General features: G+C 36.0%; 1 protein-coding gene across 1 annotated transcript; it reads right to left on the minus strand.

Moving 5' to 3' along the window:
• Positions 1-17,893: 17,893 nt before the first annotated feature.
• Positions 17,894-18,846, minus strand: LOC141497855 (small ribosomal subunit protein RACK1-like). The gene is given in 2 exon segments (XM_074200705.1): positions 17,894-18,795; positions 18,798-18,846. Coding segments are annotated over 2 exon segments (936 nt in total). The 5' UTR covers positions 18,832-18,846.
• Positions 18,847-72,089: the final 53,243 nt, after the last annotated feature.

Consider the following 72,089-nt stretch of genomic DNA (forward strand, 5'->3'; position numbering starts at 1 on the left):
GGGACCAGATTCTTGTCTATTCAAAGCATCAATCCAAGATATTAGTACTGATGGGCAAATTCAATGATCTGGCCATAAAAATGTGTTTCATAGTCTGCACAATAAACATACTTCATCCACTTGTTTTTTTCCTTTGGATATAATTTACTCTTTTGAGTAATTATGGGTCTAATTTAAGATGTTCTGTAATGATATGTGGCTTTATACAATCATCAAAACATAATCGATAAACTGGAGACTCTCAGAGAACTTAAGATTGACAGGAAATCCCCCCTTCCATTTGAACTTTGAGCTATATACCCTTATTTTTGCCCTCTATGATAGTGGCAGGTATTTTAGGAGAATGTGTCTCCATATTTTGTGTTTCTCTTGATGTTAATAGCTTGAAGGTCATCAAGAAAAGTTATCTCTGTTATTGCATATATCAAGGTATCTTCTAAGATTCCTTCTGAAAAAATGGAGCTTTTGAAAATTAAAAAGATTCCTAAGTTTAATACTTAGGTAATAAATTATGTCTTATTTTCTCACTTTATATTTTGTGTATCCTCTATTTCTTATTCTCATATTGCCTCAATTCCATGGTGCTATTGATTTATAAAAGTCAAATAATCAAAGCTCAAATCTGCCAAAAGAACTTCCTACTGTTGAAGTAGAAACTTTCCCACTTTGTGTTGTACAACATATATACCACCAATTAAATCCATGTTTTGAAGAAAATAAAATAAAACATTTGAATCATGGTGAAAGGAGAGGAGTGTGTATATATAACCAACCTGAAGAATAGACAAAGAGATGAAGGAAGTTGGTGGGTGGGGGGAAAATTGAAATAAAAATTAAAGGAAGGTAATGAAGAAACTAGAAGTATAAAGTTTGAATTGAAAAGCTGTTATCTTTTTATTTTCATAGTTGTAGATAACAACTGTTCAATAATATGAAGCAATAACAGTTTATTGTAGTTTTAACTGGCAAGGTTAATTCTCTAGACGAAAGATGTCATAGATTTTTGTATAGATTGCTCAATGCACATTTAAAAATAAAGTTTAATGAAAACAGTGATATGCTTCTGTTATAGAAATCTCCCAGCTTTCCTTATGTAGCCAAACAATGAAATATCCTGAAGAGCAGAGGTTCAGATCAAAATAAATACATTTAATCATTCTGATATTATTTTTATAGTGAATTTTAAAATCATGTGATTTCCTTGATTTTTTCTCCCCGCTATACTAGTCTCATTCCATTTCTCAACTGTACTTTTTTGGAGGTGGCTTCAAATCATATATGGGATAGCAAGTTAAGATCATAAAAAGTAAGGAAAAACAGTCATGACTTTATTTTTCTGTAGATTTTCATTACTCCAATACTCTTTTTCAATTCTATACAGAGAGTGGGGTGTGTGAAATGTTCAGTGAGGGTTAGCACCTCTAGTGTGAGTCTGCTCATCCATGTTGGTGGCCAACTGTCCCCCAAGTTTTCACAAGAAGCTGTAACATGCAAAGTGGCTACATATCACTAAAACCATCTGGGCAGATGGGCTAAAGCAGGTTGAAGATAACTGACTACCCTTAAAACCATTGGTTAGTTGAGGAATGCCTATTCCATTCGTGTGAAGACTTCCTCCAGCAGACCTCAAAAGGTTAAATGACTTTATTGAGATCTCAATTAGTAGCCTGGTTGAGAAAAAAACATAACATTACAAAATGTAAAAGCTTAAAAGGATCTTAGAAGTCTTTTAATCCAACCCTTTCGTTTTATATTTGAGGAAACTGAAGCCCAGAAAGGTTGAAAGGGATGGGTCATCCTGGTACTCTGTTTTATGCTTTCCACTAAAATACTTGAATCAAATCTAACAAGTATTTGGGAGCATATTATGCGGTTGCAAAAACCATTTTGCTACCACTCAGCTGGACGTTCTGATGCATGCAAAAGGAAATCTAAAAATGGACCCCTGTCTTTCAAGGGGGCAGTCAAATAATAATACAGGGTAGTATTGTTATGCAAAACAATTTGTGTAACAATCTGACACAAAAATAGCAAAAGTGCAGCAGGAGGTCAGAAGAGGTAGTTTAAGAAGATTTTATGAAGAAGGTGGGAACTTGGTTTGGTCCTTTAGAGAAGGGTGGGTAATTCTAATATAGAGGAGTTACACATAAACTCTATTTCTTGAGCCTACTTTGTTGCACTTTCCATTTAAACAAATCAGGCAAGATGAAACATTAATAATAAATCATCAAACATCTTCTACACAGAATGCAAAGCAAGAATAATCACAACTCAAATCTGAGTCATACTTTTCTGCCAATGCACAGAATTGGTAACCTTATAGAAACTAGATGAGAGGCACAGTCTTGAACAATTCATGACTTTGGATTGGAGACATGTATTTAATGTGGTTTTCTTAGGCAACACTTTGCATTCAAACTCACTTTATTGAGGAGCAGCTAGGAAGTGCAGTAGATAGAGCTCCGGCCCTGGAGTTTAAATCTGCCCTCAGGCACTTAATAATTAGCTAGCTGTGTGAGACCTTGGGCAAGTCACTTCACCCCATTGCCTTACCAAAAAAACCCAATAAAACAAACCTAGTTGTTGAGAGGGATCTCTTCCCTGCTTGCTGCTCCCTTATAACCACTCTTCATCTGGACTCTAAAGCAATACTATTTTCTAATTGCACAAAAAGCTATGCAGGTTTCTTTCTCAACTGATTTCTGAGGGATTTCCTTCTCAATCAAATCATAGGTAGTTGTAAAGAATAAGGCAAACAAACCTCTATTTTCCGCAATTATCAGAGGATTTTTCTTCCTCCAATCAGCTCCCATCAGCAGTGTTTTCCTTGTATAAACGAACGTCATCTTCCTCTATTTAGCTCAGTAGGGAGGCAATATAGACTTTAAGCTATGGTGTGGCTACTTTTTTTTATGACCTATCAGTTCAGTTGAATTCAGTTTTGAACCCAGTTGAATTGGATCTGGCTATGATTCTATTCAAGCAGCAGGGGTCAGTCTCAGTTCTGTATCCTACACTCAGTTGGACTTGGCTGTGCTCCAAGCAATCTTTCAATCCATATTTTCCTTCCTTGCCTTCTTCTGTCTTCTGTGTTTCTGTGATGTCTGAATGACTTCTTCCTCAGAGCAACGTCTCCTTGTGTGAAATGGCATACTTCTTATCTCCATGGATAAATAGATGTAACAAAACCATTCCTTGACACTACAATCCAGCTTGTGGTGTCAGGAAATGAACCAGAGGAGACCCAACATTTTGCAGGTAGCCACTGGGAAAGTTTCCATATTTTATGAGTCATGGCAAAAAAGCAAACATAGGTATTTAAGTATTAGATGAGATGAGATATACAATTCCCTTTGGCTTTAGTCCTCTTTGCTCTTATTTTCCTGACAGCTTGATGAATTTGTGGATATTTGTGGATAGTCAACAATATTTATTGAACTCTTCCTGTAAGCAAAATTTCCATAGAAAGAAAAAGATGGGACAACTAGCTGATGCAGCGGACAGAGTACCTGCACTGGAGTCAGGAGAACATGAGTTCAAATCTGACCTCAGACACTTGATGCTTACTAGCTGTGTGACTCTGGGTAAGTCACTTAACCTCAATAGTCCATCAGAAAAAGAAAGAAAATTACAGTAGTTTACTTTTCTTTTTGTCTTTTTTATGTTATGTGTGCCTAGTGACTCAAATGTTTAAGTACTTTGCACATATCCATGAATGATCATGAAAACATAGAGAGTATTGATTTTGAAGTCACAATAAATTTTAGTGAGTAGGGGAACTCACAATTACAGAAATTCTAAATAATGAAGATCAATTTCATGTCTATAGTGTAAATATACACACACACATACACACACGACATGTATGTGCATGTGTATTTCTGGAGGCAATACAAAGTCACTAGAATTGATTGATGAGAGTCATTTGATTAGCTCTACATTTAAGGAAGATTAGATAGACAGCAATATAGGATGGACTATAATGGCAAGATTTGAGGAGGGGGGACTAATTAGGAAGCTGTTGTAATAATGGGCTAAAGTGGTCATGTTGGCTTTAATTGAGATGGCAGTTGTAGGAATGGATCAAAGGGATCAGATAGAAGAGAAGTTGTGGAGACAAAAATGTCAAGATTTGGCAACCAAAGAGATTGAGGGAAAGGGAGGAGCTTGGGTTGAAACACAGCATGTGACATGCCCAAATATGGAAAAAAGACTGTTGTGCTCTAACATGTGTGTGTGCGTGTGTGTGCGTGTGTGTACATAGACACACATATAAATTTTACACTTGATCTTACCCAAAAGGCTGAGAAGTGATCACACACATATAAATTTTAACAGTGGAGTAGTTACTTAACCTTTCACTGTCCCAGGGACTATAATTTGTAGAACAGTTGCTAATCTACACTGGGAGAGCACATTCTTAAAATGAAAAACATAGATATGGACTCATCAAACCCAAATAAGGTCGATCAAAACTATTTTGAAAACAATCACATACAACCCTACTTCTCCCAGTCTCTTAAAGAAGTTAGCTCAGAAAATTGATGCAATAGGAAGGAAAATGGCTGACTTTGTGTCAAATATATCTGATAAGGATCTGCTATGTAAGATATTTTAGGATTGAATTCCATTTCTTAAGAAATAAGTGGTTAAAAGATGTATTTAGCTCTTCAAAGAGGAATTCAGAACTATTAACAAACAAATAAAAGAATATTCTTAAATAAGAAATGCAAATTAAGAAAGAAAGAAAGAAGTCAGGAAATCTTTTTTTTTTGTCTATTTCGGCATGTCATGTGTTGTTTCAACCCAAACTCCTCCAAAATGACTATTCTTTATGTTTTCATGACCATTCATGGTTATGTGCAAAGTACTTAAAAATTTGAGTCACTAGATACATACAAGGTTCCAGGTGAATTGGAACATGGTCAAACAAGGTGATGCTCTACTAGTTTCAGCTCTCATACTGTAAACAAGTGTCCTTTTTGCAGTAAATTAGTGGCACATTTTTTGGTACCAAAATGGCATTTCAGCACAGTGTTGAAGTGCTGTCTTTCTAGTGTTCCTAAGCACAAGAAGTTGAGAAAATAAGCTTTGTTCAAGCCTGAGTTATAATTCTTTTGTCCATGAGTTCATTTTTTTCACTTAATACTATTTTCCCCAATTATATGTGGCAAAAGTTTTCAACATTCATTTCATAAGAATTCAATTTCCAAATTTTTCTCCCTTTTTTGTTTTCCTTCCCCTCTCTCTCCAAGACAGTAAGTAGTCTGATATTGTTTATACATGTAAAATCATGTTAAACATTTTTATATTGCTCATGTTTTGAAAGAATTAGAACAAAAGGAGGAAAAAGCCATGAGGATATACAAATTGAAAATAGTTTGCTTCTGCAAACTCTCTGCATTCAGACTCCATAGTTCTTTCTCTGGATATGAATGGCATTTTCTATCATGAGTCTCTTAAAATGTCTTTGATCCTTGTATTGCTGAGAAGAGCTAAGTCTATCATAGTTGATCATCACACAGTGTTGTGGTTAATGTATTCAATGGTCACGAATTCAATGTTAATGAATTAGCAGTATTGTACATCCAGAAAAAAAGAAACGAAGTTAACTGATCTTTATGTGAGGCTATTACGAAAAGTGCTAAAGTAAATGTGATGAGAGGCTTGCAGGTACCCAACCCTTTATTCTTCCAGTAGTTGAATTGCACCATTGCTCACTGTTTTCTGATTCAATGTTTATAGTGACTGTGTTAGAAAATAAATACAGTGAATGTAGAGAATCAACTATCTGTGTGTGTATACACACACATACACACACACACACACATGCATAGATTTTTCCATGTTATTTTAAAATTCCTTGCACAAGTGATCTTCCCAGTCTTGTTGGATATTACCATCACACTCTGATTCAGCCTAGCCTCTCTTTTCCTCGAATGGGATTTCCATTTTCTAAATCTATGCCTTTACATCAACTGTCCTACCTGCCTTGTATACTCTTCCCCCTTACCTCTATCCTATGTAGTTCTCTTCTTATTTTATTGGGGAGCTCAATCAGGGCCTTCCTCTGAAACTTCCTCCTCTTTTTTTTATTAAATTGATATTTATGCAGTATATATATATATATATATATATATACACACATATATATACATATATATGTGCTATTTGCCACTCCCATTAGATTACAGATTAGCTAGAAGGATCAGTGGATAGAACACTGAACCTGGAGTAGGAAAACTCAAGTTCAAATCCAGCCTCAGATACTAGCAGTGTGATTTGCACTGGGGAAGAAAAAGACAAATCACTTCATTAGAATGCATACTCCTTGAGGGTAGAAATTGTTTTATTCATTGAACTTGTATCCTTAGTTCCTAACACATAGACTGGACATAGAAGCAAATCATGGCTAAAGACTCCTTAAAGAAAAAGGGAAAGACAAATAAAATAAGCTCTGCATCAGTTTCATCATATTATTTCAAAGTAGTTTGGAAATATACTACAAAACTGGTCCTCTTAATCCCATCTCTACCATCACTCACCTTCCTTACCAGCTACCTTCATTTTTGACTGAATTTTCAGATGATTTCAGGATTATAAGACAAAAATTACCTGCCTGTTGGTCATGTGCATAGCTAGGGGTTACCACCAAAATAAGTGAATTTTAGAAACTATACTTTTGAGGAGCTCAGCTTTACTAGCTTGGTCAAAATGGGAATTTTTATTACTCAATGAGTCAATAATTAATGTGAATTTTCATTTCTCATAGACATTATTTATTTGTAATGGCCTCATTGCTGCATACTTTCATTGCTATGTCTGAATATGTATGACTCAGTTTCTGCAATCTGTTTCGACAATATGAATTTGATGAACTTTCCACTGACTCACACCACAAATAAGAATGAAAAAACTAACAATAATTGACATGAGAAGAAATTAATTCAACAAAATCTTCTAAATAAATACCCCTGTGGTTATATCAAAATCAAATTCAACCAATAGTTGTTATGCATCTTGAATAAGCAGAACATTATGATAGGACTTGGGAGAGATTTAAGATTAATTTGGATGTTATATGTCTTCCTGGAACTTATAAGTTAATATTTTTTCTGTCTTTTATAATTGAATCTGATCCCTGTATAAAAGTACTTTTGCCTTCAAAAAAACATGTGAATGACTACAGAGATATCAGAGAGGTCAGAAAAAAGAAAAAGGCTCTGGTGTTCTAGGAGATAATTTCCCACCTGTTACCATGCCAGTCTCTGACTTTAAAGCATTAGATCAGCATTCTACCTCTAAAATATTTTTTTAAATAAATTTTAGAGCTGGAAGACATCTTAAGAGATCAGCTAGTTAGGGGAAAGGGGCTGCTGTGGAGAGAGTGTAAGGCCTGGCATTCAGGAAGACTCATCTATCTGATTTCAGATCTGGCCTCAGATACTAAACTGTGAGACCCTGGACAAGTCACTTAATCCTGTTTGCCTCAGTTTCCTTTTATGTAAAATGATCTGGAGAAGGAAATGGTCAGCTATAGTATCTTTGCCAAGAAAACTTCAAATGGGGTCATTAAATGTTCGACAGAACTGAAAATGACTAAACAACAACAACTAAAGTTAGTGTAAAAGGCATAGTTTTTTGAGTGAAAGAACTTGGATTCAAATTCCATCCTGTGTAACCTTAGAGAAGTTCTTTAATCTCTCTGTACCCAAATTTCCTCATTTGTGAATAGAAGGGGTTGTTCTTGATAGCCTTTATGGTCCCTTCTAGCCCCAGAGATATTATTTTTTGATCCTACACATGAAAACACTCCAGTCCAGAGAGATGGCTAAGATACAACTAAGATCACAAAAGTAAATGGAAGAGCTTGGAGTCAGGTTCAGGTCTTAGGATTCTAGACTCAATGTTCTTCTGCTCTGTCTTATTTACAAATGGGAAAACTGAGGCAGAGAACCAGACTGAACTGAGTGAACTGAATCCTCAATAAGATAACAGAGCATGCCGAGTAAAGATGAGAGGAATTAAATACAGCTCCAACAGAGGCATCTCTCTTTAACACTACGATCCTATTTGGGTGTCTGTTTGAGTTTCCACCAAGTGGCATCATCAACTAGTGTGCGTCTGTTGTCTCTGGGCAATTAAATTTATTCAGCATTAAAACGCCAGCTCTGAGGCCAGAGAAAGGAATCTAAGAAGCATTCACAGATAGTCTGATTCAGAACAAATGCTTTTCCCTTTGGTCTATTCATGCCTATTTCAATTGGCATTAATGTAAAGTACCATGCGGGCCCTCTTTTACATGAAATCCTTGTCTTCCACTTGGCAGCCTTCCTGGCACTGGGTTCTCAATGGCCATTCGGGGATGATAAATCAGCACTCCTCGGTTGACGGATCTAACAATGCCGAGATTGCTGGAGGCAGGTGTTGTTGGGAGGCTTAATTCTGTTGGCATTAAGTGACAATTCATAGTTGCTGTAGGAGCCCTAAATTGCACTGTTTTAAAACAGGAAGTCTGAGTTAAAAGCTGTGTAAAACCATTATACTGTAGCCAGCACTCCAGGCTTTTCTAATTAGGTCATTTGGAAAAAGATGACCTTTTAGTTTCTGGGCCTCTTTGCTGGGGACACATGTTTCTAATTATCATTTTTATTCTGCTTCACCAAAGCTGTTGACAAGTCGAGACTTTGTCTGTGGGTGTGTGTGCTTGCTGCACACCCTCCCCAGAGTCAATAACATTTTTTTGTCTTCAAACATTCAGCAAATGGGAGGAGATGGAAACAATATGTGCAGCAATTTTAATGTCAGTGCAGCCCCAAACAGCTAGATGCAAATGACCAGCCAATGTGAAAGGAGGTTGCTAATGTCCACGGGCTTTCAGGCCTGCCCAGGTGAATCAAACTTGTCGGAAGTCGCTGTATCAATATTTACTGTGCCCTGAACTACCAAGTGTGAACATTACCGAGGGTAAGATACAAAAGAGAAATGGATTTTAAGCTAGATTGTCACTAGAAAAATGAAGGCTGCTCAGGACTGGAATTTTGTCTGTGGCTCAAAGAAAAAAAAAAATCCCAGTCACTAATCTTTCAAATATGCCTTTAACATTTTGCTTACCGTTTTTGGAACACTGACAAATGCTATTAAACACTAACTCCTGATGGTCTTTCTTCCCTCAAAAGTAGGTATTTTAGGGATGACTTTATATTCAATTGAGTGTAGATATTCAAAATATTAGATGAGAATAAGCATAGCAACCCCAAATTTCTCATTCTCAAATTTCTTGTGGGACTTGTAAATTTAGATTATCTGAGACCCTAGAAACTCTAAAAATCATCCAGTTGAATGTCTAAATTTTGTAGAGGAAAATGAGACCCCACGACCTGAGGTACAGTCAGAGTGAGACTTAGATTTCTTACCACTTAGGTGATTTCTTCCTTCTTCCCTTTGTCCCTTCCTCTCTTCCTCTCTTCCTCCCTCCCTTCCTTCCTTGTTTCATTCCATCCTTCATTCATTTCTTCTTTCCTTCCTTCCTTCCTCCCTTCTTTCTTTTTATCCTTTCTTCTTTTTTCTTTATTTCTTTTGTTCTTTTTCTCTATTCTCTCTTTATTGCTTTCTTCCTTTCCTCCTTTCTTCATTTTTCTCTCACTCTTTCTCTCTCTGGAGGAAAGTTATTTAATTTTGCTTCAGTTTCTCCTTCTATCTGTCATAGGATCATAAAATCATGTCCCTGGAATGGACTTTGAAAGACCATCTAGTTCATCCCCTTTCCCCCAGGCAGTTCTGAACTTAAACTATCCTGAAATGATAATAGTCTACTCTTTTCTTTAAAGATCTCTCACAAGAGTTGACATAGAAAAATGATTATACCTAAATATTTTATATATAAATTACATTGGCAATTTGCGGAAAATGTATGGAAGATGATTCAAAGTTTTTTATAAAATTACTAATAATCATTAATTCAACTAAATTCTTCCCAACTAGCTCCACATGGTGTGATAATGTGTCCTCAAACTTTAGCACTAATCAGTTATAACTCAGGATGGTACTGGGGAGTATTTGTAGATCAAGGACTTTTGTGTCAGATATGGCATTGGAGATGATTGTTAGCAGCACAGCAATGACTGACCTTGGAAGAAGACATATAAATAATGAATTTTTATTTTTAGGTTTTTGCAAAGCAAATGGGGTTATGTGGCTTGTCCAAGGCCACACAGCTAGGTAATTATTAAGTGTCTGAGATCGGATTTGAACCCAGGTACTCCTGATTCCAGGGCCGGTGCTTTATCCACTGTGCCACCTAGCTGCCCCTGAGTTTTTCTTTAGCATCTTCTAACCAGTCTTTTCAGTGCTCCTTTTTCCTTTGTAAAGGTGCCTATCCAATGGCCCAATGTTAATCTCAGTGGGCTATCAATTTGCCATTGCTAAGACATTAAACTGATAAATGAAATATTAGCTGATAATTCCTTAAAGAGTGATTGCTCCTGGAGGCACTTATAGACAGGTCTGTGATTTTATTGGTATAAGTACTCCAATGGAGAAGCTATTTTACAGCCTTTCCTTTCCTTTTTGTGAACCTTTGGTCATGTCTTCCTGCATTAATGGGGAACCTTAGTAGGTTCAAAACAAAAAAAAAAAGATTGGGGGCAAAGTTCTTTAAATATTCCTATTCCTTAATATAGTTGGATAGTTATTCATTAATATAATTAGATAGTTATTATATTAACTATTCAATCTCATACCATAGTCAGTGATTTCTATGTTGGGAACTGAATTGCTATAAACAACACAATGATGGATTTTAGTATTGATCTTTTTTGTCCTCTCCAAAAGTAAGGAGGAAGAAATATTATAAATGGGAGAATGCAGTTAGGGGGCACGATGGATAAAATTTAGGACCTGAAGTCAGGAAATCCAGTCACATTCACTTATTGTCTTTATGACCCTGTACAAGTCACTTAACCTCTGTTTGCTTCAGTTTACCAATTTGTTAAATGAGGATAATAACAGCATCTATCTCCCAGGTTTCTTAGGAGGATCAAATGAGATAATAACTGTAAAATGCTTAGCTGTCAGTTACTTACTCCACTGATGTTAACTTGCATTGTTGTTATGATAATATAGATTGGAGGTAAAAGTTAAATGAGCAATAATAGTCAAGGTAAATAGGATGAACTCATCTATTAAATGAAGGTGGAGGTGGAATGGATTAGAAAACTCAATAATATGCCATGTAAAAGAAATACATTAAAAACAGAAAGATTATTTTGGTTGGGACCTTTTATTTCACTGGTGTTGGAAACTTCCACTGAAACTCCCTCTACCAATGTCTCATAATTCTATTATGACCCACTGACTCTTTAGAGATCCATGTACCATTAAATGAGGGATTGGTATATCATTAAGCCTCAGGTATATAAAACAATTGGAGAAATAATTATGATGTCATATAAAGCAATAGTAAGATCAGATAGTTAACAGAGTCAAATTAAGAAAATACTTTATGATTAAGGTCACCATTATAATTGCAAAAATATATGTGTACCGAATGGTATGATATTGAATTGCTTAAGAGAATAATTATAGGTGGCTCCAATATACTTCTAGATGATGTACATAAATTCAACAGAAAAATAAAAAAGAATAAATTAATATCTGAATAAAATGTTCAAACTTTGATGATTATTGAATGGAAAAATTAGGGATTATAACCATTTTAATTATTACCTATTACTGTGATAAAAATAAACATCTATTATTAGACCATAAAGAACTAAAAATAAATATAGACAGAATAGTGAATAGTTCTTTATAGGCTATAATGCAAGGAAATTATGAGCAATATGGGAGTATTAACAAAGGATACAAATTTAAAGAGACTAAATAATGCCATCTTTAATACTGAATGAATCAAAGAACAACTCATACAAACTATAAATAAGTATTAGTGAAAATGTGAACAATGAGACAGCACACCAAGATTTAAGAGCTGTAGTAGAGAATAGCAAAGGGAAAATTACATATCTTTGAAAACAGATTAGAAAGAGAACAATGAATTGCACATGCAAATAAAACAAAATCTTGAAAATCAGCAAACTATCAAAGCAAACAAAAAGTAAAATGTTGAAAATAGCAGAGAAAACAAAAAGACAAAAACAAAGAATTAGTTCTTGGAAAAGAGGATTTTTTGGAATAAAAAACTTTATTTAGTAGCAACTATAAGCATGACACTATGCTAAATAATACTTTATATTAATCTCACTTGATTTTTACCTTAACTTTGTTATCAGCTCCATTTACAGATTTAAGGAAACTAAGGCAGACATAGGTTAATTAATTACTGTTGAAACAAATTGTTCTCATCTATTCATTCTATTAGAGGAAGTCTTCACACACTTGAGATAGATATCCTCCTAACTTACCCATGGGTGCAAGCAACCAAAGTCGCTTACCCTCAACCTGATTTAGTCTGTCTACTGAAATGGTTTACAAGGATGTGCTGTGCATGCTATAGCTTCTTGGAGCCAAAAGTAAGAGTTGAGTGCCATGAAAAATGAATGAATAGCCTTCATAAGGGCTCAGCAAATCCTCACATCTCTAGTGTCTTCCTTGAACACCCCATCTACCCACTATGTGCCAATCATTGTGATAAACAGTGGGCTACAAATATAGGCATAAATATAGACAGTCCCTGCTCTCAAGGAGCTTGCATTATAATGAGGGATGATAACCCGCAATAAGAACCTGAAAATGAAGATGTGATAAAGGAGGTATTCAACAGGAGTGAGAGACTGAGAGGATGGGTATGGAAAGTCTGTTGTGCAGCCTACAAGAGGAATAAGACCTGATTTGCCTGGGTGTTCTCCTTAAAAGTTCTATGAGGAATCATCGAATAAGAGGGAGAGGTTACAAGGGCAAAGGGTACTTCCAGGAATTGAAGTCTAGGGCTGGAATATACCATACTTCTAGGATGAAGAGATTTCTGGGCCATGATAGAAAATTTCAGGAAAGAGTAATGAGGAGAGGAATTAGGTGATCCTGGTCTGTTTACTTCTATTTCTACAGTTTTCATCCTCACCCATACTCACTTCCTAGTGTTCCCTTTGCTTCACTCTTGTTTCCTTCTTTGATTTTCTTTCATATCCCATCATTCAGACCTGGGAGCATGAGCACGTGGACTATGATTCTCCTATCTCATTCAAGAAAAGTGAAAAACAGAAAGGATGACTTTCCTGAGATAATAAAGTTAAGTGTCTGAGATGGTATTTTAATCATTCCTACTCCAAGTCCAAGATCCTAGCTGCCTATGCCATGATTCTGGAAAGGATTTTTCCCATAAGGTATATTGGCAAGTTAAAGCCTGCAGATCTGATATTATACAGTAAAGGGATAACCACAAAAGAATTCTATTTAAGTTTTGATAGGCGTTGTTCTTTTCCAGATGTGGAACAATAGGAACATCCAAAACTTCTAGGTCCAGCTTCTAGTTTGGACTCAGCCCAACCTCTAATCACTGCTCTTTACAATCCAGCAGAATCACTAGCCCCATAGGTTATCTCTCCACCTCTCTTCTAGTAGTACTCAGATGAAGGAGTAGACCAAAGCCCAGTCCACCTCTCTCTCTATATAACACCCTTAGATCCCAAATTTCTAAATTCATCTGCTCCCCCTCTATTCTAGGGTTTTCTTTATTTCTCTTTTTCCTTTTTATATTTATTGATTACTGGCCATTTAGGTGAAATTTGTACCCAGCCCTCTCCACTTGTTTTTCCTTCCTATTCCCCTTCGGTTGTAATCCCATCATGTCCCATTTCAATTTGGCTATAATCTGGATTGCTATGGTCACCCAGTTCTAATATGGCAATGACCATGAATGACCTTTTTGAACATGCCAAGTTTGTCTAATATACAGGTCACTGGGTCCCTTATCATGTATTAGTCTTTAATTAGTCTTTAAAAGTAAGAAAACTGAGTCATTTACCACTATCATTTTGCCAACTGCTACTTGTGCCTAGTGTGGATGTTATGATCTGAGCCAGTATGATGGGGAGGATTTGCCTTCTTCTACTACTTCTCTTTTACTCAAGCATTGAGAAATGGGTTTAGGGTATTTATTTGTGTTCTATGTTGTTCTAAAATTCGAGTTCCAGAGGGGATCTTTATAGGATCTGGAAATTTAAGCCAGGGTGACCCGGTGCCAGGATTCCAAGTGGGGTAATGCAATGAGCCAGTCCAACATGAAAGCCCTAAGAAGCAAGGGTATTCAGGACTCAAACTTGGTAGTTTTGGATTTGGAATGGAGACTGTGTTCTGCAGGAACTAAGCTAAAATAAGAACCTAGCCTACTTTCTCTCCCCAGGGTCTGAGATGGTTTAGGTAAAAGAAGATGTATCTCCTATGAGTTGGGAAAGCAATTCAGTATGTCTGTGATTATGCATTTTGAAGTAAATATTCCTTTGTAAAAAATGTTAACTGGACTGGAACTGGCCTTTAACCTGTGGGTGACCTGAGTCGAAACAAGGCAGGTTAGAGAAAAGAGAGTTAGGTCAGAAACAGAGTTTAATTAATTTCAGAGGGAAGAAAATGATACCTGCAGGCAGAAGCTTCCTCTCTTAAGAAGGATAATGCTGGGACCACTTACATACTTATACACACACACACACACACACACACACACACACACTCATATATGTATGTGGGGGGGTTGACCCAAAACAATCACTTTTAGATTTTGAGATAGTTCTCATGGTTGGCATTTCTTGCGACAATACAGACATTCTTGGGTCCTGTGGGGATAATCTCAATTCTTGGGGATCATGATTACTCTGAGAAGTACTGAACCAGAGTTCTGTAATGGACAGATGAGTACAAAGAACAGGGATTGTGAGTATGTCAGATATGTGATGAAGGTTGACTCTCTGGTGGCTGGGAAATAGGGGGAAAATCCCTCAGGGAACACCTGATGCTGGTCAAAGCAATACATTTTTCCAGAGGGCGAGGTCATCCAAAAAACAAAGGATTATTGTTATACCAAGCTCAGGCTTTATCTCCGAGAAACAGGGTGTCTCCCGAAAGATTTTGTCAAAGATCTTGTATTACATGACTGTGTGCTTTGGAATTCTCTTCTCTAGGGAACAATTTTTCTTCTATCTTGGTGCTCTTTCTCGAATATTCTATTTATTAGTCCTCAGTGAGACCTAACTGACCCAGTCACATTTCTCTAACACAATATGCCCAGAAGGGCAGTTGGAATATTTCTTTTTCTTACTATTATTTCTAGAATCTCCAGTTACCTTTTTCAAAGCCCACCCAATTAAAATCTTCACACCTATTGAAATAATTTTAATATAGCAACCTGTAAGTAGTTCAATACCTGAGTTACCACCTTCCTTTCCTCCCCAGCTCTTCATCTTATTCTTGGGAACTTTACTGTCCACTTAGATGCTCCCTTAAATCCCAATTCATCACCTTCCCTAACTGTCATCACTCCATTTTAGCCACGGATAGAAATGGTCATACATTAGATATCTTCAGTATGCTTAAATAATCTATTTTCCTAATTAGAAACACATATTCTCCTGACCATAACCTCTTCTTATTCCCCTTTTTTCTATACTTTCTTTATTCTAAATTTGCTTTTCACCCTGAAAAAGATCTTGAAAAAAAGACCTTCAATCTCTCCACCCTTAGGTGCTGGGCCTTTACTTTTCTCCCAATAATAATCCAATATTTAGCTATTTAAACTCTAAATGTTCAAAGGCAATCACCCTTTCCATTAGATCTGGTATTTAAAAAAAATTCCTTTAGACATGTGTATCCACATATTTCTGAAGATTATACCTAACTCAAATACAATGGTAGATAGGTTTATAATATTCAAATTGTTTTTCTCCTTGAAGTTTTGAGATCCAAACTCATTCAGTATTATTCCCACAATATACTGGCCTTTGTGTTGTGACAATCTTAGGAAGTAGATTTGGAGTCAGAACACTTGGATTTGAATCCTAGATCTGCTCCTTATACCCATGAGAACTTCAGCTACTCTCTTATTTTCTCTGGAATCCAATTTTCTTTATTTGTAAAATGACAGGGTTAAATTAGATGACTTGTAAATTCTCTTTCATGTTAAAAATCAAACAAAAAACTGGTAGATTTGGGCTTTAGAGTTCTAACTGTTTAATTCTTTCTGCATCATAGAAACTCAGAGTGGGATAAGACCTTATCATTGAGTGGGTTTATACATAGCTAAATGCAGCAGTGGACAGAGAACTGGGTCTGGAGTTAGGGAGACTTGAATTCACATTCAGCTGGGTGACCCTGGGCAAGTCACTCAACCTCTGTCTGGTTTAGGTTCCTTATCTGTATAATGGGGGTAATAATAGATTGTTATGAGAATTAAATGAGATAATATTTGTCAAACACTTAACAGCCTATCTGGCATATAGGAGGTACTCTACAAATACTTATTATTATTATTGTCATTCTCTTGAAGACTTTTTAAGGAACTCTATTCACTTTTGGATAGCTGTAATTTTTTCCCATGTTTGTCATGTTGTGAAAGAAAACACATTTAAAAAATCCAACAACAATAAGAAAAATTAAAAAAAATGCTTGGATCTACATGCAGACTCCATTAATTCTTTCTCTGGGGATGGATAGCATTTTTCATCCTAAGTCCTTTGGAATTGTCTTGTATCATTATATTGCTGAGAATACATAGCTCTAATTGTTAAGAAACTTTTCCTTGCATTGAGTTTCAATCTGCCTTTCTGCAAATTCTAGTTTTTCTCATGACAGGCTTTCAAACAATTAAAGAGAGCTATCATATCCTTCTAAGTTCACTCAATTAAAGTTTTCCACCCAAACAGAATTATGGGGCAGTATAATGACAGCCTCCAGATTATATTTTTTCTCTTTTCTCAAGGAGTTCAGTACCTGACTGACCATCTCCTCCCTAAACCCTCCCCTTATACTAGGGGTCTCTAATATCCACTTAGGTATCTCAAATATCTGAATTCCTAATTTCCTCAGTCTCCTTAACTTCCAAAACCTGTTCTTTTTTTTAGGTTTTTTGCAAGGCAAATGGGGTTAAGTGGCTTGCCCAAGGCCACACAGCTAGGTAATTATTAAGTGTCTAAGACCGGATTTGAACCCAAGTACTCCTGACTTCAGGGCTGGTGCTTTATCCACTGCGCCACCTAGCCACCCCGAAAACCTGTTCTTTCACTTAACCTCAACTAGGCATAGGAATTGTGAAACCCAATGGTTTGCACAAATGTTCTACTCCCCTAATTACAAATTTTGACATTCAACTATCTGAACATAACATCCTATAATTCTACTTCTTTTCTATGTTTCACCCCTCCTACATTTAGTGTTTGCCCTCATGGAGATCTCTGATCCCTCCATCCCTTGGTATTTTCTTGTCATTCATTATCCATGCTTTCCCTTCACTTTCCTCCCTCTCCAACCTTAACCTAACCTAATATTTAGCTATTTCAACTCTACACTGTCTTTTGTTCTTGAATCCAAAACTCTTGTGTCCCTTTGCCATTCTTTTCTTGCCAAACTCAATACTGGAAATTACTCCCACCAACTAAACTCTTACTCATAAGCTGATTAACAGTGTGAGGGAGTTACATAACCATACTGAATGGATACTTTACAAATTCAAAATTTTCAATCTTAACTGGGCCCTCACTTCAACAAGGCAATATTCTTATTCTTCTCTTCTTGCTTATTTATTTCACTCACCACAGAAATTTTTGCAAATTTTCTTTTCTCTTCTCAAATTTCCTCCTCCCACTCCCTGTCCAGTTGTGGACCTTGTTTTTTTTTTTCAAAAGGCAAAAATTAAGATCTTTATTTCAAAATCTGAGTTATGGATGACCCTTTATTGAGTGCCAGTGGTCACCTGCCACACCCATATCAAGTTGTCTGTGTATCCAGCAAAGAGAGTCTGGCCATCAGCAGACGAGGCTAAGGAAGTACATTGTGGAGGCTCAGCCTTGCTGCTGGTGCTGATCACTTCTTGCTTAAGCTCATCCACAATGATTTTACCCTCTAGATCCCAAATCTTGATGCTGGACCCAGTGGCAGCACAAAGCCAGTAGCGATTGGGGCTGAAGCAGAGGGCATTGATTATGTCACCACCATCCAGAGTATAGAGATGCTTACCCTCATTGAGGTCCCAAAGCATGGCTTGACCATCCTTGCCTCCAGATGCACAAAGAGAGCCATCAGGAGAAACTGTAACTGTGTGGCCAATGTGGTTTGTCTTCAGTTTGCAGTTGGCCAAGTTCCAAACCTTGACCAGCTTATCCCGAGCACAGGAAACAATAATGAGGTTGCTGCTATTGGGTGAAAAACGAACACAGGACACCCACTCTGAATGGCTCTCATCCTGCACAGTGTATTTACAGACACCCAACGTGTTCCATAGCTTGATAGTCTTATCTCTGGAACCAGAGACAATCTGGTGGTTGTCTGAAGAGAAGGCTACATTCAGCACATCCTTGGTGTGACCAACAAAACGCCTGGTGGTAGTGCCAGTTGTGAGATCCCACAGTCTTAATGTACCATTCCAGGAACCTGAGAGTGCAAACTGGCCATCAGAGGAAATGACCACATCACTAACAAAATGTGAATGACCCCTGAGGGCTCGCTGGGGGATCCCATAGTTTGTTTCATCTCTGGTAAGCTTCCACATGATAATGGTCTTATCTCGGGAGGCTGACAGGATCATATCTGGGAACTGGGGAGTCGTGCCAATCTGGGTCACCCAGCCATTGTGGCTTTAAGGGTACCCCGAAGGGTCATCTGTTCAGTCATGATGACGAGAACTGAGGGGATCGATCCAGATGAGAGGATGGATCCAGATTTCACGGAGAGATCAGCCGACTCTCCTTCACGCCAGCAGTCCAGCAAGAAAAGCGACCTTGTTTTTTAATTTGTTGATAAAATCGAGACTATTCTACATGAGGTTCATTTCTCCCATTCTCTTCATCTTAAGGGTAAGTTAGATGGTACAATGGATAGAGTGGATAGAATCTCCTGAAGTCAGAAGGTCCTGAGTTCAAATTTGACCTCAGATCCTTATTAGATGTGTGACCTTGGGCAATTACTTAACCCTGACCTAGGGTTATCTCCAGTCATCTTGATTCATATAGTTGGTTACAGAGGAGAAAGTGAGGCTGTTGACTAGTGACTTAACATAGCATGTCCTGACTCAAATCCAATTCATGTGTGTATCATGGTATTATCTCTTGGCCTTCTTTGAGATTGGAGGACAAAAAAAATAAAACAAACATCATTCTTTTCATTTTAAAACCTCTTGCACCACTCTTTCTCCTTTTACCTCAATATCTGACAAAGAGGCAGTTTTTCTCATTCTGAGACCAATCTCTCTCTCTGTGTATTTGATCAAATCCCCTCCTGTCTTCTCTAGCAGGTTGTAACCATAATCAGTCCCCTTTTCTTAGATCTTCAACTTCTCCCTATCAGTTGGTTCTTTCCCTACTGTTTTCAAACATGCTTGTCTCTCCTTGGCTTAAAAAGCCTTCAATAGACCACTATCTCTCTGTACTATTATCCCTTACCTCTCCTTTCTCAGTCAAACTCCCTGAAAAAGTTGTATTTATTTGCTTTCTTCACTTTTCTCCCATTTATTCAATCCTTTGCAATCTGGCTTTTGACTTCTTAACTGAAACTGCTTTCTCAAAATTATCAATGATCTCTTGCCAAATCTGATCTCTTTTTTTTCCAGATAAAACCTTCCTGATCTCTTTATTGAATTTTATACTGTTGATTACATTGTTCTTCTGAATATTATTTTCTGTCTGGGTTTATGTGAAAATGCTTTCTCCTGATTTGCCTCCCACCTGTCCAAGTGCTTTTTAATTGTCCTTTGCTGGCTTGTCATCCAAACCATAACCACTATTTCAGGTAGTTCCCTAATTTTTTTTCCTGGGTCTTTTTCTTTCCTCTTCCTCTATTCCCTTTTGATAACCTCATCTGCTCCCATGGGTTTAACAGACATTTTTATGCAGATTATTCCTAGATTGACATATCAATCCCCCGATTTATTCCTAAACAATAATAGTTTATTGGACACTTCAAACTGGATTTTCCAAAGACATCTGAATCTAAACATATGCAAAGCTTGAATTATTTACCTTTTCTCATAAGCTCTCCTCTTCTAAAATTCATTTTTCCCTATCAAAGTTATTCTTTCTTCTGGTCTTTCAAAGTTAATAACTTTGATATTATCCTTAACTTCTTATTCTCCCTCACTCTGACCATCCATTCATTTCCTGGATCTTGTCTTTTTTTTTTTATTCACAATATCTTTCACATCCAACCCCTTTTGAAAGAGGTATCCCATAAATTCAGGTCCTCATCACCTTTGTCCTAGATTATTGCAGTAGTGTCCTAATTGGTTTAGGTGTCCTTCTTTACTCTAATCCATTGTACTTATTGCTGGCAAACAATTATCCTTAAACACAGATCTGACCAAGTGTTTACTTAACTCCAGTGGCTTCTTATTGTCTCTACGGTAAAATAAAAAACTGCTTTGCTAAGTTTTTAAATCTCTAAACAATCTGGCTCTAACCTATTTAATCTCATTGGACATTCCTCTCGTCTCCACACTCTGTAATCCAGTCAAATTGACATTGTCTATGTTCTTCACATATGGTTCTCCATCTCCTGTTTCTGTGCATTTGTATTAGCTATCACATGTGTCTGGAATGTACTCTTTCCAACTTCAACTTCTGCCTTATAGCATATCTCTTTTCCCATAAGGTGAGGTTCCATCATCATAGAAATTCATGTTTCTATCTGATAGATTATCTCACTAAATCAGGATCACTCTAAGAACTCTCCCTTACATTAAGTAACTTGGTAATGTCAGTCAAAACCTCCTGAAATAATCTGTTCTGGTGCCACCTGCTATCTAGCAGTACAGTTTTCATAAAAAGCTAGTTGTGATTTAGCATGCATGAGCTATTGTTAAGGAATTGAAAAATCACCTTTCATACCAAATATCATTGCTAATCATAAAGCTCTATCCCCCATTAGTTTTCTGGGAATAAAATTTCCAACCACATCCTTTATCTGAGTGTAAAATGCTATATGAGCTGAAAGTGACATTTATGTGTTTGTAGATTCCTTTTAGACTTTTTATTTTTAATATAATTAAATGCTGTTCTAATAATGCTAACAAAAGTTGGAGAAAGATTTCTCATTGACAGTTTAAGAGTGACTCTTAAGTTTCATAGTACCATTAAAGAAGACAATGGAGTGGCTGCTGCCAAATTTGATCTGTATTTTTACTCTATTTCCTTGATAGTATATTACTTCACTTCTCTCATCTGGACTTAAACCTTTCCTGTACTATTGGTTAAATTGATTTTGGTGATGAAATTGGCTTTATTTTGTTACCCTAATTTAGGAGATTTTGTAATGGCAGAGCTGGATACAACAAGCCCACTATGGGACAACTAATGTTGGCATCTATGATGCTGTGTATGTGTATACTTATATATATATATATTTTCCAGGGTACTTTCCTTCAATAATTCAGCTGCCCATCCATAGTGTATTTCCAGTCTATCTTAGTCTCTAATTAAAGTAGTTTCTTAATCTTGGCTCTAATGGATCCTAACTTCGTGGGGAATTAAGTGTAGATTCTCATGGTTCCTTCTTTCTCTCCCTCATTTTCCCTCTCTAATTTCACTTTCTGGTAATGTTAGATTATTTCTTTTCTATTTTTTTCCTATTACTATAAAAGTAATCAGGAGATGGTAGTACCTGCAGTGTCCTCTCTCTTAGTAAGTCTTTTTACAAATCCATTAGACTATGTCTGCAGTGTCCCAGGAACACTTTTCCTGGACCCAATGAAAGAGTGTGTCCCACAGAGTCCATTGTTTTTGTTCTTTTGAAAAGATATACTCAGTGACTCCAGGTGGGGGGTGGTCTTCACAAAGTAAAAAGTTATGAAATTATAAAGTATAAAAAGTATGAAAAACAAGCAAAGAATAACTGAAATGGCTCTTCTCTACTTCCTGGGAGGAGTCTCTCTATCAGATACCTGAAGCATGTGCCTGCAACTTAGGTTGCTACTTGGTGGAAAAGTTCCTTATTGACTCTTGCCAGTTCTTTTCTATCTGATATTTAACTATGCCATAGCTACATAACTGGTTCACACTGGTGAAAGAAGAGACCTTATCAAATTCCTTTTTGAAATCAAATATAGTTTTGAAATTCAAATCAGGGAGAGAAAGGAGTATTGCCTTGTAAGGGATACTGATATAAAAAGTTAACAAAGAGTCTATAGCAATATATTGGAAAGAAAAAAAAAAACAACTCATTGTCATCTGGTTAGGTATGGATCAGAAATATAAGGAAGGTTCAGCCTATAAAAACTTTGTAACTATCTGAAACTTTGTTATTTTAATAAATTTCTAGAGTGAGAAATACATCAAGAAATCCAGGAAAGAGTAATTATAGACTTAATAAATCATATTTAAAAAAATTATAAGCTTGTATTATTACATAAAAATCATTTTAAAATTCTAGAAAATATACCACTCATTAAGGAATTTTTCCTTAATATTATAAAAAGTATTTCTCTAAAAACAAGAGAGAGAATTGTTTATAATAAACACTAAAAATTTTAGTAAAGTCGAGACAAGAATGTCCACTGTCTACATTATTCCTTAATATAGTACAACAAATACTAAATCTGGGAGTAAAACAAGAAAAAGAAATTGAAGAAATAGTCAAAGAAAAAAGGGAGGCAAATTGTCTCTTTTTACTAATATCATGGAGTATTTATCAAACTTTTGATAATTAATGACAAAGTTAATCAAGACAATTCATAATTTTAGCATTAAAGTAGCAGGGTAAAAAAAAACAAATATGCCTGTACAAAAAAATCCAAATATGCCTCACAAATATGCCTCATACACAATATATGAGGAAGAGAAAATCTCTTTGATGTAGCAAAATTCATAAGTATCTTAGAACTAAACTAATAAAACATCTAGGACATAAACAATTTTTAACAGGAAGAAAAGAAAACCAAGAATTATTTGGTAATCATGAGTGGTCCTTGCCAACAGTGTTTATTCTCCCCATATTACTCTATAGATTATGTCCTATATAAATCAAATGATTAAAGAAAATTATAATAAAATTAATTCATTGGAATAATGATCAAAATATCAAGGAATAGAATGAAAAAAAATAGAGGAGTAGAGTTTAATACAATCAAATCCCAAACCACATTATAAAGTTGTGAATATCAATATTATTAGGTTTTGGGTAAAAATATAGAAAATCAGATCAATAGACTTGATTCAACAAATAAAATTTAGAAATAATGAGGAAAATAATCTACTATTTGACAAACTGTAGCACCCAAACTCCTGGGGGACCCAGTCTTTGTTCAGCAAGAACTGTAAGGAAAAGTGGAAAGCAGTGAAGCAAAAAAAAATAGGTTTAGTTCAAAATCTTACATCTCATAGCACAGTGAGTCCCAAATGATTAAAAGATATATCTATTATATAGATCTGTATCTCTTATATAATTATCTTACTTCAATATATGTTATGCCATAAAGATTAGAGAAAAATGAAAGATTATGCTGTTTGTAATTATGGATAAGGGAAAATTTATTACCAAAGGAAGATAAAAGAGACAAGTTAAATTATATAATTTAAAAAAATGATGCAAGAATCAGAGAGAAAAGATAAGGATTGGAGATTTTTTTTGCAACAAATATTTTCAATAGCATTTTGAACAGAATCTATAGGAAATTGTATCAAAATATCTTAAAAATCATTCCTCAATAGAATGCAGTTAATGAATAGTTTTGAAAAGAGAAGATAAAATAACAATAATATCTGGAAAATGTTCAAAATTATTAACAATAAGAGAAATAAGAGTTAAACCATGACTTGTCAGGCTATATTCATCCAAGTTCAGAAACTCTGAGAAAACAGGCATATCAATTCACTGATGCTTGAACTATAAATTGATTCAATCATTCTAGAAAATGATGTGAAATTAAGCAATAAATGACATTAAAATGTTCATGCCCTTTGAACCAGAGATTCTACTCCTGGGACTATATAGTTTAAGGAGGTCCTTGACAGAAAAAGAATAACAAATGTAGAAAAATGTTGACAGTCATGCTTTTTATCAAATCTGGTCTCAGATATATAATAATTACCTAACTGTGTGACCTTGGGCAAGTCACTTAACCCTACTGCCTTGCAAAAACTAAAAAAAATGGCTAATATGAAGTATTTAAAGAAATATGGGAAGACACAGCAAGTGATGCATACTAAAGAAAACAGGGTCAAAATAACTATTGTTATGTAGGTATATTAGTATAAATAAAGTCAGCTGAAAAGATGCCAAAAATGTTTGTGATCTATGTTAGCAATGCATTAGGAATATATTTTTGTTAAGTAATTTGGATTTTTTGAGGGAAATATCTAATGTGTTAAAAATATAAATTAATTTTTTATGTCACTGTTCTTTGTTTCTGTTATCTATGAAGGAAGCTTTAATCAAACTGGGGAAATTAGATACATGAAACTGATGGGACAGTGAATTCTACAGGAATTCACAAAAGGTGAAGATCAGTTTGGGTAAGATCAGTTAGGAAAGGTATCAGAGGAAGTCAGACCCATGACCTCAATCCTGAAAGATAAATTATGCTTGAGTTGGTGGAAATGGGAAGGTATTTTAAATAAGCCTGATAATAGGTATTAAAAGGGAGGGTTAAAATGATTCCCATTGTATGACATGCTGGCACATACAATCAGTTTGCTTGAATGAGGTGATGTCCTTTAAGTAGGGACTTTGAGCAAAGCATCAGATGCAAACGAGGCTCAGGCTAACCCAAATCTTTTCTTTTTCCTGGAGTCAGGAACTGGGTATATTACCTGGGTTAACTGATTTGTGCAGACCTGCAGAAGTTGTGATAACTCTTAACCTTTTCACAAGAGAGGGAAAGACAATATAAGCAAATTTGGATTTGGTAAGGAGCATGGTTTATTTAATGAATAATTGCACTGGACTAGATTGGATAAAATGATTTTTGCTTGAGTCATGGGAGATGATATTATATAATTAGGGTGGGGCTAAATTATGGCTTTTCACTTGGAGGGGAACATTATTCAAATGCTTTATAAATCTTTAGAATTTGTAGGTATAAAAGCAATACCAAAATCTTTGAGATTTGACGCAGGTTGTACTTTGTTGTCCTAAAAACAAGTTTTAGTTGAGGAGTGTCCAAGGAAAAATCTGTTTACAAAAAGACAAGAAGAAAACAAATATGCACTTAGGCAAGTCTTGCTCTATGGAAATATCATAGATTCACACAAAGGAGGGAAGGCTTCCTCCTTTAAGAGCAGTGTGCATAATAAATAAATGAGAGAGAATCTGACTTAATGTAAATAGACACTGTGCTGCATGTACTCAACATATTTCAAAGCATTTTACAATGCAGGCAAGACATTAGATAGTATTACTGCTGTGAATTGGCCACATTTATGTCCTCAAGAGAACTTGTATATTGAACATTATAAACTATTGATCTTTTGTTATAATAGTCAGATATTATAATAGCTAACATATACTATTATAATAGTTTGAGAAAGAAAAAAAAGCTGTCAAGGTCCCCTAGAGTTTCAGATTTTGTTCTCTGAAATTTTTATGATGAACCCTGGGGGATTGGGAAGTTCTTATTATAAACCTTTTATCATTCTGGTTATTTCTCACCTCTCTTGAATCCTCCATTCCTTCCCCTTATCCTGCTTTAAAAATTGTTTGAATGAAACACAAGTTGGTAGGAAAAAAATTATAAAGTAATCAACAATAACAACAAAGTGTTCTCACTTTGTTCTCAACTCAGTCAAAATGTATCTTAGATGTTTTTGAGATCCATTTGGTAATGATCAGGTAGGTCATTGACTCCATTAAAAGAGGCAGTTTTTCATTGTCCAGAGCTCACAGTGCCTCTTTGGTCCTAAGAGACTGGGAGTTGTATCTGTCTATATCCCATTAAATTTTAGTAGCCCTGAAAATGGAGAAGCAATTGCTTGGATTACATAGCATAGTGTAGCCCAGGAGCCAGCCGGCTTTCAGAGGGGATGTGTGTGTTTGCCAAGTCTTCACTTATATCCTCCCCTTTTTAAGCAGATGTTAACTGGTGTAGGGGGGTAAGGAGAGGATTTGAGGAGAGAAAGGAGAAATCAGAGGGGGAAGCAAGAGAATGTGTGCATGGAAGTCACTATCTATTGCAAGCAAGAGGAGAAATGACAGCAATGTCAGCCTTTTCAATGATCCCATCCCCAGATGTCTCTCTTGTATGATTCAATTAAACAAGTATTTATTTTAATAGTATTTTATTTCCTCAATTATATGCAAGGACAATTTTTAACATTATTTTAAAAAGTTTTGAATTCCAAATTTTTTCCTCTTTCCTTTCCTCACCTCCCCCTTCCTAAAATGGTAAGCAATCTGATATAGTTTATTTATGTGCAGTCCTGTAAAACATATTTCCATATTAGTCTTGTTGTGAAAGAAGAAACAAGCCAAAAGGGAAAAAACCTGAAAAAATAAGAAAATGAAAAATACTATGCTTCAATCAGCATTCAGACTCAATCGGTTCTTTCTCTGAATATGGATAGCATTTTCAATCATCATCATAATGTTTGTCCTTCATTCTTGAAGAAGACCATAACATCAGGGAGGTGATGCCATGACAAGTATATGAATTGGATTTGAGTGAGGGAGATGCTGTGCTAGGTCACTAGCCTCACTTTCTCCTCCAGAGACATCTGGGTCCAGTGGCCAGATAGAAATCAGGATGATTGGAGATGGTCCTGGATGCAGAGCAATCAGGGTTAAGTAACTTGTCCAAGGTCTCACAGCTAGTAAGTGTCAGACTTTGAACTTCTGTCCTCTTGATTCCAAGGTCAGTATGATTTTCCATCATGAGTCCTTTGGAATTGTCTAGGTTCATTGTTTTGCTGCTATTGTTGATCATTTTACATGCTCTTACTGTGTACAATATTCTTCTGGTTCTGCTTGCTTCATTTTGCATCAGTTCATGCAAGTTTTTCAGATTTTTTTTGAAATCTGCCCAGCAAGCATTTGTTAACCCCCAACTACAACAATTATTGTATTAGGAGATGGGAATACAGAAGTAGTTAATCACCCTGAGAGAAATGCAGGAGGCAACATAACTAGGACCACCATTACCTTGACTACCACCGTTCTTCACATTCCTCAGACCCATTATCCCAGGATCCCAAACCATAAAGCCTTGGGAATGGAAATTCTTCCAGCTCAGTATCTGCAACTATCATTTTGGAAAGCAGTCCCTGTGGAGATGCAGCTTGACAACTGCTCCTGGTGCTAAAGAGACAACTTTTGAAGTCAGAGTACCAAAATCCTTGGCATTGTCAGATGGTGCAACATAAGAAGCTACTAGAACAGTGGAAATGACATGAAAGAAGAGGCATTTGCCATTGCACCCTGAGGACTATTGGATTTTTTCATCTAATGTGCAGGTGAATTGTTTTGTATATATTTTCTCCCCCATTAGAGTGTGGGAGTCCCTTGAAAGCAGGGTCTTTCTAACTTTTCTATTTATATCTCCAGTGCTTCTTACTGTGTGTTGCATAAGGGAAGCACTTTATAAATGCCCTATTAGTTCAAATTCAATAGTGAGATAGTCTTTGTTCTCTAGAAATTGATATTCAATTAAGGGTCAAAATCTATTCACAAATAAATATATGATGTATACACACACACATATATTTGCACACACACAAACACAAGAATACTCAGAATTATTGTGGAGATTGAAGGAGACACAATTGAAAGACCCAGGAAAGATCTCTTGAAGAGGTGTCACTTAAGCTGAAACTTAAAGAGGATGATGGATTCTATGAGTAGGGAGAGAGAGCATTTCTGACATGGGAGGTGCTGTGTGCAAAAACTTGAAGGTCAGAGATGGAATATTGTCTGTGTGGATTCACTTGATTCCTGAGGGAAAAGTTTCCTTCAATCTCAGAATGCTGGTATTCGAGAGTAAAGGACATTTTATTGCTCTGAGGAATTTGAAAGGAAACGTAGGAAACTCAACCTCATTATCTGTCCAGGGAAGAATGGCTATTCCTGGAGGTAAGTGACTATCTCTGGAGGCAAGTGGTTATCCTTGGAAGTAAAGATTGTGCCAGAAAAACCAAACAAACAAACCCAAACTCAAAACACTGAACTGAATATCTAATTACTTTGGTTTTAATCTTTGTAGCAGAGAGACTTTGGAAATTTCATTCAAATTTTCTTATACTTAATTTTCTTATTTGTAAAATGAGTGTGCTGGACTATTTATTTTTTTTAAAGTACTGGCACATAGTTGGCACTTAGTTTCCTTCTAGTTCTAGCATTCTGTGGTTCTGACTCCCACAATACATCATTATCAGTAACCACTTTAATATCTATTGATGAGTTATCAAACATCAGTAAAGCACAAAATAAGGTAAGAATCTAGACATGGGGAAAAAAAGGGTTGAAGAACATTCTCCAAGTAAGGAGAAGACCTTTGATTTGAAAGATAGGAGAGAACCAAGAGCCTTGGCCAGTTCCATGAAATGAAAGTGTTAAACTAGATCAGGTCTCTAAGTAGCACAGTGAATAGTGTCAGACCTAAAGTCTGAAAGATCTGAGTTCAAATATGGCCTCAGACATTTACTAGTTATGTGCCCCTGGGCAAGTAAATAACTCAACCCTGTTTGCCTCTGTTTCCTGTGAGTTGGAGAAGGAAATGACAAATAATTCCAGTACTTGCCAAGAAAATCCTAAATGGGGTCACAAAGAATAGGATATGACTGAAAAATGTATGAACAACAGCAACAACAACCAGATCTAAATATAAGGATCCTTGTGGACCCCATAATCTTAAATTAAATCTTAAAACATGTTGGGGGGAGGCAGCTAGGTGGCTCAGTGGATAGAGTACTAGCCCTGGAATCAGGAGTACCTGAGTTCAAATCCAGCCTCAGATACATAATAATTGTCTAGCTGTGTGACTTTAGGTAGGTCACTTAATTCCATTGCCTTAAATAAAAAAAAAATCTTAAAACATAATGCTATTTATGTTTTGTTGTATTTTGATACGTTTTGTTCAATATTTCTCGATTACATTTTAATCTGGTTTGGGCAACACTTGAGAGTATTTCTGACTGCATACTGTCAATGGGCTTTCCAGCATGTTTGACACCTCTGCATCAGATAACCTCTAAGTTCCCTTATTTGAAATCTATTATCCAGTCAGGGTAGGGCCAATGTGGCAGGAGTGCTAGCAGCACTATCCCAAACATTCTTTAGGTCACCTCTCTCATACTCCCAGAGAACTGGTATTCCATACCATATAATATTATTGTGTCAGCAGTGGGTTGGAGATCCAGTCCCCACCTAGTGTATTTTGGTTCTTGTGGATGGGTTTATGGAGAGAGGAGGAAGAAAGGTCAGATGGATAAAAAATGTAGGGGCAGGGAGAATAGATTTTGTCTTAAGGTTTTAAGATTAAGGATAGGGAGTTTTTATGTTCCATTTCCTTTTGATTTTTCATTTGAAAAATAATTTCTAGGTTCTGGTTTTAGTTAGTTAAAAATTTCCATAGTGGAACAATAGAACTATAGTACATTTCCAATTTAAAACTGTACATTGCCGATGAAACCCCTTGAAAATAATAGTACCAGGCAACTCAAACATCTGCTACTTTAATTATTTTTCAGACTAGCAGCAAAATTGTGGTACTAGTTCTGGAATGTGAGCCCTGCTTCTGATCAGTTTTTGAGGAGTTCTGGTCTGCATACAAAAGGACAGATAAGATTCTGTGCTTAAAATCTATAATGTATTACAGATTGTGTTGTGGCTTTCTTAGAAATTCTGAAGTCTTGGTGGCTTATAAAATAGTTTGAAGGAACAGCCCTTTAAATTTTTTTTTTGATGTAGGGTATTTAAATTAATGTGAGTTGCAACAAGAAGCACAAGTTGGCAATTTGTGGCGCCTTTTGATGACCACACGTCAAACTACTTGAAACTGAGAAGGAAAGTATGTTCTTTAGGAAATAATACAGGAGTACCTCAATTATCAAACCCTCTGGGAAGAAATCTGGTATCAAAGACAGTCTGAACATGGAGGGAGTTGGGGAAGGTCTCAGTTGCCGCTTCCTGAGTTTATGGAAGAGGCAGAGTAGAAGAAGAAGAAGACTAGAGTACTTCAGGTGGGAGAGAAGAAATCCAGAGGGTATGTGGGCAAGCTTCCAACCACATGGAAGAAAGGTGCTATGGATCCAAGGCACATGGGATCTCAGAACTTGTTTAAAAATTATATAAATATACATATATATGCAAAAATATTTATAAACTGTATTTCTTTAAAATAAAAACTAAATCCCTCACAATTGAGAACAAAAGCAAAAAACAAAACTATATAACTATATTTTAATGTGATTGTGGTTTCCTTTGTAAACCTATGTATTTCATTTTTATACTTTTAAAAACATTAATGTGAGAAGTGGTCAGTAGGTTTTACCACACTGCTAAAGGGGTTCATGACACACACACAAAGGCAAAGCCCCCTGCTCTAAGCTGTGGCTAAAACTGGATGGTTGTCTGAAGAGAGAGGGAAGTAGGAAGGAGAGAGAGAAAATAAATGCTTGTTAACTGAAAAAACTTTAAAAAGAGAAGTTGAAGCATACTATGTATCTTGAAAGGACTGAGTTACAATGATTAATTTTACCTAAAAGAAAGATGAGGGCCATATTGAGATTTGCATGTTGGAACTAGCACTTAATTTGGAGTCAGGGCATCTTAGTTCAAAGAGCATTCATTACAATTCTTTTTTTCCTTACAAATTCTTACAAAATTAAGAAAAAATTATAAAAATAAGAACTACTAAAAAACAGATCGGGATGCCTTTGGGAACATCCCTTTTGTGGATGAAGGTCAAAAAGAGATTGGGTGTTCTTAAGGATAATTCTTTATGTTGGGGTAGGACTGGCTGACTTCTCTAAGTTGCTTCTAAGCATGCAGATTCCATGAAAAGACAATTTGATAATTCATCATAGTGAATTTTCCATATATCAATGATGTCTGCTATCCAGAAACACCAGCTTCCTAGCTGTTCTTCTTAGAAAACAACTTATCTCTTAATTTGGATTCTCTTCACTGAATGTCGCCCATTCTTGGAATGCATTCTTTCCCTTTTCTTGTCTATCTCTTGATCTCTATTACTTTTTTCAAGTCCTAGCTAAAATTCTGGCTTCTGTAAAAAAGTCTTTCCAGATTCCCTTAAATGCTAGTGCTTCCATCTGTTGACCTCCAGTTTAATATGCATATATTTTGTTTGTGTGTAGTTGTTTTCATGTTGTCTTTCCCACTGGCATTTGAGATCCTTGAAAGGATTGTTATTATTATTATTATTATTATTATTATTATTACCTTTTTTGTATCCCTGATTAACACAGTAACAGGTGCATAGTAGGCCCTTGTTTGTTCTTCAATAATTTTTTTTAGTCATGTTTGACTCTTTGTGACTACCTCTCTGTTATTTTCCTAGAAAAGATACTGGGATGGATAGGTACTTCCTTCCCCCCCTCACTTTGTACATGAGGAAACTGAGGCAAACAGGATTAAGTGATTTGCTCAGGGTCACATAGCTAGCAAATGTATGAAGTCAAATTTGAACTCAGATCTTCCTGACTTCAGCTCTATCCACTGCTCCACTTGGTTACTCTTAATAATTGCTTATTTGGAGGCAGCTAGGTGGCACAGTGGATAGAGCAACAGCCCTGGAGTTAAGAGTGCCTGAGTTTAAATCCTGCCTCAGACACTTAATAATTACCTAGCTGTGTGGCCTTGGGCAAGTCACTTAACCCCATTGCTTTGCCAAAAAAAAAACCCCAAACCTAAAAAAATAATTGCTTATTTACTGGGCCAGCATGTTCACAGTAGCAAAAGGTCACTGCCAAATACAATGATATCAGAAGACTTCCATCTTAACTGTTGGTGTGGATGTTGAAAAATACTGTGTATTCTTCACTTTCTCCAATTCAATGCAATTCAACTTTTCCTTCTGTCTGTGAGCTTATCTCTGCCCTATCTCTATTCATGCCCCTCACCTCCGCTGCAGAGCTGTGGGGGTGGTTGGCATGCCATTTATTCTATGTACTTCCTCATTTTGTGAATAGTTATCTTTTGAGATATTCATTGTCTTGTTTCAGATGAAATTTCTCTTTTAGGAAAATTTTCTTTTTTAAAAACTTTGAAGAAAAATTTGCACAGCAATTGTGGCTCAGCCGTAGGTGGAGATAACGGCAATCTTTTACACTTAAGGCAATTTAGGAATTGTTCACACATGGATGATTCTAAGGGCTTTCAAAATGAAAACTTTGAAATTTTCTATTCTTAAGATAAGAGTATTTTGTAAGTAAAGTTTTTACATGTGTATCATGAATTTTCACAGACTTTCCGTAATCTTAAGAATAAGGTATGTTATAAACATGTATATGTACATAATAATTAGTGTTTCATGTGAATTTTCATTTTTAATGTCACTAACTTAGGAATATTTTTATATATTTGGTTCAAAGAATATTTTTTTCTTTCTGAATCTTTAAAAAATACGTTTAGGGATTTAGGGGGTTGGAAACAGCATTTTGGATTTGTCTTTGATGATCTAATCCATGACCTTTATGCTATAGGTAGGAAAACAGAAAGTAAAAAATTAAATGACATGGACAGAGTCACATAGCAAATTAGAATTTTGCTGCTAGGATTAGAATGCTTGTTTCCCAATTTTTAGTTTTTAATTTTGATTATAATATGCTTTTAATATTGAGTCATGAACTAGTGCAAAATTGTCTCCTCCAATAAAGTTTTTATTTTGGCAAGGCAATGGGGTTAAGTGACTTGCCCAAGGTCACACAGCTAGTTAATTTTTAAGTATCTGAGGTCAAATTTGAACTCAGGTCATCCTGAATCCAGGGCTGGTGCTCTATTCACTGCACCACCTAACTGCCACCCCCCCCAATAAAGTTTAATACTTTCTCCCATGTAGCAAAACTAGGAAATGGGTCACTTACCTTTATATTATATTTTTATTCCAGGTGATAGAGTTACAAATTTTGAGACATACAGAAATTAAGTGACTTAGCTAAGGTAACACCAGCATCAAATGACAGGTGAGATTTGAATCCACAACTAAAGGTTATAATTGCGCTATTGTATCACATTATAATTTAAGGAATTAGTTTTCTTTTTTTTAATAGCTATGGGGGGACCTTTAATAAAGCAGAATACTTTCCAGCATTTCTAATGAAATGATCATAATTACATAAGAAACTTTAAAGTGCAAATACAGGAGTGAGAAGAAACATAAAAGGATAAACCTGAATAAACAAAGATAAATTGCTTACATTTTATTGTGGAGGAGAGGATTCATGTGAGTCCCCACTGAGTCCATCATCATCGTGGATGATCTTGGCTCCAATTGTGCACCAACCTTGTGCATCTTGGGCTTTTAAAAAAATTTTTTTATTTTTAGTTTTCATATAAGGCAGGGATTTTTTTTGTAGGTGGTTAGACCACTGTGCTAAGGAATCATAAATTAGTGAGTCACTAAAGTTTTTATTAAAGCACATGATATAGTACTGGACACTGTACTAGACAATACAAAGAATGAGAAAACAATTCCTGTTAGAGTGGCACTCACATTCTCTTGGGGGAAAATAAATACACTTGAGACTCAAATGTTTAGATCTTTGAAAATGAAGAATAATATTAATTTCTTACTGGACAAAATACCTTTACTTTTGAAGATCTCAAAAATCAGTAGAAGGGATTGGGAATGTTTACCCTAGGAAATGGAAGATAGGGTAGACAAGATAACTATTTTCAATTATGTGAAATATTCATATAAAACTACTTTTCCTTGTCCCTAGAGAATGGAACCAAGAACAATAGGTAAAAGCTAAAATGTATTTAGGATTATTGTGAAGGAATATTTCTTCAAGAATTAGTAATAGTTAGAAGTGGAAAGAACTATCTCAGGAATTAGTGGGTTCCTCTTTGCTAGAACTCTTTGTACAAAATCTGAATGACTGCTTGTTGGAGTTGTGGTTGGGAACCTTTGATGCTCAATTATAGATTGGACATGATGATCTCAGGTCTCTTCCAACCTGGGTGTTCTGTAATAGGGTTTGGTGTGAGATGTTTATTTAATTATCTATTTTTCTTATGTTTTTCCTTACAGCTCTATAGAATGTCTTTCTTGATCCAAGAATTCCTGCTGCAAATACCTGAAAAGCAGTCACCTACCTTTCATTTGAATACCTACAATGATGGGAAATTCAGTATCTAGATAGCACAATGAATAGAACATCAAACCTAGGCTTGGTAAGAGCCTCAGATACTTACTAGTTGTGTGACCCTGGCTAAGTTACTTTATTTCTATTTGCCTCAGTTTTCTCAACTGTGAAACAGGGATAATAATAACACCTACCTTCCAGGGTTATTGTGAGAATCAAATGAGATAACATCTGTAAAGAACTTAACACAATGACTGACACATTACCATATAAATGTTAGCTACTACCACTACTACCACTACTACCACTACTATCACTACTACTGCTGTTTTATCATAAAGCAGACTTTTGAATTTGTGGAAACTTTTAAATTACTTGGAAGTTCTTCCTTGTCAGGAGATAATACTTATACTTTTGGGGGATCACACAATTCATCCTTTGTTGTTTGCTGTTGAAGTGTTTCAGTTGTGTCTGACACTTTGTGACCCTATTTGGGCCTTTCTTGGCAAAGATACAGATGGAAAAGTTAAGATGAACAAAATTAAGAGACTTGCCCAGTCTACACAACTAGGAAATGATAGAGGTCATATTTGAACTCAGGAATCCACTACTCCACCTAGCTTCCTCTCTTGCATATGGCTCCTCAACTATGAAAACAGCTCTCTTATCATTCACTCTCAGCCTATTCTTACTTGCTCCAAACTAAAAGTCCCAATTCCTTTACTAATCATCTTATCACTTGGTTTTTTTGGAACCCTTAACCATTTAGGTCACTTTTGAGATAATTATTTAGGATCAATATTCTTCACAATTGTCTAAATAAATTATGAAATATGTGAATTTCAGTGCACAAAATACAAATTGCAATTTAAACCCATCAGGTCAATTGAAAAAAAAGTTTTTTGTAAGAGCTCTGAGGTAAAGCATCATTACTATTCTGAATATTGACTATTTTAGAAAAGATAGAACTATGTGAAATGCTACCACATGACCCAAAAGGTTTTCATTTCCTTGCCCCATGTATTATATGTATATCTCTATATTTACAATATATGGAAGAAAAGCATGAATAGAGGGATATATAAGTATTAGAGGCATATTGGTGCAGTAGAAAAAGACTTGGACTTGAAGTCATTATGACCTGGGTTCAAATTCCACCCACTCCAAATAGTAACTCTATGTCCATGAATGTTACCTTTCTATATCTCAGTTTCCTCACATGAAAAATGCAGGTAAAAATAATGTTTGTAATACTTCTAAGATTGTTGTGATGTCGAAATGAAATAATATTGACAACGTCTCCCACCTTAAACTAAGATAAGGTCAAAATAGATATAGGATTTAGATATAAAAGGTGATATCATAATGCAATTGGGAGAACAAGGAATAGTTTACCTGTCAGATATATGGAAAGGGGAGCAGTTTATGACCAAAGAAGAGACAGAGAACATTATAAAATGCAAAATGGATAATTTTTATTATGTTAAATTGAAAAGTTTTTGCACAAATATGATTTGCACAAATATGTACAATGCAGTCAAGATTAAAAGATGGCAATAAGTTAGGAAACAATATTTATAAGTAGTGTTATTGACAATGGACTTATTTCTAAACTATATAGAGAACTGAGTCAAACTTATAAGAATACAAGCCATTCCCCAAATAATAAATGGTTAAAGAATATGAAAAGGAAATTCTCAGATGAAATTAAAACTATCTATAGTCATATGAAAAAATACTCTAAATCATTATTGATTAGAGAAATGTAAATTAAAACACCTCTGTGGTACTACCTCATACCTTTCAGATTGGCCAATATGACTAATTAAAGGAAATGATCCATCATGTGGAAGGGGATGTGGGAAAATTGGGACACTAATATATTTTTGGTGAAGTTGTGAACTCATCCAACCTTTCTGTGGAACAATTTGGAATTATCCCCAAAGGACAATAAAACTGTGCAAACCCTTTGACCCAGCAATACCACTACTAGGTCTGTATCCCAAAGAGATCACACAAAAAGGGTAACATGTACAAAAAATATTTATAGCAGTTCTTTTCATAGTGACAAAGAACTGGAAATTGAGAGGATGACCAGACTTAAGAGTAGCCTGGAAAGACTTGCATGAACTGATGCTGAGTGAAGTGAGCAGAACCAGAAGAACATTGTTCACACTAACAGCAACACAGGGTAATAATCAACTATGATGGACTTGATCATTTCAACAGTATAATAATCAAAGACAATTCTAAAAGACTTGTGATGGAAAATACCATTCATATCCAGTGAAGGAAGAGTGAAATTTAAATGCTGATCAAAACTTATCTTCAATTTTTTAAAAAGATGTCTTATGTATTATGTTATTTTCCCTCTCTAATAATTTTTCCCCATTTTAATTTGATTTTTTCTGTCACAACATGATTAATATGGATTTATGTTTAAAATGGTTATATATAAGTTATATAAACTTGGGGGATGGGGAGAGCAGGGAGGAGAAAAATGTGACACTCAAAACTGCAAAAAAATGACTATTAAAAATGATTGTTGCATGAAGTTGGAAAAATAGATAAAATACAAAAACAAAGAAATAATGTTGATAAAGCTCTATGCAAGTCTCAAAGTGCTATGTAAATATCAGATATCAACATCTCTTGTAGTATGGTACAAGATCTTTTTCCATCTATCTCTGAGATCAGGAAGAGCGAGATTTAATTAAGTACTGCCACTTCCTCACATTGTTAAGGTGACCCTGATCAGGTAAATCATTTAACATTTTGTCCCAAGCAATTCTCTAAAACTATGAATTTCAGAGGAGATACTGATTTTCATCAGACTTAGAAGATTGGACTGAGTTTCCTATATCAATGAAATCATTTGTTGATTAAAATAATAAATAAATCCATGCACTAAAGTTTTTATTGGTACTTAAGACTTTTGAAGTCTTAAGTAATAGAATTTTAGTAGCCTTCTTATTTAATTGTATTCTTTTCCACTAATTAAACCCAAGTACTCCACCAGTTCAAGAAATAACTCCACAAAATACAAAATCATAAAATTGAAATATTAAAATCCTCTTTAAATGGAATTTAAAAATTGTATATTCTGGTCTGATTTAGTCACTAGAATGTTCGTATATGTCTATATGAATATATACATATGCTCACGTGTGTGTGTGTGTAGGTGTGTATAAAATGTCAGGTAGGTGACAGAGCTGAGCCTTAGAAAAGGGTTTGTTCAATATAGAAAACCTGACAATTCAATGAAAATCTTGGTAAATTACACTTTTTTTTAACTCTACTGATTTTAGGTTTACAACCATAATACTGAATTAATAGAGGTTTAAATTTAATATTATATAATTTTAAGACTTATTATATAATTAACTGAAGTTATTGGGGGCAGGACATAATTAGTTTGAGAAGATCTCAAATGAAACTGACAAAAGAGAAGAAATTGCTTTTAATTTTTTGTTGAAATGGCAACTCTGGGAATTTTAAAACTTTAAAACTGATAAACTATAGGATATAGGATATGGTCTCATTCTTTATTCAAATAATTGCATAAAAAGTCAATCCAAATGAATAAAAAAAAGGGGACAGATATTTTATGAGAAGTTCTGTGCTATTAATTAAGTAAATCACCTCTTTGAATTCCACCTTGCAGAGTTGCTTTGAGGATGTTTAAGTATTTTGTAAGCTGTAAAATGCTATAAAACTGGAGGAACCAAAAAGTATGTGAAAAGAAATTCTGCTGTCGAGCTCTAGCAGGTACAAACAAAAAAGTGGAACTAGGTTAATATAGAATTATCTGATAAAGAGGATGTGGGATTACATTACAGAATGGGAAAATTATTTTAAATGAACATATAAATGTTTGTAAATAGAGCTTCTAAGATCCACTTGAAGAGTTAACTCTAACTTACATATCTCATGTTTTATTTGAGCAGCTTAAATTTTGCCTTGCTTATAAAGTGCAGCACCCTCTCTGATTAGGACATGCCATGCTGGGCAGTCCTGTGCCAGTATCTTCCATGCTGTACAATTAATTCTAAAGCTCTTAAGAGAGACTTCAGGATGTCCCAGTATTCCTCCTTCTTACCCCTTGTAAGTGTATTTGCCCTGTGTGAGTTCTCTAAAAACTAGACTTTTTTTGCAAGTGTATGTCTGGCATTCTAACAGTGTGTCCAATTCATCATAGTTGCACTCTCTGTAATAATGTTGGAATGCTAGGCAGTTTAGTTCAAGAAAGGACCTCAGGGCAACAAGGTGGTGCAGTGGATAGAGTACTGGCCCTGGAGTCAGGAGTACCTGAGTTCAAATACAGCCTCAGGCACTTAATAATTACCTAACTGTGTGACCTTGGGCAAGCCACTTAACCCCACTACCTTGCAAAAACTAAAACAAACAAACAAACAAACAAACAAAAAAGTACCTCAGTGTCTGGTATTTTCTCCTGCCAAGTGATCTTCAGAATCTTCCTAAGACAATTTAAATGGAAACGATTCAGTTTCCTGACATGGTATTGGAAGACTGTCCAGTTTTCACAGGCATACAGCAATGAGGTTAGCACAACAGCTCTACAGGCCTTCAGTTTGGTAGTCAGTCTACTACCTCTTCTCTCCCATACTTCCTTTCGGATTTCTCGCAAACACTGTATGCCATCTTTATTGTCAATGTGTACCTCCTTGGAAAGGACACTGCCAAGGAATTATGCATAGTATTCAAAACATCTCCATTTGCTGCAATCATTGGTTCCACATATAGATGGTGTGGTACTGGCTGATGGAGTACCTGTGTTTTCTTGGTGTTGTTAGACCAAAATTAGCACAAGCAGCAGAGAATTGATTCATATTCATTGCATCTCAGCTTCAGAGGCTGCATTGAGTGCCTAGTCATTTGCAAACAGAAGATCATGCACCAGCACTCCCTCCACTTTCGTCTTGGCTTGTAACCTTTTCAAGTTGAAGAATTTACCATCAGTGTGGTAGTTGACCTTGCTGTCATGTTCATGGTCAATGAAGGCATTTGATAATATGGCTTGAAAATATCATGCTAAAAGGTATGAGAGCAAGGACACATCCTTGCTTCACTCCACTGGTGACTGGTTAATCTTGAGAGCATCATCCACCATACAGAACCTGGGCAAGCATGCCGTCATAGAACTAACGTACAATACTGATGAACTTCTCTGGGCTTCAGGTTGAACTTCAGGTTGCTAAAGATTGTGGGAAGAATCTGACACGAGAGTCTTCATCATGCCCCTATCCCTAGCTTTCCACAAGCTTTGTAAATTTTCCCCTTGAATGAAATACAGAATTATCTCTTGGTTGAGCCAAATTAACTTGCTTTCAATGGGAGAATTCTTTCACTCTGTTTTGATTGGTAAATATTCTTTTATGTATACGTCTTTGATGTCTGTATTGCTACAGATTGCTGCAGTTGGATAAATGGATTTCTTGGTCAAATGCTAATTTTGTTCATTGTGCATTTGATATTTGGTGGGAAGGAAATTAAACTTTGGATATAAAACCTTGGGTTCTACTTCCCCCAACAATGAAATAACAATTAGGAGTTAGATTGAACCTGGAAAATTTTATCCTCCAGTCAAATGCTATTTTAAAAAGTAGCTATAATTCTAGTCTGGTATCCTCTCTTTCTCTGAGAAGAACATAGTGGTCTCAAGTCCCAACTTCCTGTTTCCCCTGTTGGAAGAAATTAAGAGTTTCCCCAGGAGTGGTGAATAGAGGGAGAAGAGACTTGTGATGTCTATTCTACTTTCCTTTGAACCACAGTTTACCTAACAACACTTGAGACCTAAGTACATAAGCGCATATTTGTCTCTGTATGTTTGTATTTGTGTATATATTTACTATAAACATATAGTATATATACTACATGGATATATATCTCTATATGTGTGCATGTGTTTGTATGTGTATTATATCCAAGGACCATTAGATATGAGACTTTTATTATTGGTGAAAATGAATGCCCTGCCCTGTTGAAGGACCACGTGGAATTCGGGAGAGCTGAACAGTTCCAATCTTCTCCAGTCTTCTAGATTTTTTGAATTTCAAATTGCTTCAGGACTTACTGGTGCTTCTGGCTTCCACCTTCTATAAGGAAAATCAGAAGAGACCAACTCAATTCAGCCTGCTGAAGGAAAAGACTCTGGAATAGTCTTTCTTCTCCCTCTATCCCCATCTTAAAATAATACTTCTTCTATCAACAGTGATCAGAATTTAGATAGAACCTGATCATAGTCCCTAGAATAAGACTATTTAAGGGAGCACACAGTTATATTTCTAGTCCTGATAACTAAGGCCTCTCTCTAAGGAGAGCAGAGAGGTGTCCTTAGTCTCCAACTTCCTACTTCTCCTTCTGGCAGCCGTTAAAGTCTCCCTTGAGAGGGTGTAAAGAGAAGACATAGAATCATATCCATCTGCTCTCTTAAATATTGTTAGCCAAGGGAATATGATTGAGTTCAATCTAACTTCAGACTGCTATGATATATGTGTATATGAATATATGCATATTTATATACACACAACCATATATGTAGGGATTAAACTCAACAGGAAAAGATAATGACCTTGCTATTCTCAATTTAACATTTGTGCTTATTCAGATTTATGCACATGGTAAGACCAAAGGGGTTTTGGGGATCCATAAAAAAATAATTAATACTTAAAGATTGCAGTGGCTCAGGCACACAGAGTCCTATCAAGGTTTCCTTGATAAAGAAACCTGAAATGGGTTTGGGGGTCACAAGAGCCCTACAGGTGATTTAGAACTTTCTAATAACTCTAACTCAGGTTGGGAAGAGGTCCAGGAAGATGCTTTTCCTGGTAGGAAGAAACAAAAGTGCCTTATGTCACTCTGCCTGGCTTTTGACTTATGTTAAGAATGGTAAGAACTTTCAGAGTGTGTTTATGAGAGGGAGGGTTTCTAGTCACCATACCTACGCAGGCAGGAATTGGGATCATCCAATTCAAATCCTAAAGATGAGACCCAGCAGGTCATAGAGAGCAAAGTAAAATTAAAAAAATAGCAGAGCACAAGGCTTTGCCAAGCCTTTTTTAAATTTATTTTTAATTTATGTAATAAAACAAGCATCTTTATAACATAATAAAATAAAAAAGATAATTGCATAAAGGAAATCTATTATGTACAACTTGCTTTTCCATTTGAATATTTAATAAAATTATGTAAATTTCTAATTTTTTAACTTCTCCTTCCCCCGCTTGAGAAAGGGCTACAATTAGACACCAACATGTCTGCATATTCTACTCACATATGTAAAATCATTATATACATATTTTTATTTATAAGTTATTTCTATGGATACAAATAATATCTTCCTCTATAGGTCCTTTGAGGTTAATTTGGGTGTTTCTAATAGTCAAAATTACTACATTTGCTCAAAGTTGTTCTGAAAACAGTATTATTATGGTTATACTCATAATAGAGAGTATGTACATAGAGGTCAGAATTCAGTTCATGGTGAACCACTGAAGATCAGGTACAATGATGATAGCAGATGGTATAACCTCTGTTTGCTTCAGTTTTCTCAACTACACATTTGGAATAATAATAATAACACTTACTTCCAAAGATTGTTGTGAAGATAAAATGAGTTAATGTTTTCAATGGTTTATCCCAATTTATAGAACATAGTAGGGGATTCATGTGAATTTTATTGTTGTTGTTGCTATCCCAAATAAGTTCTGTAATCATATTCTTCTTTCATGGATATAGATTTATAGTTGGAAGGGAGATCAAATCAAACTTTCTCATTTTATAGAACAGGAAATTGTAGTAGCAAAGTTAGGTGACTTGCCCAAGATCATATAGCTACTAAATGTCAGAGATAATATTAATCCCAAGTCTTCTAACTCCAAAACAAATGCTCTTTTCAATAAACCAGTGTTTTGTTTGTCTGTTTTTTGTGCTGTTGTTTTTTTGTGAGATTGTGGGGTTAAGTGACTTGCCCAAGGTCATATAGCTGATTAAGTATCAAATGTCTGTGGCTGAATTTGAACTCAGGTCCTCCTGACTCCAGAGATGGTGTACTGTCCACCGTGCCACCTAGCTGCCCCCATGTGTTTCTTGAGAAAAGAGGAACAGAGAAATATCATATTATGGGAGGGGTTAATATGAAAGCAAATTTAATTTTTTTGAGAGATGAATACTGCTGGGAATAGTTCCTTGAGAGTAAAGTCGGTCTTTTTTTTTACTGAATGTCAAATGCTGGTTGAATATTATTATTATTGAATGATATAGCTAATCATTTATATATTTTGGGACATACTAAGAAATAGACTAGAGTTAGCTCTTGAGAGTCCATTGTAACTTTTCAGTGTGAGCTTTATTAACTTGGAACTGGCATCACTAGGATTCAGTCAGCTTTGTTTGTTGTTTTTGTTGTTGATAGTCTAGACTTAAAAAAAGTGATACTTTGTGCAATGATTTTTCAATTGTGTCTAACTCTGCATGACCCTATTTGGGGTTTTCTTCACAGATACTGGAGTGGTTTGCCATTTCCTTCTCCAGATCATTTTACAGATGAGGAAACTGAGGCAAACAGGGTTAAGTGACTCAGAGTCACACAGCTAGTAAGACTCTGAATTTGAATTCATGAAGATGAGTTATCCTGATTTCACGTTCTGCAAATCTATCCATTGTGTCACCTAGCTGCTCAAGCAAGTGATGGAGGAAATGTTAATAATACAAATGAAATGTAAAAGTGCAGTCCCCCTCCCCACATGTCCAGAGCCTGTTGTTGTATGCTTAAATGCTCTCTTCCCTAAATCAAATTAGCCTGGAGCTATTCACCCTTATTTAGGACCTTTGCAGGAGAGAGTAGAAGGTAGGGGCTGCATATGGATAATACTTTTCCATTCCAATCCCAGAACTTCTGTTTAGGATTCTTGAGACCAAGCTAACCTCTTTTTTTTTTTTTTTAAATCACAGAAATGTTATTATCCTACGTGTTTCCCTCCTCAGCTTGACTTCTTGCCCTGATCTATCTGTGTGGCAGTCAATCTATCTGCTCATGAGTATGTTTCTCTTAAATCTCTCTCTACAACTCAGTGCAGAGGGTGTTTCACATGATCACCTTAGATAAAAGTCAGGGAAAGCCTAGACAGGATGATCAGCATCTTTCAAAGCAGCTATGAACAAAATACACCTGGTGCTCCAGTAAATCCCTGCTAGGCAGTGGTGCCTGCTGTCTTTGTCAACTGCTAGGGGGTGGTGATCGATGTCAGTCACCAAAATGACACCCCAGAAAGCTTTAAGTCTGCTCCCATGGTTCTTGCATATGTGAACACTTTTGAGAGTGAGTAGTAGATAAACGTGGCTTATGAATGTAATAATGGAAAGAGTCCTTGATTCTAGACAAATTATATGTGGGGGTGACTTATTTGGGGGTGATAACAACTCCAGGAGAAGTGCCCAGAGACTTTTCATAAGCCCAACAGAATGATAACATTTCAAATTTCAAAGCTATCAAACTAACAAGAGGTTAAGACTAACATTTACTTATTAAAATAATTTCCTAATCATTCTTATAAGAACTTAATGAGTGACAAACTGACGGTGGATATAAATTTATGATTTCCCAAAATAACATTTGATTGGTTTGAGTGATGTCTTACATGAAGTAATCATAGTTAATTTTTGCTTCTGGAGAGATTTGACTTTACCAGTCTATCATGTCATCAGATGTATTTCAAGACTGATTTCTTTGTCTGTTGATACGGAGCTAAAGAGTTCCTATGGAGATGCTTAAATCTTTAACTTGTATTTTTGTCAGTGCAGATGGGGTAAATTCAGATTTGGGGTAAGACATTAAAATCTCTAGTTGAAAGATAGTGTAGTGGAAAGAAAAATTGAGAAGGAATCAAGATACTTGGGTTCTATTCCAAATTGGTCATTTAACTAGCTAGATGATCTTCGACAAGTCACCTCACATCCCTGGACCTTACTTTCCTAATCAGTAAAATGAGAAGTTTAGGCTAAATTATGTATAATTCCCTTCTATACAGATGATTCTATTATCTGCTACAATACAACAAAGACAGTTCACTCTTCCTCTTTTGGTCATAAAGATTTAGGAAGTCTGTCTAGATGACAAGAAAGCAAAGATTGCAGGAAAAAAGGCAGATTGAGAGCCAATTGTTAATGGTGAATATCTGGATTGTCAGTCAGGTGAATCCTGAAAGCACATAAAAGTAACATTTCTCTGATTCCCCTCTTTTCCATTAATAAAATAACCACCCAAGTACAAGCCTTCAGTTTGAATATTTGTTATAGTCTTTATATTGGCCACAGGCCTGAGATACTCCCTTGCTCATAGACCAGATAAATCTCATCTGAGAAGCACTTCTTAGTTCTTGTTTGACTTGGATTTATTTTGAATTCAATATCAGATTCTAACTCTTCTTAGTTATATATTTTCCTTTCCAATTAACCTGTGATGATCCAAACATCTGAATACTGCACCATCATATATGAAAAGTAGAGAGCAGGAACTTCTGGTCATCTGCCATGAGGTGGAAAGAATGACTTGCAGATTTTTCTGTGATACTACTGACAAAGGAAAGGATCCACAGAAAACACATGGATTGGAGGTGTTTTATCTCTTTAGGAGAGGGGTGGATCACATAGCAAGACTGGAAGATGGTAGAAGGACTGGCCAACTTGCATCCCAAAATTCCACAATAACCCAATGGAGGAAATAGAACAGAAATAGAAATAGTGAACTCAGGGTCCTTAGCTCTGGTATTTTTTGTGCCTCTTTTCTTTCCCTTTGTCATTCATCAGGAAGTATACTTTTCACTGTATTGACTTTAGAATCAAAGAATCTAGCTTTGAGTGCCAGCTCTGAGTGACCTTGTTCAGTTCTATGTGCCTCAATTTCCTCATCCATAAAAATAAGAGGTTGGACTAGATGACTTCTGACTCTAAATCAGTTCTAAATCTATAAACCCAGAAGGAAAGAATCTTAGATTTTTATCATAAATTATTTTATTTCAGCTTTGGACTTTGTGGGCTAGCTGGAGAAGTTAGACCTTTAATAACCATATTCTATGAGAGTTTTCCAAATTGAAAATAGTTGGCTCATAAACAGTTTTTTGAACATAGTCCTTTTGAGAGTTCAGAACTGCCTGGATGATAATGAAATCGCATAGCAAATAAAGGGAACTATCACAAATGTTTTTCCCAATAAGCCAGCAGGTGTCAGAGCTGAGTAACAAGAGCAAGACCTCTATTCCTGTGACCTGAAATGCCCTCCCTGGGTGCTAGGGCTCTGCTTTGGGTTGTCATGAGCTGACATCCAGATATGAGACTGTGTTTGACAATGTCATTGGGTCCTCTATACCCAACTTATTAACTGGGGTATTTAAAATTGCAGAGCAAATAGTTTTACCTGCCAGGCTGTTTTGAAGATTAATGGTATAATGCTTGGAAAGTGGCTCATCTAAGAGGTTTAATATAAATGCTTTCAAAGATGTTGTTTTTCAAACTGATGTACATACCTACTATCTCTAATGTTTAGAGGCTATTATTAGGGAAAGACCCATATTGGCAGCCGGACAAGATGCCTGTATTTCCTTTTCTTGAGGACTCCTCTTTTCCCTCTGTCTGTCCCCTCCCATTTTTTTTTTGGTGACATACTACATAGGGATGAATTACATCAGTCACTTCACATTACAGAATGTGAAATAAGAGGCAGACCAACCCAGTAGCCCACCAACCCAGTAGCTGCAAAAGTGGGAAGCATCTCCCCTCTGGTTCATAAGGAGAGGCCAGTAGTTCCAGATGAAGAAGATTCTTTGATAATCATTCCTACATGTAGTAATGCATTTCCTTTTCACTTTTGATTTCTGAGAACCATATGTCATGGTTCTGTTTCCTGATGCTATGATGTATCTGTAGGTCTACAATGAATGTTCTTTGTTAATGATGAACTGGGTCACCAGAAAGCATCATCAGTCTTGAGACCAAAGTCTGACCATTTCTGTTTCATTTCTCCTCTGTCTTATTCATAAGCCTTACACTGATCAGCAGTGGCATAATTAGGGTATTGCTAAGGGAACAGTGTGGCAGATGTGGAATAGCTATTCTCTGCTATTCTGTTGCTGCCTGCAATCACTTTAAAGAGTACAAGAGAGAGAAGGGAGTTTGTTTCCTTTCCCCTGTCATACTGGGAAGCATGACTATGGCAACCACATTTTCCAAAACAAAAATTGAGATATGAAATCTGACAAGAGCCATTCTTTTGTTACTGGTTCTACCAGTATGAGTTGGTATTTTTTCAGTAACTTATAGTCTTAAGAAATTCCCTAGAGCACCTATAGATTAAGTGATTGATGCAGGGTCACAGAGCAAGTATATTTCAGAAGCATGCCAACTCAGAGGTCAGCTCTCTATCCAAAGCACCATAATGCTCTTATCTTTTCCTGCAATATCAGGTAAAAAGGTTAATTTTTTTTTCTTGAAATCAGGATTGTTCCAGAAAGCAGAGGTTTCTGACAATTCTAAATATGGGCGAGTCAAACTTTGTGGGCGAGTCAAACATAATAGAACAAAGGAGTAGGGCCAGCTTTGGTGACTATTGTGAATTGGGCAAAGGTTATGCCCTCTCCCCTTTTCTTTTAGCAAGACTTTCTCTCCATTTAAGTATTTTTCCCTTCCAGTCCCAGAGGCTCCCCTCCTAGAACAAATTGCCTGGTTAGAGATGGATAACATTAATGAGTTATTCCTCTAAGTCTAAAACCTTTCCATTTGCATTTTAAAGGAGTATGCTTAATGAGATCAATGCTTACCCTAAAGGAAGGAATCTTTGTGAAATCTCTCACAGTAGGTAGGAAAACTATTTGGGGGCATTAGGGCCTTCCTGGCATCCCCCAAATAATAATATATAGGAATACCATCACAGGAATTTTAGAGTTAGAAGTAATCTTAGCTAGACTAATAACATTAGACTTAAAAAAACTTAAAAAAATAAGGAGGTCACTAAACTAAGGTTCCCTGGGAATTACACATTGACTTAGAAAATCACATATTAGCATTATTTATGATTTAATGTATTTTTTATTTTGTTAAGCATTTTCCAATTTTTTTTTAGGTTGGTTAAGACTATACTTGGGAGTGGTACAGGCCACAATGGGGTTTCTGGGGTACTTGCCTGACACCCTGATTTTGACCAACTCTATCAACTTAAAGAAATAAGAAAATTAAGCTCTTAGGAGAGTAAGGGTAATTAGTCAGTAATGGGGGCTTAGATTTGAACCCAGGCCTTTAAATTCCAATCTAGTAAACTCTTTACTATTTCATGCTATTTCTCTATAGGAATATCTGATCAGTCTTTTAATGTAGTTGCAGTCACATAGTGATGGAAAATCTTTCAATATATTTGCAGAGGTCAAAAGTATACTGGGAGTTGAGAGATTCAGGCCCCACAGCCAAGCCTTGCTAGGGGTCAAGAAGAGTCCATGGCAGGCCTCTCCATGGCTCCTGCTGACCATGATGTCCTGAGCAAAACACCGGTGCTGTAGGCAGCTCAATAGAGACTGTTAGCTGAAGAGTAGTTGCTCAGCTGTTTTAGTAAGAGTTTCCTCACTTAGAAATTTTCTATAAAACCAGAAGTCCAGTTCCTCTCCCTATCTGATTCTTAAAAATGTTGGGCCTTAAATTCCTCCATTTGCAAATAAAAAATAAATTTGCTTCAAGGACTCAAGCACTAAGCTTTTCCAAAACTGATAAAAGATGCTGTAATAACATGAAAAGTGGCAGCATCAGATGCTATTATATGCTAAAACATTTAAAAAGATGGGAGTGACTCAGAAGAAAGGGAATAAGGAAAATATCAATCATCCAAGCTTGATTCAATAATGTGCAGATGGGTCCCAACAATGAAAAGAAATCATGAGGTTAAAAGTGCTCATGGTTTTCCTATGCTTTTGTTCTAGGTCAGTTGGGTGAGGATGATTTTTTCAGAAACAGAACAAAAATCAGCCCAAACAACCTTCCTTTTCTTCTGCCAGCCTGCAAAACTCTCTACTTGCCCACAGATCCAGACTTGACGATATCTGGCCTATAAGGACCATGCGTACCAACTGTACTAAATCTCTGCTCAGCTATTTTAGGGAAGTTGGAGGAAAAATAGCAGCCTGCAGGAAGCTGGGAACCTGCCAAGGCCATGATGTAAAGGTTTCCAAGTCAATGCTATGGCAGAATCAGTAAAAGCCTGTCAGATTTGGGCTACGCTGGGAGATCTTGCCTTCCAAAATCCAATCCGCCAGTTCATCCTGGATGGGGGTGGTATGTCGCATTAGCCCTTCAGCTCAGCCAGGGAATCTAGGACACTCACTCTGTGGTGACTTTGTGACATTGGGAAGGGGATGCTGGTGGAGGTCCTCTCTCTGTTTCCAAGCTGCCATTTGGCTGCAAACAACCTCATCTAACCTTCTAAATGAAAGCCAATGATTCCCAATGGAGAAATAATTAAAACCACTGGTATTTTCCTAAAGCTGTTTGATTTTTAAATAGCACCAGCGAATGGTTGCACAGCAGTTTTATTCACACTACAGCTAGTACGGAAAATGTAGAGTTTGAAAAAATATTTTTCTTGTGTTAGATTCTTCCCTTTTTCTTTCCCTTGGTAGCTGGGCTTCTTACTTATTTTTCTTTTATCAGATGTGGACTTGGTAGCAGGATCATTTCAGAGATGTCCAATAAAATTGCTCCAAAAATGTCATTTAATCTAAAACTTAAATATAAATAAATCTTGAGGCTCTTTCTTCCCCCATCCTTCCTGTCTTTCCTATGGGAGATCTAAGACCTTACCTGCCAAAGTCACTTTGGGGAAAAATTCATTAGGGTATATCTTCGTTTTTTATAGCAAATAACCAGATCACTTTGACACTAGTATTTTCAAGAAATGAAATTATATTCAAAGCAAAATCTCACTGATATATTTCTGTCTCAAGGATTTTGTTTTCAGAAGATACTTGAAGCCAACTATAATATAGCAAAGAGATAAACATTCATATCATACTGTACTCAAAGTCCTACTATTTTATATGTTAAAAACCATTCTAGAGGAACCTACCCCCCCCTTTTAATACAATGGAGTAGAGAAGTGGGGAGGAGATTTTCCTAAAGGCCTAAAATAGAGCTGAACAATCTATTTTTTTCCAGTAAGGGATATTATTAAAGGTAGCAATTCTATTCCACAAACATCCATAAGTGCCTTGAACTCAACATTGGGGATACAAGGATCAGAATGAAGCTATTTTGTTTTTAAGGAGAGTATATTCTACAAGAAAGTAATAATGAAATAGAAAATAGTTTAGCTAGTGTAATAGTTTATTATTTTTGATAAATAAAATGTTAAATGTGTTCACATTTAAAATAAACAGAAAAAGGGGCGGCTAGGTGGCATAGTAGATAAAGCACCGGCCCTGGAGTCAAGAGTACCTGGGTTCAAATCCAGTCTCAGACACTTAATAATTACCTAGCTGTGTGGCCTTGGGCAAGCCACTTAACCCTGTTTGCCTTGCAAAAACCTAAAAAAAATAAAATAAACAGAGAATAAAACTGTAATAAACATGAAATCATCTTAACTATATATTTGCATATATACATACATTTAAATTTTATATTATATTCTATTTGGCTAAGGAAAGGAAAAGGAGACAGAGAAATGAAGAAAGTAAAAAAAAAGAGACATAAAGAAGTGAAGGAAATAAAGAATATCTATTCAAATACTCCATTGGATTCAAGATTTCATTGATTCCCTCCAATGATGAACATCACAACTTATCCTTGCATGCCCATTCTCTGAAAATCTCATTCATGTCTTCTCATATATTGGTTATAGAGGGTCCACCTAACATTCTGGAGACTTCTCTTGCATTTCTCCTGAATTATAGGAACGCAATGTAGTAAGTGGACTGTCCTTTGTTCTAATTCTACGTATGGCATATATTTTTCCATTCACCCATTGCTCTGATGCCATTGTCCATAGCACTTCTCATGTCTAATTTCTCATCCATCATGTGTTGTAGCCAGGTTATGATATTGCACATTGCGTTATATGAAGTATCCTCACTGATCTCTTCTCTTGCCATGAGAACCAAAAGAAACTTGGAATTTCTAGCAACTGAACTCTCCTCATTAACAAAAAAGTCAGTTCACTTGGAGGAGCACACTCTCATGAGAACAATGTTCCATATTATTGAAAGAATATCAGTGTTAAAAGTTAGGTCTTTATTTTAAGGAAAAACTTGGAATCATTAAAAAACTTCTCAGTTTTCCAAAGCCAGGCAAGCTTTCTCTAATCATTTCTGGGGCTAACTCATTGTTTACAGTGCCTATCAAAGCTGTATATTACATAATCATGGGCAAATTCTATGGATTATGTGCTCAGCATCATATCAGAATTTTTTAAAATGTGTTTTTTCACCCTCTTTGTTTTCCTTTCATGACTATTTAGGGAAAAATCTTTCAAATAAGTCTTCATCTTCTGTATGAGGTTCTGCTATTATCTATGCTTTGATAAATTAAGAACCTGTCATCCACAAATGGGAATATCTGGAAGACTTTGCCACCTGTTGGAAACACCCTCTCAAACAGAATTCTAAGCTAGATCTTCTTGACAATGATGAACACTTTTGGCAATCATAACTCTCCATACTTTATAATCACTTCATTAAGAAATTTAACTAATGAAAATCAATAGTCATAATGAGGAACACAAAAAATCCTAGCAACCTTCTTGCCTAGCAAACACTTTATCTTATTGACAATTGGAGTGACAGAGTATCCAAGGGTAACACTAATTTAAAATATAAACTCATTTGTAAAATTTCTGAGAGAGAGATATGGTGAATATTAGATACTAAAAATCAAGTCACTGTCAAACAAAGTTATCTCTGTTGTTCTATCTTGAAAGAATCTTGTATGATTTTGACATATTCATGGGAGACATCTTGTTCTAGGAGAGCCTTAGGGCATCATTTGACTGTACCAAATCAAATCCTTTTTTGGAAATCAAGAAACAAATACAACAGGGCTCTATACTTCTCAGCCTCCCGTGTTATTGTCAATATGTGTGGTCAATTGTGGAATGTGGCTAGCAAAAGCCTGTCTTTACCCTTCTAATAATATCATCAAAGATGTCTTTGTCATAAATCTATATTTTTATCATAAATATTTTGCATAGTTAAGACAGTACACATATGAGTCTGAATCCAATTTTTGCTATTCTTCCCTTTTTTTGGGGGGGGGGGAGAAGAGAGGCAGTTGATGATTAAAGTCAGTGAGACTTGAGTTCAAATCCAGTCTCAGATATTTGTTAGCTGTGTGACCTTGGGAAAATCACCTAATCTGTTTGCCTCAGTTTCTCATCTGTGAAATGAGGATAGTAATGGCACCTGTCTCCTAGGGTAGGTATGAAGATCGAATGAGATATTGGTAAAGTGCTTAGTATTAGTGTCTGGCACATAACAGGTACTCTGGAAATCCTATTATTATTATCAGAAGTTTTTTTTACCCCTGAAGCATCTTCCTTTCTTTGATTTAGATTGACAAAAGGTCTTTCAAAAAAAACCTAAAAATCATGTCACTTCCAGGGCAGACTTTTTCCTGTGTGTACATTTTCTTGTCCAGTTGCTGTTTTAATCTTTATTTACTTCAACTGCCTTCATTTTTCATAGGATAATCATGTATGAGTCTAAATATGTTTCCAATTTCTCTCTCTCTCTCTCTCTCTCTCTCTCACTGTCATGTATGAGTCTAAATATGTTTCCATTTTCTCTCTCTCTCTCTCTCTCTCTCTCTCTCTCTCTTTCAAGGCAATCAGGATTAAATGACTTGTCCAAGTTCACACAGCTAGTAAGTGTGAAACATCTGAGGCTGGATTTGAATTAAGGTCCTCCTGAATCTAGGGTGGTTTATACCCATTGTGTGACCTATCTGTCCTGGTTTCCAACATCTTGATGGTGATCTTATAGACCTTTTCCATATTTAAACTCTTGGTCGTCTTCCTTCCAGTTTTAACCTTGTGAATATGCTTGTTTGGGACTCTCACTTTATTTAAACTTGTTTTCCCTCCACTCTTTCTCATCATTTTATGAGGTAATGGTACCCATCATCATCATCATCCACCATTCTGCTTTATAAACTTTTGCAAATAAATTTATATTCTAAGAGTGTTGCCTTTGGATACCATATCACTCCAGTTGCCAAAGGAATAAAGTGTTTGTTGAGTGAGATGGTTTCCAGAACCATGTGATCTTTTCATTATGATTCCTAATTTACATTGATTAAAATTCTTTTTGAAATCATTTTAATGAATGTTAATACTCTTTCTGCTATACAGTTCCCATTTTTCAATGCCAATAACTTGCTTAAATAGGCTAGGTTAGCATTATTTTAATGAAAAGCTTATACACTTTTTCTTTTGTATATTTTCTTCATGTTTTGTACTCATTTTCTACCTTGCTTTAACAATTCAATGTTGAATCTATAGGCAGACAGCTGATTTGGAAATGATTACCACATTAGTAATAACTCATTTCTTATCTGTTAAAATATATTTTTTTCTATTTGATGCTTTCTATGTCTAACACCTTTTGAGTCTTTCCTCTAAGATGATATTTAACATTATATCACTGTGAAGCATCTATGTTGTCTTTCACCTTTGCCCTCTCTCTCATTCCACATTCCTAGGCCCTATTTTGAAAAATATTCTTTTGCCATCTTCTCCTATGTCCACAAAGAAGAAAGCATGGAAAACAAACAGGGAAATAGAGATATCTCTAAAGAATTATTATTCAGAGAGATGGGAAGATACAGATCATTTTTTTGTAGGAGATGAGAGCTAGGTTTGGGTTCTTAAGTACTATTGTTAAGTCGTTAAGTTCAATTGTTTCAGTTGTGTCTGATTTTTTTGTGTTCCCACTCCGGATTTTCTTTGCAAAGATACTAGAGTGGTTTGCCATTTCTTTCTTCAATTAATTTTTTTAACTGGATGAGAAAACTTAGGTAAGCAGGATTAAATGATTTGCCTACTGTCCCACAGCTAGTAAATGTCTGTGGCTGGATTTGAATTCAGGAAGATGTATTTTACAACTGGAGGTCAGGCACTCAATTCACTATGCAAATCTCTTTGCCCTCTAATTATTAGAAAACAATCAAATGATCTTTACCTGTGGACTTCTGTCCCTTGTTAGACTACCCAACCACTGTTTAAAGTTCTATTGCTCTCTATTTTCAAACATTCTCATCAAGATGAATTAGCAAAAGAAGCTATGGAGGAAGAAAATATCCTTTGGTTTACAGAAAAAGTAGTCAGAGCTATGACTCTATTAATCTGTTGATTTCAAAATGAAGGACAGATCCCATGGCCTCTAGTTTTCAGACCAATATATTATATCCCAAAGATCTCTTTTTATTCTATGAACCTGTGATTTTCCCTTGTTGGATTTTTGTATACATTCTGAGACTATAAAACCATGTTGAACTAGTGATAGAAAAAATATTCATTCAGTCTGGGTATATTTAGGTCTTCTTGTTACAGTCTTGACCAAACAATTTTAATTAGGATATGTGCTAATTGGTCTGACCGAACTCATTGATCTTAATTTGGTTTGCTACTGACATAAAAAATAGAGTTTTCTTGGCAAAGTTACTGGAATTGTTTGCTCTTTCTTTCTTTCTCCAGCTCATTTTTCAGGTGAGAAAACTGAGTCAAATAGGGTGAAGTGACTCACACAGGTTAACACAGCCAGTAAGTATCTGAGTAGGCCAGATTTGAACACATGAAGATGAATCTTGAACACATGAAGATGAATCTTGAACACTCTATCCATTGTGGCAACTCACTTTAATTCCCAAAAGAGGGTGGTATAAGCCTATATATATATATATTTGTTGAAAGCTTTGGATTACTCCTTGCTAAGTGATTTGAAGTTAAACTAGCCTTCTTTCTACCCCACTCCACTCTCCCTCATCTTCCAGCTCCTTTTTGGTTGTGGTAAAACTTTCTGGTCCTGAGTTTCTTTAATCTACAAAATGAGTGGACTATGCAATATGATCCCCGAGATCTCCTCTAGATTTTAATCTATGAATTTAATAAACCAATGATCCTGGAGGTTCATCACCATTTTTTCTTTATCTCTTAGAATCTCTAGTTTACTTAAAGGATCATTTTGGACATTACCCTTTACAAAGACCTTCCACCCTTCCCATCTAAGGTTATTTGATGTTTGCTGTATGTATGGTGTTTGTTTTTTTTTTTCATGTGTCTGACCTACTTCCTCCAAAGTATGCTCCCTGAGGGCAGGGACTCTTCCTGTCAGGTCTTTGTACTGCTAGAGTTTATATATATATATATATATATATATATATATATATATATATATATATATATATATATGTATATATATATTGATTGATTTATTGTAGTGCAGTTTTTGAAACTGGAATCTGCTTGAGGGTAGAGATGTCACATTATTCTTTGTATGTATGCCTCACCATTCCTGATAATAGTAGGTGATCATTGACTGCTTGATTAACCTTTTGTACATCAAATCATAAAGTTCTTGGATAGTCTAGGATGCTAATCACCATTTGCAAGTAACTTTGAATAAATAACAGCTTCTCTTCTCTTTAGTTTTCCTCTTCACATATAAAATTATCAAAGTGCTTGAAAAATGTCCTGTTCAGGACAATGTCCTGGGATCTCAGGGTGAATCCTTGCTTTCCTTGTGTCTTCTTCAAATTTTTACATTCAGGAGAGATGCTGCTCCTTAAGAATTTTTTTTTCTTCCTCAGAAGTGGAAAGTCTCAGAAATCATTTAATTGTCATGTTTTTGAGAGATTTGTAGCCCAATTGAACAAACCCTATTGCAGAGATGAGGGTCAAATAAGTCAGACTTCTGAGATTGGTCTCTTACCCCTCATAGTATTCCTAATACTTTGGTTATGATTAATGTTGCTCTCTACATATTTTCCTAGATTTATGAAAAAATACTGAGGTGATTGGAATTATGACAACAGAAACTAGGGCTTTTTTTTGCTCTCATTTGTCCTCCTTCCTCCTTTCCATCCTCTTTGTCCTCTTGTCATTTTTTATCTCCTTGCCTTTTCCTCTTTCTGACACATTATGAATAATACTTGGTGCTGGGACTGCAGCATTGGGTCAGGGGCAGAACTGCAGACTGCAGTAGAAGGGATGGATACAGCTGAATGGAGGGGTAAATAATGAGAAATTTCCATGTACAAAGTGTGCAAAACTTAAAACTAAGTTTGCATTTTATTGCTTGTCTCATAAGGGCCCATATTGAGAACCCTTGTAGTTGTTACTATAACATCTTAAATAATACTCTCTTCTACTCTTTTGCTTTCAAATTCTTCTTCCCTCTGTAACTGAATATTCATATTCATATATATATGTTTATTTATCATGATATATTGTGTATTATCTTTCTTTTTCTATATACTACATATATATACTCAGATATAGATATGTATTGTATATGTCATATATAGATAATTAATATACCAGATATGTGTATATGTATAAAATCTATAATAATATATAACTATATAAATAAATGCATATGATAAATTGATATATAAATGTAATAAGAATATAAATATATAAACATATTATTCAAATATATGCAAATATATTAATATTCACTCCTAGGAATGACCAGTGATAAAGGGAAGAAGGATTTGAAAGTAAAAGGTAAGAGGAGAAGAGAATGTTATTTAAAATTTTAAAGCACAACTACAAAGACAGCTAGACGGCTTAGTGGATAGAGTGATAAACCTGGAGTCAGGAAGACCTGATTTCAAATCTGACATCAGACATTTATTAGCTGTGTGACCTGGGCAAGTCACAATCTCTGTTTGCCTTGGAGGCAACTAAATGGTTGCATGGATAGAGCATTGGGCCTGGAGTAAGGAAGACTTGAATTCAAAATCTGGCCTCAAACTCTTTTTTAACTGTGTAACACTGGGCAAGTCATTTATTTGCCCAGTTTGCCTTAATTTACTGAAGAAGGAAATAGCAAACACTTCTAGTATTTTTGCCAAGAAAACCTCATGGATGGTATGGATCATGGAGTCATGTAGAATCATACATGACTAAATAACTGAAAATAAGTAACCGCTACAAGACCTTCAATAAGTGAAATGAATGCATATACATACATATATTTATGTATATATAAGCACATGTATATGCATATATATATATATATATATATCTTAAATAAATATATAGCTTTAGTGTTATTGTGTCTTCACAGAGTGAACAGAGTCCAAATTTCTGCTCTTCTAAATTATTAAAAAAAATCACTCCTTGTTCACCTGTGATTAATTTGGACAATGGTTTGGGGATGTAATTTTCATTGAAGATTCTAAACAATTCTGAATTTTGAAAGAGTGATGAAAGAAATTGGTTTTGATGGTATGACTATTTCACTTGACAACCATTTATCCTCATCAGTAGCATTTGTATTTCTTGCAAGGGGAAATGTTTCTCATTTCCTCAGTCACTGTTCAGCTCTCTTGGGGCTGCTCAACTCTTCCCAATGCTAGAATCTGTGGACTCTTGTTGTGACCTGGGGTGCCCCTCCCATAGTGCCTTTCACGGAGCCCGCTCTATACCAGGGGGCCAGGCAGCTGCTGGCACACATTTCCTGCTATTAGTATCCCATTCAATTAGTGCCATGTGACAGGCTGTGGTACTGACTGCAGCCTAGCTGGGGAGTGAAAGCATAAACCTGCTTTTTGTCTGGTGACCCTGTAGGGACTTCTCCATCAGGATTTGAATCTCCGGCACACACAACTCACTGAATCTCATTTCTCTGCTCATTTGCATCTTAAGCGTAGCATCTTACTTTCTAGTCATCCATATTTATGATATATCACAGTACAAGGGTGACTCTTTCAGGGCAATTTTCCAATTGCCATTAGTCTCTATGTTCCAAATTAGGGCCACCCTGATAAATAGACAAATAGTTTAGCAGACTTCAAACAAGGATTAGACAAACAAGGGTAAATAAGAATAACACAATGCCTGTAACTGAGCCAGCTAAGAAATAAAATGAATAGATACACTCAAAAAACTGAAATGACATGGGCATTTTCATCACAACTGCTACTCAGAAAAGTTCACCCAGCTTTTCAATCTCCTCATGCTTACCTCCTGCCACCATAATTTAGGTTCAAGAAGACTTACAGGCTGTGTGACTCAGTTACTTGTGTCTGTCTGACATGTCTTGGCATCCATCCCCATGACCAGTTCTCTAGTTGAGAGGCTGGCTCATGTACTGCCAAAGTTGTGAGCAGTCTACATTCCAGCACAAAATCTAGGCCTGAGATGCAAAGAGGCAGCTGCTTCCTGATGTCTCTGGATGAAAAACTCAATGGAGAGTGGGATGGCAATGCTGTCAGGTTGTTATAATAGTGAGGGGAGCATGACAATGGGTATGGTTTGGCAAATATTACCTTACCTCTACCTTGCCTTTACCTTGCCTCTCGGTTTTCTACTTTTAAAGGCTCATTGCATTCTGGTCAGATCAGGCATGGCATTAGTTTGAAATAGATCCAGTTCTAGAATGACCTTCAGAGATCCTAGATGATCCTCAGTCATTCCTTATTTGGAGTATGGGGGATAAGGGCTAGTGGTGAGGAGAAATATTTTGCTAGATACTGTGCTCTCTTTTAAGGAACCCTTTAAACTCATTTAAAATATTCATAGAAGGATTCAGTAGTATTAGACAATTGGAAACAAAGTAGATGCCCATCACTGGGGGCACGGCTAAACAAATCATGGTACATGAAAATGAATGAGATATTACTACCCCATTAGAAAGGGCAAGTATGAAGAATTCAGAGAAGCCAGGGAAGACATATGAATTAATTCAAGGAAAAACAAATAGAACAAGGAAAATGCCACACACACATATATGTATATCTATATATACATTTATACTCCATTCATATTCAAATATTCTTATTAAGTATATTTATGTTATAATGATGCAACTGAAAGAAGAAAGGAAATTAGATAATTATGTAATTATAAAGACCAGAGAAAAGTAGAGAAAAATGTGTCTCTTTTGGAAGAGAAATTTCTATCTGAATTCTTCACTGTAACCTAGATCTAGATTTATAATTTTCCTGAGGAATTTGGGGATGTCTGGGTCAAAATTGGAAGGTTCCCTCTGTCCCTTTGCTATTTCTATTTTTATGTCCTTCATAATATTTCCTGGGCTTCCAGGGGTACAACTTCTGTGCATCACTGTAGGGTTACTGGCATCAATGCAGATCATCAACCATTCTGCAATGTGTTAGAGAGTTGGATTCCATGGTGCCTGGGATTGTATAATCAGATTCAGGACTTGATAAAGTAAGGAAACAAGTATTTATTAAGTGCCTACTATGTCCCAGACAGTATAAGGAGTACTTAAACCTTTTTTGATCCTTAGTGAGGGCTTAAGATCCTAGCCACCCATTCATTTACTACCAGCTACTCTACTAGGTTTCAGTTTCATCCATCACCTTCATTATGCCCCTACATGGTGTACCCACTGGCACTAGCTTCTTCTCTAGCTCCTCAGCTTGCTTCTGAGTATTCCCTCTTTGTCTCTGTTTTTCTTATTTGTATTTCTATCATGTAGTATAGTTTCTGGCATATATTTGACAATAAATATTATGTCATATATCTTTGCAGAACCCTATGAGATAAGTGCTATTACCTTCTCTGTTTTAAAGAGGAGAAAACTAAGGCAGACAGAAACTAAATGACTTGCTAGGGTCTGAGGCCATGTATGAACTCAGATCTTTTTGATGCTAGGTCTTAGACTGTTCACTGTGCCACCTATCTGTCATGAATTCTTTGAATTCCAAAGCCAGTTTCATATACATTATATTACATAATCTCTGAAATGACCTAAAACTGAACATATCCTCTTTCTCCTCAGTCTTAATTACATTTCTGACTTCCCTATTTCTGTTAATAGCTTCTAAAGTTTCCAAATCATCCTGTTTCAAAACCTCATGGCCATGTTGTTTGCCCTACCCACCTTCTCACCTGAACTTTTTTGCTGTCCAATGAATCATCATATCCTGTTAATTATTTTTGTCTTATTTCTTATACCTCCCCTAAAATCACTCAACTTTCAAAGACCAGGTGAATAGCCAGAACATGCACCATCAGGAGAATATCAGGAAAGATTTACAAAGGTCTCTGACACATTGAATAGACCCCCTTTTGGGGAATTTTAGGGATAAGATGGAAGAGAGTCACACAGGATATGTTGTGATCTGTATTATTGCTTCCTAAATGGATGGAAACATGAATCTGTTTGAGTCTCCATCAAGTGGATGGGGTACCATAGATGCTGAACTCAGAGTCAGAAAGACCTGGGTTCACACCTAGCCTCAAGACAATAACTAGCTGGGTGAGCCTGGACAAGTTGCTTAACCATTTTTCAACTGTAAGAAAGATAATAATAGGACCTGGCTCCCAGCGTTGTTGTGAGAATGGAATGTTATAATATTTGTGAAGTGCTTAGTATAAGGCACAGGACATAGGAGGCACCTAATAAAGGTCAACTATCCTTCCCTTTCAGTTTCCACCATCATCCTACTTTTTACCTTTGTCAATTTATGCTTGACTCACTGTGATTGACCTCCTTAAGGCAAGTCTGCAGCTCTCTAGTCTATCCTTACTCTTTCCCCCCTCTAATTTACTCTATGCTCTTCCAACAAGCTGTTCCTCCTGAAACAACATTCTCATCATATTACCCTACTGTTCAAGATGCTTTAATAGTCAAAAGGATACCTGAACTATTGTATTGGACTCAGGAATAGAGACCAGGACTCATGTCCTAGCTTTTCCAATTAATTACTAGTTATGTGACTGCAGACATATTATAATACCTCTAAACTTCACCTTATTTGTCTATAAAATGGGGATATTTAAACATGTTAGCTGTCTCACAGGAAATGGGTTGTCATAAAACCTAAATGAAAATATAGGTAAAATTAACAAATAAAAAAATGTGGAAATAAAACTTTTATACTTTAACTTGTCATTCAATAGCCCTATAAAATTTGGCCTACCTTTCCTATCTTGTATTACTGAATACCAACTTTTTTCTCCAGCAAAATTGACCCACTCACTGTACCTCAATGCTTTTCCTTTGAGCAAGTCACTTAACCTGATTGCCTTGCACCCAGGGCCCTCTTCAGTCATACTGATTCATATCTTACTATTGGACCCAGGTGACCCTGGAGGAGAAAATGAGGCTGGTGACTTAGCACAGCATCCCCTCATTTAAAACCAATTCATGTTCTTGTCAAGGCATCACTTCCTTCATGTCATGGTCTTCTTCAAGAATGAAGGACAAAAAAATAAAATGGGGCTGCTAGGTGGCATTAGTGGATAAAGCACCGGCCCTGGAGTCAGGAGTACCTGGGTTCAAATCCGGTCTCAGACACTTAATAATTACCTAGCTGTGCAGCCTTGGGCAAGCCACCTAACCCTGTTTGCCTTGCAAAAAAAAAAAGAATGAAGGACAAACATCATCACAATGCTTGAGATGTCATTCTTTATCCTTTATGTCTATCACAAATCCACCAATTCTTTGGATCTCTATTCAATGCCCATTTACTCTGTGAAGTCTTTTTGGTCCACCCCAGGTCATAATTTTCTCTCTCTCCACTCTAATCCTCTGAGAGGCCTAATCAACTCACTTACTTGAAACCTGTCATTTGCTTCCTTATTCACTTTGTATGTCTTCTCAAGTAGACTCAGAGCACCTTCAGGGCAGGGATTGCCATCTTCCATTCCTCTGTAGGATAAGAGCAACTCTGACTTAACTAAGGCTTTGAGTCTTAGCATTTTACTCGCAGCAGCCATGAGAGATGTAGACTGTGAGTAATTTTATACCCATTTTTCAGATAAGTAGAGGGAAATTCAGAGAGAAGAAAGGAGTTGATCACAGTTGTATGTCTTCTGTCAGAGGAAGACCTTGAGCCCATCTGTTGGCTCCTTGTTAAGCATTCTTTCCTTCTTTTCTCTATCTAGTCTTCCTAGCAATGAGCACAATGCCTTGCCTAGAGTACTCAAGAAATTATTAATTAAATGGTTAATGATTTTTTTCAGTAAATCACTCAGCATAGATTTATTAAGGGCTTACAACATACTAAAACATACTGTTTTAAGTTCTGAGTATATAGAGTAGGGTATCCTCAAAAAAACCCACTCTCAAAAATTTCCCATGCTAATGAAGAGATCAGTTTGCTTTTTTTGTACCTACAATGGCTTAGCTCAATGCCTATCACTCTTACTACATACTTGTTAGGGAAACTTTAGACTCACTGATGGATGACTCTGTAGGGATAATTTGTAGGGTGGTTCTTCTTCACCATGATTGTAGGACCAGGTAGAATGGAATAACTCTTCCATTTACCCACAGTATACCATTCCAAAGGATAACTGGGACTCTCTGGGAAATTGCCAATCAAATCACGCAACCTGAATTCAGCTCCCCTTGCTCCATCCTGGTATAGTAGTTCTTGGCACATCCTCTAGGGAGCAGGGAGCCTAAATGCTTTTACTCCAACCTTCACCACAGGACACTTGGCTCCTTTTGGCGTGTAATGTAACAAGCTACACCATGTGTATGTTGTGTCTTATGAGTAAGTGTGTAGCCTTCCATGACACATCTCAAACTCAAAACACTACCAGGGAAACTCTTAATAGAGCATTGTAGTGAATATTTTAGAATCTGTGTCTATTACAAGCCAATGGTGGGATGATCTATTCAGATATAATAGAGTTTATTTGACTTGAGATAGAGTCTTAGACTTGTTATAATGATTAGGATGCCTATTTGATTTTTCAAAGTGAATTAAGAAATGATGTCCTAGGAATAAAAGGTCCTCTTATTTGGGTCTTCTTGGTCATGCTCTTTCTAATGAAACAACTTGGAAAGAGGCCAAGTGCATGATTCATGTTCAGGTGGAGCACTTTCAAACAATCCAGGCAGCTTCCAGTTTCTCTCAGGTTATTGAAAACTGTGGATATGACTCAAAATATAATGGTTTGCAGATGAAACAAAATCCAAGTCTCTTGACAAAATTCAGAGTCACCGGTACTTCTGCTAAATGAGAAGGTGTTAAACCCAGCACCTTGATCACATGAAAAGTGACCATTATGTTCCTCTCCCTGAAATTTTTGATCTTTGCTTTTTTGGAAACAGTAGAAGAGGCAGTGTGGAACAGAAGGGGTCAGGGAATGTGCTTTAAACCTGGCTTTGCTGTTTATGATCTACAGAATTTTGAGCAAGTTACCTAACATCTCAGGACCTCAGTGTCTCCAGGGGGTTGGACTCTATGACCTCTAAGGTCTGTCTAGCTCAATATCTACATTTTGTGATTAGCATTTGATGGCTCATGTTTCTATAGCATGTTAAGGTCTGCAAAACATTTTCTCTTAAAAATCCTCTGAGATTGACTTAATGGATTTAAATTCCCATTTTATAGCCCAGGAGAATGAGGGCCTAAGTGACTTGCTCCTCATCACCCATTGAGTGTCTGAAGTGGGAGATTCTCTTCTGACTCCATGTCTGCCAATGTACTTCGTTATTTCTTGACTTCAGAGTAGATCCCAGTGATCTCTGGGATCCAGTGATTTACACTCAACCAACAGCTAGGTTTTGTCTCAGAGATGACTGAGTTTGTCTTACGGGTTTTGAAGTTTTTCATGAGTCTTTGAGCTGCAGTGTGTTATATTTTGAAATTACCAATGTTAGATGTAATATAATTATCTAAGTAAACTTTCCAACCTAGTCAAATTTTCTCAAAAGTAAGTGTGTGTCAGGTTCAACAGGAGCATGGATAATTCAATGTTTGCCAGCAGTAAGTGTGATAAACACTTGCTTGTTAAGTCAATTTCATCAAGACAAAATTCGAATGTGAAGTAAGAGTGTACCACAAGTTTATGACTAAAAATTGCAAATAGCATTCATCTGACAGATCAACTAATTTGCCGCAGTGATTCCAGCAAGATTTCAAAATGAGATAGCTGGAGTTTCTGTATGAAATGTAATTTACTGCAGAAATGCCCCAAGAGAAAACTTGAAGCTTCAGCCTTGCCTGTTGATTTTTGCCAAATAGTCAACTGGGGCTCTGTTCTTAAACAATCTGTGATTATTCACACAAAAGAAATAGTTGCATAGAATAATTAGAAACAATTAAGCACCCCACTTATTGGTAATACACCACTGGCTGCTATTACATAAGATACACAGGTGCTTGCTGCAGCCCATCAGTGGGTATTGGCCTAAAATACAAGTTTAATAGAAAAACTGGAGGTAGAAATAACACCATTCCCCATTGAACTAAAATTTAATGAGGATGGTGAAGGGATGTAATTGTGTGTTCTACCTGACTCTACTTTTAATTTAACTAGAATATATAATACCCTCTCTAAAGTTACTGTTACCAAGTAAAACAAGTTACCATTCTTATTTCTGCCCATTTCTTAAGGGGGAAAACAAAACCAAAACCTGAAGAACCCTTACTGAACCTCTCACCCCGATAATGTTACACTCCTGTTTTCTGACAATCATATAAAAGCCTTTAAGTAGTATATAAACATTGGACCTTTAAGGAGTCAGATCATATAGACTTAGGTATCAATACCCAATGTCTTCCTTCATCTAGAGCTTTTTTTTGGGGGGGGTTGGGGGGTTCTAAAAACAATTGATAGATCTGCCAATGTATGCTCTTTTCACTGATTCATTTAACTCTAGCAATTATTTGCAAACTGTAAATTAAGAAAGGGATTGAAGTGTCAGAAGAAGATGAGAAACTGATAAATTCTAGAGAATTGACTTCTAAAATAAGTTTGTTTGACATCTCACATTTATTGCTTTGTTTTTAAAAAAAGTTTTTCTTGATGCTATCCCTTTCCAAGGGTTGACTTATATAAGTAATTGGCACATTGAAAAAAATCTGAAAGCATATGCACTGTTGTTATACCTTATGGACTTCCAACCTTTATGAAGGATAAGTTAGAGTGTCTTCTTTTATCTTTTCATTTCCAACATGTTTGATCTTTTTAGTTTTGTTATACTCATTTTGTCCTTTGGTGTGTACTTGATCTTTCTATTTAAATTGTTCTAGTTATTGTGCATATTGCTTTTGTGGAGGAGCTCTGCTTATTGTGCTTCACATCAATTCATGTAGTTCTTTCCATATATCTCTATATTAACCATGACATAATTTTTTCCAGCATGGTAATATTCCATTACATTCCTATACTAAATTTCTCTAGTCATTTCCCCACTGATGTGCAACTGTTCCCATTTCTTTGTTTTCACAAGTGCTTTTGTAGATATTATTTTGGTATTTACATATATATATATATATATATATATAGTAATTTTTAAAATTGATAGTTGAAGGGTATAGTGATCTTATTTACATAATTTGAGTAATTCCAATTTGCTTTCTAGAATGGTTATCCTATCTCACAGCTCTATCAACAATGTATTAGTTCTCATTCCATAGGTGATGCAATGGATAGAGCACTGGTATTGGAGTCAGGATAGGAGTTCAAATCCAGCCTTAGATACTATGTGATCTTGGGCTAGTCACTTAACCCTGATTACCTTACATACAGGGTCCTCTCTAGTTGTCCTGATTCATATCTGGTTTCTGGATCCAGGTGGCTTCAGAGCTCCTTTTTACTCAAATCCACTTTATGTGCTTTACATGGCTTCTCCTTCCTAATAGCATTATCTTCTTTGAGAACAAAAGACAAGCATCAAACCCTCCAATAGTGAGTACTGCCATTTTGGGATTTATAGAGTGTGAGATGAAACTTCAGGGTTGTTTGGATTTTCATTTCTCCTATTGTAGGTGATTTGGAACAGTCTCTTATCCTAGGGGCATTAATTTTGTTTGTGAAAAGCTTTCAGTGTCATGTAATTAGTCGTTTATTTTATCTTTTGTAATTGCTTTTATCTCTTGTTTGACTAAGAATGCATCTCTTATCTATAGCTGGGAGAGGTCTATGATCTGTTTTTATATCATTTTTTATAGTCTGGTCATTAATATGAGGTTGTATATCTATTTAGAATTCATTGAAGAATAGGGTGTAAGATGTTGGTCTAAGACAAATTTCTGCCAGATTCCTTTCCACTTTTCCCAGCAGTTTTTTTTAAATCAAATAAAGAGATTTTTCTAGAGAATTTGTTTTCTACTTTGTCAGACACAGGATTATTGAATTTCATTATTTTTGATTCTCCCTTGTCTAATTTCTTTCATTGATCTATATCTACCTACAAAACCAGATGGCTTTAATGAATACTGCTTTATAATATAGTTGAGGTCTGGAAGTACTATTCTCTCTTCATTGTTATTTCTTTTCATCATTTACCTGGATATTCTACATATTTTATTTTTCCAAATGAATTTTCAAATTGTTTTATCAAGTTCTATAAACTATTTCCCTAGTAATTTGATTGATTGGTCATTAAAAGTGTAAAATAAATTTGGAAGTATTATCTATTATATGGGTATTATTGAATATTGATTATTCCTCCAAATATTTAAGTTGATCATTATGTTTTTAAGGAACACTTTGCAGGTTGATCTCTAGATATTTTATTCATTTTGTAGTTTTTAGGCATGGGATTTCCCTTTCTATTTTTCCTCTTGCAATTTTTTTATATAAATACCTAGAAATGCAATTGATTATTGAGGGCTTATTTTGTAGCCTGCACTTTTGGTGAAGCTGCCAGTTGTCTCAAAGCTTTGATGATTCTCTAGATTTTACCATCTAAGGAAGTAGAATCTAAAGAGAAGTAGAAATTTAAATGTGAAGGCAGCTGGACACAATTCAGGAAGAGCTTCTATACAAACAACAATTCAAAAGTCTTGCAGTAGTTACTGAAAAACAAAGACATTTCTAGCAGAATGCATCCCCTTTATACTGTTCATACAATATTTACAATGATGATCCCAAAATATGATTCTAGAAGGACAAACATTGGCCCCTTCTGCTTCCACCCAGTATTTTTCTGATCACTGGATTAATGTTTCCTTTACTGAATCTTATTTTCAAGTTTCTCCCAGGGATTAGTTTCAGGTTTCCCTCTTTTCTCATTCTGCATTCCCATTCTTAGGCATTTTGTCCTTTATAATGTCTTCAGTCACAATTTGATGAAGAGAGACAGCTCCAGCCTTCGCCTCTCCCACTATACAGTCCCACATCTCTGAGGCTCTAGCTGCATGACAACAAGCAAACATTTTGTCAGGGAATAAACACATTCATAGAGTTGTGGGTGGCAACATCTTTATATGGGAATCTGTTTCACACTGTTTTTCACATTTATGTCCACCCTTCTTTCAAAATGTTTTGTTTATTTTTTTGGTGGTGAAAGGAGTTTTCCTTTAAAAATGAAATTCAACTTTCATAATGGTTCCTAATAAACCAGATTTCCACTTTATTCTATCTTTTAATACCATGTAATAATACTGAGGAGATGGGGAAATGAGAAATATTTTTTGGCTTAAGATTGCAATGTACATAAATCATTAATGCTCTCTTTCCATTTTACTATACTTCTCAAATGATAATCAAGAGTAATTTTTGATTCCCCCCCCCCATCAATGGTTCATTTGAATAGGCCAGGTTGAAGCTGTTCCAATTGTTTGCAATACCATTCCATCTTTAGCCTTTCTTCTAATTTGCTATTAATTTTGACCTTTGCTTTATGGTCTGATCACACATGGACTGCTGATTCTGATATGATCCCTGTATTTCCTGTAAAGATATAATAAATAACAGTTTTTCTTTAGTTTGTATGCAGTATTTTTCAGTGCTTATCATACCCAGCACCCTCAGACTCTCTTGTGGACTCTCTTCAGAATATCCACAAAAGGCAAAAAGACTTATAAAGATCTTCCCTAGGTAATTTAGATCAGTGGTGTAAAATTCAAATAGAAACAAGGTTCACTAATCCATATGAAATGGTCACTATGGGCAGCATTTTAACATTTTTTTTTTTTTTTTTAGTTTTTGCAAGGCAACGGGGTTAAGTGGCTTGCCTAAGGCCACACAGCTAGGTAATTATTAAGTGTCTGAGGCTGGATTTGAACTCAGGTACGCCTGACTCCAAGGCCAGTGCTCTATCCACTGTGCCACCTAGCTGCCCCTTATTTTAACATTCTTAAAATAAGACATCACATAAGTCTTAATGGATTTTATTTATTTTATTACATATTTACAAATTACATTTTAATCTACTTCAGGCTGCACTCTGGAATGTTGCCTGAAAACTCTCAGGGCAGCATGTTTGACACCTTTCATTTTAGTCAAAGTCTTAGGTCTTTTAGACTTTTCTTCCAGCATGTTAAGTGGATTCTTCTGGAGAGGATATAACAGAAAACTTGGATGGGAATTACTTAATATAAGAAGGTATAAATGAGTGGTAAAGCATACCGATGGAAGGAAAATCCACATTGATGAGATAAAAGATCCATTGAAGTATTTTAGAATTTAGAACTGTAAGGAATCTTTTAGGTCATTTAATCTAATTTTTAATTTCATAAATTAGGAAAGTGAGATGGAGAAAGGTTAAATGGTCATGTTGGAAATGTGGTAGAATCTGGATTTGATAATTCTAATGCAAACTCTTACCAACATACTAGTTTAGAAATACTTATTTTATATATCCAGTTCCTTAAAACATCAGGTATTCGTTCCATTAATTTTTGTTGATAATGAGAATCCAGGCTGAACATTAGGGCATAATTTCTTTTTGGCTTTCCTGTTCCCCCTAGTAATCATAGGATAATGGATTTAGAATTTGGAAGGAACTTAGAAATTATCCAAGCTAATCTTCTTTCTCCCTTTTTTGTCTTCTTTTTTGTTAAACAGAGGCTATTTTATCCTTCCCTGGAAGATGTGGAAACCAAAGCTCAAAGAGATTACCTAAATTTCCCAAGCTCAGACAGCTAGTTAGTTGACCCAGACTTTGAGCCTATCTATCTCCAAGTTCAGCAATTTTTCCATTTCATCGTATGTTCTTGTCCTTAAAGATGGCAAAAACAGAACTTTTCATCTTCCTCTTTGTCCTTGTGACTTTACCTGTCTTTTTTCATTACTGCCAACAGCACAATTCTTTCAGTTCTTTGAGCCTAATTCTTCAACATCAACCTTGAATAATCTATATGTTCTGTCTACTCCACTCAAACATATTACAGTCATGTTATGGTCTCTTATTGTAAACCATGATCTATCTTCCCATCTCTGACACCAGTGTCCAAAGTTTTATTCAAATTCCAATGATATTTTGCTAGATTATTTGTTGTATAGTGAAAAGAACACAGTATTGAGGGTCAAAAAACTAGTTATAATTCTTAGATCCACCACTAATTGTTGTTTGTTTATTTTTGGACTAGTTATGCACTAGTTTGGGGTTCAGTTTGTTGGTAAAATGAGAAGGTTGGATTGATCTCCTAGATCCCTTCTAGCTTTTGATTTATAATGCACCATTCTAAGCAAATCCTTCACTCTAATTGGAAAAACTTCCTTGCTGTGCCCACTTCTGAACTTTTATATCATCCATGTGATTGGAATAACACTCTCATTCTTTTATTCCAAATTGGCCCCCTTCCATCCTCCCAAGCACATTTTAAATCTCATTGGTGCCACTGGAACTTGCAGTACTGAGCAGAAACAGACCCATATGCCCTAGAAACATCATTAACATGATACCTTCCCCATGTCCACTTATTCTCATTTGCTTAATTGTTTTCATGTTCTTTTACTTTTTCAAGTACATATGTGTATATACAGAGAAATGTGTCTATGTATATATATATATATATATATATATATATATATATATATATGCACAAACACACAGAAAGACAGACAGACAGATGGATAGATAGAATGAATGAATTCCAGTCAGGAAGACCCAAGTTTGAATCCTTCCATAGAGACATACTAGCTGTCTGAACTTGGTCAAGTCACTTAAGCTCTCTCAGGCTCAGTTTTTTCATTTGTAGAATGAAGAAAATAATAGCAATTATGTTCTATGTTGCTATAAGGGTCAAATGAGAATATGTGTAAAGTGCTTTGCAAACCTTAATATGTTATGTAAATATTAACTATAGGACATGTGTGTGTGTGTGTGTGTGTGTGTGTGTGTGTGTGTGTGTGTGTGCATTTCTAGCTAGGCAATGCAAGCTCTGGACTTGGAGAAGGAAGAACTGAGTTCAAGTCCTAGACATCGTGTATGTGAGATACTGAAAAAGTCAATCTGTCTCAGCTTCAGTTATCTCATTCATAAAATGGGTATAATAACAGTGCAGGGCTGTTGTTAGAATCAAAGGAGATTTTGTTTGTGTGTGTGTGTGTGTGTGTGTGTGTGTGTGTGTGTGTGTGTGTGTGTAGTACTTAGGTGGTACAGTGGATAGAGCTCTGCTCTTGGAGTCAGGAGGATAGGAGTTCAAACCAGCTTCAGACAATTGACTCTCACTAATTGTATGACCCTGAGCAAGTCACTCTGATTGCCCCACATCCAGGTCATCTCCAGTCATCCTGATTCATATCTGGTCACTGGACCCGGATGGCCCTGGAGGAGAAAGTGAGGCTGTTGACTTAACACAGCTCCACCTCTCTCAAATCCAATTCACATGCTTGTCATGGCATCATGCTTGTCATGGCATCACCTCCCTGATGTCATGGACTTCTTTGAAAATGAAGGACAAACATTATTATGTATGTATACACACATACGTATATATATATATTATATATATATATAATTTTGCAAGTCTTAAAATACTACATAAATGTTAACCATCATTATTGTTATTGTAGCTGTCATTGCAATTTTTTTCCTTGTTTGCCTATCCATTTAAGCACTTCTTTTGACTCTGAGTTCACTAAGGGCAGAAACTTTAGGAAAACTTGATATCTTTTATGTACACATACCAGGAGCTTTATAATTTTTTAAAATCATTGTTAATTAGGTGATGAAAAAACCTACAAATTAGGATTGTTTCAGAATTTAAAAGCTGCAAGGTCATTAGTTTACTCTATATTGTCATCTAGGTACATACAAGTCAGCAAAGTAAGGGTTAAGTTTTTGATTTCATCTTACTCTAGAGACATAAGTAGAGATGATTAGGTTGAGATTCACAACCCTGATAATTAGCTTAGAGATTCTGAATCAGAATGTGTGCTGTGAAAAAAAGTGATTTTTGGAGCAGTTAGCCCTAAGGGGCTGGATAACCAGCTGTCTCGGATTTTTATACCTGCCAACATCTGGTTTGGCAAAGTAGGTATCAGACTATGTAACAGACCAGGAGGGAGTCCCCATAACAACTTTGCCTCTGACCTCCTGAGAGCTGGAGGAATGTTTGATTCTCTATTGGGTACAATTAGACAAAAGGTAGAATTATTTAGACTGTATGACATTTCCAAAGTGACACACATATTTTTTTATTCAAAATTATTTCCCTCCCTTGTATTTGGAGGTGGGAGGAATTCCCAAGGGCAAGGAGAGCAGAGCTTTGGCCCAAGCACAGAACAGTGGGAGATCAAACTCTGCCTTGGGAGCATCAGGTGGGAAGCCTAGGAAAGCTCAGAAGATACTAAGAAGCCCCAAGCCTGGAGGTTCTCAGGACCAGGCAGAGACTGAGAAGTGACTCCAGAAAATTGTCATTTGCTGTGTTGCTGCTGGGGGATGTCACAGGCAGCTTTTGCTTCTCTTTCCAAGCTTGTCATCATAAAATAGCCTCTGATAGACTATGACCAGCCTGGTTTTAAGGGCAAAGTTAGATTGCCTTTCCAAGATTCCATGAAGATGCCCTTGGTCAGAGGTAATCTCAAGGGTTTGTATCCTTCTGGAGTCCCTGACACAAAGATGACAAATTTATTTAATGTTTTCACTTGTTTTTAATTTTTTTCCTCTAAGGCATCTTTATGTTTTATTTCACCTTATCCTCACAATAAAAAGAATAATAAAAATAAAACTAAGAAAATTCCCCAGTACTCTAGCCTTGTTTCTGCTTAGCTCTGTGTTGTGTCCTTTTTGCCTCAAGACTCTTTAAGACTTAAGAGTCTGCTCTTTATGGTTAAGGGTTGACTTTTTCTTTGTTGGTACCATGAGACCAAGTAATTTAGACTCCACTCCTTGTTGACACTATGGAGTCATTCAAGGGTAAAATTTGAAGTCATTTCTTGGATACTTATGAAAACTGAGCATATGGACACAGGAACCCTGCCCCTCCACTTGCCACTTGCCCCTCCCCAACCTTTCTGCATTACAATTGCAGAATATTTCCATATTATTGTGATAGGACTCTAGACCACTCAAGGAAGAAGAGTTGTGATTTAAACCCTGATTCCAAACTCTTGGAGAGTCAAGAGGAGTACTGGTGTTTGGAGGAGGCTTACTTGATGGTATATCACTTGACATCCTTCTGTTTCCTAACACATGTAGGAATTTGTCTAAAAATCTCACTTCCTTTCAGTCCATTATTAAAATTTGAGTCCTAAATGGGCAGGCACATCTTTTTTTAAGATGAACTTTATATTGCGTAGCACTGTTGTCTTAA

This window comes from Macrotis lagotis, chromosome X (genome assembly GCF_037893015.1).
Source record: "Macrotis lagotis isolate mMagLag1 chromosome X, bilby.v1.9.chrom.fasta, whole genome shotgun sequence".
In the NCBI taxonomy this organism is placed as follows: Eukaryota; Metazoa; Chordata; class Mammalia; order Peramelemorphia; family Peramelidae; genus Macrotis; species Macrotis lagotis.